A 72,089-nucleotide genomic window follows, 5' to 3' on the forward strand; every position below is an offset into this window, starting at 1 on the left:
ACGGTTTCCATTTTTTTCCCTCGTGGAATCGTAATGCTTTTTATACAAAATAACTGATACAGCAATTGGCATGATGCTAAAGCAACACTGCATTTACTCAACCCTTTTTAAATAGTTTACAAACTATTCAAAGTTAAGATTAAATGAATAGAACTTATACTTTGTTTTAAAAATGTAATTAAAATTTTAAGAATTTGCTTGTAAAATAATTATAAATTATAACAACATAAATTTCAAACACACTATAAAAAATCTTAGGGTCTTTTAATTTTAAATACTTAACACCACACAGTAGGTTGACAAAATAGAAAAAAATTTAGTATCTCTAAAGCTTATTTAACTTTAGTTTCTATTTATATTCAGAAAAATTTATTGATATCTCATTAATATTAAATTCCTTAGTTAGGCGATCAACTTCATAAGCGAGAGGTTCCGAGTTCGATTCCCACCACGTCCCTGGTAGTACCGCGCTCAACTTGTTTCTCCGCGCAGCGGCCTTGTTTGTCGAGGTTCGTGTTTCGGAGTTATAGCGTTTAGAGAGGGTTATAACCATAAGTAGTCTCCTCATCTGTAGTGACCTTCTTAGCTTTGGGGGAGTGAATTCTTCCTGATGATCCAGCAATGGTGAAACTTAAAGTAGAAGATAAAAGTTAGATAAGTGTTTTTTACTAATTTATTATTGCTCTGTTCTTTAAGAACATTGAGCACTCTATTTGTAAAATACACTAACATAATTTACATATATATATATATATATATATATATATATATATATATATATATATATATATATATATATATATATATATATATATATATATATATATATATATATATATATATATATATATAATTTGTGGCTCTCGCTAAAGTATGACTTTTTCTCTCAAAAGTATAATTATCATTGTAGCTAAAACGAAAAGCACTAAGTCCTTTTTATAAATAAAAAATATATATACACTTATATATATATTGGAGCTTAATAAAGTTTATATATTTGTGTTGGAGTTCATTATATTAAAAATTATTTATTTGTAAATTATTATTGAAGTGTTCATCTTTATTGAAGAAATTTTTGTTATATCCTCTTCATTGTAACTATTTTGTGGTGTGAAAAAGTAACAAGCTAACCGGGCACTGAATAGAAATATCTTATAATTTTAGAATACGATGGAACATCGGATGCTCAAATTGGTTACAACAAACCAAGATGGTTGCAAATATACAAAGCGTTGAGTTGAAGGTATTTTATTTTGTGCTGCTACGAAGTGCTGCCTATTCAGATTATGACAGTTTGAAAAAAAGAAGAGAAGAAGGAATGCAGAGAAAATCAAAAATGGACTCCTATGCAGCATATAAGTTGTTTAAAAGCAAAGTAGAACACTACTTGAAATTTAAAAAAATAAAAGTTGAACACTACTTGAAATTAAGAAGCTAATTTCTTTATTCCGACAGACGTCTGGAAATGCTTCGATGAACTTGTTAGCGTCCCTCAAGTTTAGCACCAGTCAAACTTTGCTTTTATATCTTTCATAACTGCCATCAGTAGAAAGCTCACCCTTCGGATTTTCGTTCATCATATTTCAATAACTATCTTTTCTTTATCTACCATCGCAATTTTCTCTCGTACTCTTGCTTAACGTTTTCTAGAACCGAATACTGAGTCACTGTATTTGTGTTGATATGGTCTTCACTCCTCCATGTCTATTTTACCTTCTACTCCGTTCCCTCAAACACTGCCGTGTTCGGACTGCAAAGTTCGGCTGGTGCTAAACTTGAGGGACGCTAACAAGTTCATCGAAGCATTTCCGAAGGATCCAGACGTCTGTCGATCCTTCGGAAATGCTTCGAACAATAGGCATCACGTTTAACAAAATTAAGTTCAATAAAAAATCTTATTCGTTTAAATTCCTATTTGTTATTTTAAGATTAAAAAACGGTGATTTTATAATATTGGATTTTTGTGATGAACTAAAATAATACTTAATTGATGCAGGGGGGGGGGGGTATTTATTTTACAATTATTTTAGTTGAGTAATGATTTTGGTAAACCTGTTATTCCATTTGGTCAGATTAAATTTATTTTGTATAGAAAATACATAATAAAATTTAAACCAAAACTGTACTGAAATTCATTTATAAAATCTTATGTCCTTCTATGTTCAATTGGTACGCTTTTTTTAATAAAAACTTTATCCATTTAAACCGTAGCTATGGTACGATTTAAATTTTATTTATATTTAGATAAATTTATGATGAATTTCAAATTTGCATTATTGGCCGAACATTTGCTAAGGTTCGGCCGAACCGAACGTTCGGCAAAACAGCCGAATTATAAGGAATGCTTAAGTCAAAAGCAGTAGCTCTTATCTTGCCGCCTCCACAGGAAAACAAGATTCAGTAAAGCACTTTTTAAATAGTTTAGAGAGGATTAAAGAAAATTCAGGAGAACATTTTTGAAAGACAATTACAGGGATGTCGTCTGAACTATAAGCCGTGGAAGAGTTATGAATTATTAGAATTGAGATACGACTTTAGCAACGGAAGCTGGATTAATTTGAAAGTCTAACAATAGTTTAACCTGTATAATAGGAATGGAAATACGGTTATAAGATTAAAGAGTCGAATTAGAAGAAAAATATGAGAGATGAAATGTTAGACCTGCCTCTGTTGATGACACTGTTGAAGATTTTAGAACCTAACAGAACCTAAAGACATTTAGAACCTAAGAGAAGTTAGGTTCTAAATGTCTTTAGAACCTAACTTCTGAGATATGATACGAGATTTAGTGAACTGATAATAACGGAGCTTAGCATCAGACAGCTTCTTTTTACATCAACTTCTTTCAATAATAAATAGGCATTTATTTTTAAGAGAGCTGTTCTTTGAAAAAATGAAAAAAATGATTGCGATTAGATTTAGCAACTGCACAAAAAGGTGAAAACCAAGGAGTAGAATAAGGTTTGACTTGGAGCCAACAAGAAGGAATAAAAATTTCATTCGTGCCTGGATCCAGAAGGTTTGGAGGTACATTTATCAGCGGAGAGAAAATTACAGCCCAAGGACCGTCGCAAGATAAAAATTGCGAAAAGTATTCTAGTCAGTTTTAGGGTAGTATTAAGTAGTTTAATGATAAGGTGGGCTCAAAGAAGATGTACGAGATTAAATATTTATAGAGACAGTTGCATGGTTGTAACCACCTAAAGTAAGGTCTGAACAAAAGGTTAATTACCTTAGTAAGAGATTGAGAAATGCAGATGTTATGGACTTTAATGCCAGTAGAGCCAGCGCTGTTAGAGCCAAGCCATTCAGTATGATGAGCATTCAGTATGATGAGCAAGTCACCAATAACAACAATATTAACTGATAGGTAAATAGAGAGGGCATGGTCAAGGATAATACCCATCAATACTAAGATCTGACTATTAGAGTCTTTTTAAATCAAAGGATAGTACCCATCAATACTAAGATCTGAAGAAGAAACAGCCAAATTTAAATTAGTTGCACAAAGAGCAAGCGAGTCTGTTGAATTTTGCAAGAGGTAAAATACAATTGACGGAAGGTTTACTTCAAAAACCACGAATGTTAGTGAAATATATATTGAAACAATAAGGTAGTGGGGATGGGTTTTTATGTTTATTATTTTGAGTTACTTTGGGAATGATTTAGGTTTAAAGAGAACTTGACTTATTCATAGCACGGTACCCCAACCAGTAAGCTATGTAGTGTCCAAAGTTATAGTATTTTAAGATTTCACTGATTTTGAAGGAAAAAAGTACCTAATATTTAAAAATCAAAGAATTGTTTTTTAAAGATATTGTTAACTTGGTGACTCTTTATAATATTGGTGCCAAATTTAATCACTTTATTCAATACTTTGCTTACTTTAGATTTCAAGAGTATGCATAATTTCAAGTTTCTTTTTTTGCAAACAAATTATTTCAGCAGATTTTGAATAAAAATTATCTTTTTTTTTTGATTATCATGCACGAAGAGATAACAAATATTATTGGATAAAAAAAAGTTTATAAAAACTGAAATACGCTTGGATTTTTGTTATTTATTCTTGAATGACCCAAGTTACTCGGTGACCGAACTTAGGCGATGTTACTGAATGCTATTTTTTTAATTTACTTTTTGGGTGTCGTTCTTAGGTATAAACGACCAACTTACGCAAAATAACAAAAAATCGTAAAATTAAAAGTAAGACATTAAATGTAGGTGCGTATGCAAAATTTTTAAACTATTCAAATATTTAATTATAATACATCATTGTAAAGAGCTTTAAATCAATATTACAATGGTGAAAATTTCATAAAAAACGAATGATTCTACTAAAAGTTAAAAATTCATTATAAGGAATGCTTAAGAAAACTGCAGCCAACTTATAAAGTTAGCGTTCGGAGTGCGGTAGTTTTATAATAGAACTTCATTGTTTAGTTTTTAGCGCATTACTTTGCCTCGGTTATATTTTTATTCAACTTATAACTGAAAAAAATTAATATTCTTTTATTAAAAAAAATATTTTTAATAACGAGTTAAAAAAATTATAAATGATAATAAGATAAATCAATTTCTTTATGATTAAAAATTTTATTCATAGATTTATTTATTTTATAAATTTCTTTTAAAGATAATACTTATATAACACTTCACATATTTTGGCTTATATATTAAAACGCGTAGTCCATTTGTTGCGTTATTATATATGCACTAAGTCGGGAAAGGATGTGATTTAAGTAATAGCAATAGTTTTGGGGAAAAAACAAGGCCTGTTTTCCTCACCGTACCATTGTTATTACTCAAGCCACATAATTTTTCGACTTGAGCCATGATAGATACTAAAAAATACAATAATAAAAATTGTTTAATTACTTTGACAAATAGCGATAACATTTCATGTTAGTTAGTATTGAAAGAGATGAAGACATCTATTTAGAAAAGGCGCATCAGAATATCTTTTGTATATCGCCTTGATTAACATCGAATAATACGCCCACCCCAATAAATAAAAGATTTATTTGTTTTAAAATATACTTCGTAATATAAAATTTAATCTAAATTAATTGTTTTCCTTATGCTTATTAATGTTTTTAACAGAATTGTGGCTATGAAAATAGCCTAGTTTTGAAGCAAATCTAGCAGTGACATAATGATCGAAAAGGTGGATCCTTCGAGAATATCTAAGAACAAAAACTTTTTTTAAATAATATATAGATCACCATATCACAACCATTATTGATAGAGAAGGCATATGTCCTAAAAAAAAAATTAATATCTCATATGTTATAAATATGTGATTACTGCATAATTTAATCTATAAGTATAAATTAACCTCTTTCCTGACTTAAAGATCCATAGAAGCAATAGTCTATTTTTCAGTTTTCATGCTCTGAGTTAAAACCTAGCAATGATAGATAAAATACATCAGATATTTAAAATAATTACTAAAAAAACACATAAAAAATTAGAGAAAAAAAAAGGTTTTTGTTTTAAGTTAAAAATAAATTAAAATAAATTAACTTTTGATGCATAACATATTATGCTATTAAAACAGAAATATTAATGGAACCAAATGAATTCTTTGATTTTTTGCCTGAAAAAGAAAAGATTTAATGTATAAAAATAATAATCAAAAAAACTGATTTCTATACTGATTGATTTAAACTACTTAACACTAACATCCAGATGTCCATGCATGTGACACCTGGATGTTAGTGTTAAGTTCTTTGTCCTTTTTACTTTGAATTTTGTCAGCCATACGCTTTATAAGTTCTGACATCATTTCTTTATGAGATTTTGCATTTGCAAATCGAGTTTTTCTGGCATTAGAAATAGCCCATAATATTTATTTGTTTTGAATATCAGTAGGCTTTTTGGAGAGTAGAGCAGTTGTTTTATTTTTACAAGCATGAAGTTTTAAAAGAAAACAAAGCGTGGCATTTGGAGCTTTTTGCTTTGCAGCACTAAACATACCCATAAGTTCTTCTGAGTCAATGTTGTGACGCCTTGCTGATTTAGTCTGGTTCATAATTTGATCATTAGAACTCATGTTGAACTGACGCTTGTACTGCCTGTCAATGACACTAACAACAGCTTTCAGATATTCAGCTGTTTTACTCATTTCATCAGTTACTAGGCAAAAGCTGATTATTGAATCAAAAAGAGGATCTTTAATAATATTTCTAAAAAAATCATTTTTTTGTTTAAATAGATTTAAAGGATCCTTGCTGATTTCAATAAGAGTGTTCTGAACATTTTTGACTATCTGAATGCCAGATATGTAGTCAAGTCCCTGACCTGGTGTGATATGAAATTTTGTCATCCAAGGACCAGTCAGTAGCTTTCCAATTAAAGCTAGGGCACATAACTCACGGAAAACTGAAACAAAAAATTTATAAACAAACCATAGTCTATAATCCCCTAACTATTGCTGCAAGTATCATGGGGTGCAATATTAAAGGCTATGGGATAAACCTTTAAAACTACTGGTTTTAAAGGTTTATCCCATAGCCTTTAATATTGCACCCCTTCCTATCAATTTAAGATCTTAATGTGTCCAAGAATAGAAACAATCATATAAAAGATTCACCTGTTTTAGATGTAAAATCTTGAAACAAATGTCAGACCTCCACATAATGCTAAGCCAGAAAACAGAAATGTCTTCAATATTTCATAGTGATGAATCAAAATACCACATGTGTGAAAAAGAATGCGTAGTCTGTTCCCTCTGTAGTGTGGTAGTAGTCCTCTGGGCAGCTAGTGTTGGTCCAAAAAGGATATAAAGTAATTATTTTAAAGAGCATAAGGAACATGTGAAATAAGAAACATTTATATGCTAATAAAACATTATTTTAGATTTATATATCTTATTTCACATAATTACATTTTATTAAAGTAAAAAAGTGGGATTAAGATTATACACATATACCTTTTACACCCTTGTAGCGAAGTTTGCTTAGCTGTAAAACAATATTTGCTGCAATGCAGTCTCTTCCAAAAAGTTTTCCTTTAGAGGTCTCTAATGCTTTGAGTGAAGACCTCTTTTTGTTGCTACTCTGTCACTCATTGTGTTCGTTATGTTTCCAATAATAGTACTTTGCACATCAGTGAATTGTAGCTGGTAGAAGTCACTATATAACTTGGAAAGATTATCAACAGATTTTGTAGTGTGATTCTGATTGTCATAAGCTGTACCTCCAGGAAGTTGATCAATAGCTACAAGCATGCATACTGATTCTGTTGTTAAGTGCACAACATTTACATGAACACCCTCCTGTGTTGCTGCATCAAAACCAAGTGTCAGATTTTTTGTTGAGAAAGCTATTTTAGCGGTCAGTAAGTCTGATATTACACCAAGCTCATGCATCATTTGTTCCACAGTTGTGCGATAAATGTGACTAAATCGATAGCCAGTGTGTTCTCCAATTTTAATGAGCAGAGTTGGAACACTATGTGTAGGAATTTGGCACACAAGCATGTCATATATAAGTGCTCTAATATCTGCTGAGTAGCATTTTTTATTTTTGTTGTTATTTGTTGCATTTGCTCCACTTTTTCCTGTAAAATCAGTATGTCATTTTGCAGTACAAGAATTTCAGAATTTTTGTCAGCAAGTTGTTGGCTTAACATAGTCTTTTGATAAGGTAAGTTGCTTTGGGTAAATTTCAACTGTTGTTTTCAAATAAAATTGTGATTTTGAAGTTTCTTTAACTGTAAATTCAAATACTTTCTTTTAATTTTTTTCGAAGATCGGTATGGCCAGGCCTTTGCCTTTTCTCTTAACTCTTTTAGATCCTCTTTATGTTTTCGTTTTTTATTTGCCAAAATAGTTAACCTCTTTTGCAAAACTTTTTTCCTAGGACTCAACTGATCAGCTCTCAACCTGGGTAGTAGTGGTTCATAAGAAGAGCTTATTAAAGTGGGACCTGATAAAGAAAGAGTTAAGTGATTACTATTTGATACAGATAAAACACTGTTGAGAAGGTAAAACAGAAGAACACAAAACAATGTTACTTGAGCTTGCGGTTGAATGCAATGGTTGTGGCATAGCAGATATTGATTTTTGGTATGCAAAGAGCTTGTTGCAGATATTAATAAATTGTTTAGAATCCCTTGAAAAATTACGTGCATAGAATTTGGATCTATTTACTAGTTGCACAATCTGACTTCTACATATTTTGAAATTAAAAAGTTTATTGACTATTTCAACAGTTGTTTTAAATGATTCATTGTTGGATATGAATATATTTAATATGTCCATTTCTACAATCAATATTTAAATGAGTTGGCATTGTAAAGTTACAAGCTAAATAATTTTTGGCTTTACCATAAAATATATGATTCTTTTTTGGTTCCATAATGCTCTAAAAAAAATCTTAATAATCATAACAATTATTTTATTGAATCAGCTTTAATCATTATTACACTTTTTTTTTTTTTGAAAAAGCTATATTACATGCAACAGAAAAAAAAACCACTTGAATCTTAAATAAAATATATATAAATAAATATATAGCATAGATTTTTTTTGTGTGTGTAAATCATGTTTAGAATACTTTAAAAAAATCACCAATATTTTTAATAAAGTTTAATTTTTCTAAAAAAAACAACTTTTTAATGAATAAAAAAGTTCAAATATACAAAATGTTCATAATCGTGATTAGTAACTGCAAAAAAAAAACAAATTGCAATAGACTTACAACACTCTACTTTTCAATACTTGTCAATATAAAATTCTAAAAAAAAGACGAGAAAATCCATCCTTGTAACACCTACTTCGAGCACGCGGTGAAAAAATGGTAACAGATTAAATCCGATTAAAATCGGTTTTAAATTTAATTTTAAAGATAAAAGCTGAGATTTTATCTTTAAAATCGGTGCGGTAAATCGCAGATACGCACGTACCTAGACATTAAAATAAATTTGCAACTTGTTGACTATTTTCTTTAACTATGGGAGCTGTTTTAGGAACTGCTTCATGTGCTGCTAGTATAGCATGCTGCTGTGGATCTGCGGCTTGCAGACTTTGTTGTTCAGCATGCCCTTCTTGCAAAAATTCAACATCGACAAGAATTGTTTATTCAATTTTTTTGTTATTTACTACTATAATTTCTTGTATTATGCTTGTGCCTAAAGTAGAAGATCAGCTTCAGAAAATCAACTGGTTATGTGGAAAGGTATATAAGATTCTCAAATTAGTGAAACTAGAGATTTAATTTTTCAAAAACGTTTTTTACACACTTTTTCAAATCTTTTTACACACTTTTTCAACAAACTAAAAATGAAACTAAATTTACATTTTAAATTACTTTTAAAAGTTTTTGTTTAGACTATACAAAAACTTTTATGCACTATACTATAGTGCATGACAAAAATTTTAATGTTTCTTTTAAAGTATTTGATATATAATTCTAAAATTATTTCAAATAAAGTTTTTTTAACTTTTAATGACAGTATATTATTTTCCAATTATTATAATAAATAATTTTCTAGTGTCCTGTTTATGAAAAACATTATAATGTTGTGTTAATGAAAAACTATGAAAAATTTATTGTGTTTTATTGCATGTGACATAACAGCAAGGGTCTTTGCTGTGATATCACACACATCACAGAAAATTTGTTTAATAAAAAATAAGTGCAAACAACATGAGTTTTGTAGGTTATTACTGAAAGCATTATGCATAAACTTTTATAGTTTATGGTGGTTAGATAAACTTTGTATATATATATATATATATATATATATATATATATATATATATATATATATATATATATATATTCATTTATACTCTTGCATAGTCGATTTTAAGTTTTTACCATAAATGTCAGTTTTAGGTTGTTTTTTTAAAGAAAATTATTTTTAAGGCTGGAAAATATAAAAAAAAAACATTTTTAAAGTTTTTTATTATTTGATAGACTGCCTGACATAACCAAACCCTCAGTCAAAATATTGAAAATGCGTTCGACAGCGGAATTAGAGCCAGAAATACACATCATAAGTTCAACTAGAAAATAAAAGTTTGGTTTTATTGGTTTTTTGGGGTTTTTTCAAAACTGACCGTTATTATGAAACAAAATTTCCAGAAAGGAAAGTTAAATTTCTAAATTTATAGTTCATTTACCCTATATGTTCTTATTTTTATTGCTAAAGTACCTTAAGTCTCTAAAATATTTTGGAGCTCCTGGACTAGTCTAGGAGAATATGTTGTTATGTTATGACTTTTAAAACTGCAAAGTGTTTTGAAATTTCCAAATTTATTAACTAGTTGACATTATTTATTTATATTTTAATCATAATACAATTTATTTTAAGAAAAAAAAAACATTTTTTAATAAGAACATATATTATGGCTCCTGGATCTGGAAGAAAGCTTGCAGATGAATGGAATGGCGTGACTAAGTTATCAAAAACTGTTTCTGAAAAAGTAATACTGCAGTGCAAGTGCAATTATTGCAATGAAATTATTAATAGCCAAAAATAGAAAGAATCAGAATTCATTTAAAAAAATGTAAAAAAAAACAAATCCATCTGCTGATGTTGCAGAACGAAATAAGAGTTTTATTTTAAATGATGGCCAAGTATCATCTCAGACATCTGTAAACTTGTTGTGTAATTTTGTTAGCCCAGTACTTCAGAATCTTTTGAAGCATCAAGCACTTCTGGTGTCTTTGGGAGTAGCTATTCTGGTTCAACATCAACCTCATATAAAAAACAAAAGTTAATAGAAAACTACATTTCAAGAACAAGCTTAGACCAGAATGACGTTTTTGACTTGCAAGTTGCCAAATTTTTTTTTGCATGCAATATTCCATTTAATGCTGTAGAAAATAGAGAATTTAAAAATTGTGTTAATTTTTTGAGACCTGGTTATGATCCTCCAAACCGCAAGAAACTTTCAGGATAGTTACTGGATAAAGTGAACGATGAGGTAGTTGTATCTATGAAAAGTGAATTTGCAAATAATAGGAGTACTATTACATTGATACAAGATGGTTGGAGCAGTGTCAGAAATGACCCCATATTTAATCTCCGCTATAGATGCAGGAAGTGAAAATGCTCAATTAGCCATTCAAGCAATAAAACACATCAAGAAGGTTTATGAGCAAGATGTAAGTATAATAATACTGTATATAGTATTTATGTACATAGTATTTACTTTAATTTAAATTAACTAAAAATATAAGAATATTTCTCTACTTCCAACAGGTATTTGCCATTTGTACAGGTAATGAAAACGTATGGATGCTCAGCTCATTACTTAAATTTAGTTGAGAAGCATGTGACACCAAATTTTCTGGCACATTTAATTGAAGTTAACAAATACTTCCGAAACCATCACCAACCACGTGTGAGTAAATATTGTTTATAGTATATTATTTTAATTTTACAGTTTAATTTTTTTGTACTTTTTTATTCAGAGAATTATGTTAATATATCAACTAATTAAACTAGTTCTTAATTTCAGGGATGGCTTTTAGATGATAGGAATGGAGTTATGCCACAACTTCCTAATGATACACGATGGAACTCTCAAGTAGACTGTTTGAAAACTTATATTAAAAATTATAACCACTACCTTGATATTTTAGAGAAGCATGAAGGTGATATTAAACATAATATTAAAAAATTATAGATAATGCTGGAATTTTCAGAGAAGCTAAAAATCTTCTAATTCAACTGGAGAAATGTGAGACAGCAAAATTGTTATTCATTAAAATATTTTAAACTATGGCTTCAATATACTGTTAAAATATTTGCAAAGATATTTAAAAAAATAAGTTATATTTATAGCTACAAAGTGACTCAACATCATTGTCAGATGCATGTAAAATTTGGTTATCTCTCCTGAAGGATGAAGACCTGAAGCCATATTATATGGAAATTAAGTTAAAATTTGATGAAGCAATGGAACCTTTTCATTTTTTGGCAAATTTGACTGATATTAAATACCAAGGTATGGCAACCAAATCTAACCCAAAAATTGAAAGAACTAACTCAAAACTACATTATTTTAACTTATATAACTTACATAAGACATTAGTTGATTCTAGACTACAGACACAATTTATGACATAATATCCATATATTTACATTTCTCATTTTTAATATATAAAGCAGGATTACAATATTCTTTAATTTTAGGAAAATCTTTAAGCATTGAACAAGAAGCTGCTGCAGAAGCTTGGCTAAGTGATAGGCACAATGAATACCCAAAAAAAACCAAATATCTTTGGGTTTTTTGGGTTTTTTTGAGTTGGGTTTTTTTGCCAACCCTGGGTAGTACCACACTTGTTTCTCCGCGGAGCGGCCTTGTTCCTCAAGGTTCTAGTTTTAACAAAATGAACAATTCTAAATAAATGAAATAAAATAAAAAAGGAATATACATCATTTTATTTAAATGCTAAACAAAATAGTTATAATAAAAATATAAGTTTTTATTTAAATTCTAAATTAGAATTTAATTTCTAATTTAAATTCTAAATAAGAAACTAATTACATTCCTAATAAAATGGTAAAATGATATATTTGTTTTTAACAAGTTTTTAAGCAAACATTGAACTTTGACATTTTGTTTTTGTCTATTTTATACTGAATTTTCCTGCGGTTGTCAATTTGTTAAGTTCTGGTTCTAAATTTTGTGCTGACCTGATGCTGACCTAAAACAGTTTTAGGTCTGCAGTTTTTTACTGAACTTATTTTTCCTAATTCCGAGGGTTGATTTAACTTGTTTTGAATGAGTAAGTTTAGATCATCTAGTTTTCAATGAGAAAGTTTAGATTCAACTTGTTTTGAATGATGAGATTGAAAACTTGATTTGAATGAGTAAGTTAAACAATTGTCACAATAAGATCAACTTATTGTAAATTTTGTTGTTAGCGAAGCACAACAAAATTTACTATATATCCTGTTGCTTGTGAATAAATTGAAATTTATTATATGAAGGTTGTTTTGCAATTTAAAACTTTAAAAAAAATCAGTACTTATCAATGATTGAGAATGTTATTTATGTATTTTACTGATTGTTGAAGTAAAGATTAAAGAAGTTATGTTGGAAGTAAAATGGTTTTATTTACCGTTGGATAAATCAAAAATGCTTCATCATCATTCAGTATTTTGAGCATGTAGTTGTATACAACAACAGTTTCATCCTGTTTTAAGAAGTCCATAAAGTGTAAAAGTTAGTGATGATAATAGTGATGATGACAATGCAATGTATATGATGAGACTAACTGTGTTTGAAGTTTAAGGAGATGTTGACTGCAATTCAGTTATTAATTATTCTTTTATTTCTAATAATGTAATAACTTTAATTTCTAATAACATTTTGTAATTTTCATACTCTTGAGCTGAAATTAATATATTGCCTAATATTTATATAAGTATATACAGAAATATATTGTTTAATGTTTAGATAAGTATATGCAAAGCAAACTGTGTTGTTGGGACATTAGGAAAAGTAAAAAACTGTTTAAAAGTAATTAAATGAAAACTTGAAAAAAAACTTTGGTTTTAGAAAAGTTGTAGTTTTTTTTCACAATTTTTCATTAAAATGGCATTTGTAATATAAGTTATAGTTAAAAATAATTAAAAAAAGAACAATGTTCAAACAAATTCAATATTTTGTGGAACTTGGAGCGAGTTCCTTTTAAATATGAAACAACAATCTGGAACAACTTTACAAAATGAATGGGCAGTAAGATAAAATATCCTTTAAAACGAAACATTCTTAACACTGAGTTTTCATAAATAAATAAATGTAAGATTTCAAAAGCTCAATATTAATAAAAATTGAAAAAATACATTATTTTTTTTTACTTTTTAATGAATCACCTTTTTGTTGTTGTTTTTTGTCACTCAAAGAAAAAAAAAATTTTTGAATAAATTTTTTAACTTTTTTATAACTTTGTTTTTTTTTTTATAACTTGTTTAAAACTAATAAAAATAATGATTTACATAACTAATAAAATCTTAATGTACAGTCGTTGCCATAAATTTAAATCCACTTGATAAAAATAACAAATAATATACTTTAAAGATAAATATTCTGGCTAAATTAATAAATTGGATTTAAGTAAGAGTTGAGAATTCCTCAATTTATATTGTATTACTTGGATTCCAATTACTCTTGATTTTGTAAAAAAAATGTGAATTTTGCTTATGTTCTATAATTATACCTTGCACAATGCAGGTTTATTTAAACAGTTAAAAAGTCTAACAAGTGATTTTTCTTGTAAAAATTTGCAGAATTTGCATCTGGAGAATGGAGTAAAGTAATCTGGTCTGATGAATTCAACTTTGAGGTAAGTAAAATTAACTATGTTCTTGAGAAATAATGAATAATTAGATGCTTAATAAAAATAAATTTATATAAGAAATAAATAAGCGCTAAAACTTTTGGATTTTTTTTACAGATTTTTGGAACTCCTGGCATAACACATGTGTAAAAGAGAGCTGGTGTAGCATTTCACCGGCTTGTCTATTTGAAATCTATTGTGTTACCATAAAACAAAAAAATAAAAAAGTCCAGTTTGTTACCGTGCCTACTATTTTATTATGTTTGTTATGTTTATTATATATTAATGTATATGTGAGAAGAAGACCTGGTAAAGCATTTTTACCAGCTTTTCTAGTGCCTACTATTTGGGGTTGTATGGCTGCAGAAGGACCAGGGAAAATATTTTTATTCAAAGAAGGCTAAAATTTAAAAAATATATTGAAGTATTAGAAACCTGTTATAACACATCTGTCAATAAAATATTTCCAAATGAAGATAAATCTTGAAAGTTATTTCAGCCATTCCTGCACATCATTTGAAGGAATGATTGGTAAAAAATAAAGCCCAAATATTAGAATGGTTGGCACAGTCACCTGACCTTAGCCCTTAGAAAATTTATGGGTAATGCTTAAAAGGAGGGTCAAGACACATTGATGCACTTCAAAAAAAAAGCATTTGTTAGAAGTTATTGCTCTTGAATGGGCAAAAATTATACAAGTAGAATGTGAAAAATTAATTGGTAATATGAAGCAAAGAATTGCAGAGGTGATAAAGGCCAAAAGAGATGCAACAAAATATTAAAATATTATTAAATTTGCAAATAAATACTTTTATTGAACTTTTATTGAAATAAAAGTATTTATTTTAAAAGTATTAATAAATTGTATATAATATATTAATAAATTCTATATAAAATAGATACTTTTATTGAAAATAAAAGTATTTATTTTAAAAGTATTTATTTTTTATAAAATTTTAATACTTTCACTCTAAAATCAACTTTAGTTGAATATTTTCAAAAAAGTAAAGTGGGTTTCAACTTATGGCCACTGCTGTATATAATATGTATATAATATGTAAATGTTGGCAAAAAACATTTATTTTTCTATAATTAATTTAACGTAATTACTGTTATAAGAAACATAAAAATTAAAATGGTCTGAAAGTTACTAAACTTTTGTTAAAAATAAAATAAACGTAATATTTAAATACAAATAAAAATTTTATTTTTTATGAAATTATTTTTTGAAAAAATATATTTGTAATTTGGTTGGTAGTGAACTAATATGTAGTAAACATATAATAGTTCACAATTTATGAATTAAAACCTTCACAATTTTTTTAGGAATATTTTAGGTCATTTTTATTGCAAACAATTTTTTTTGTTGTCCTTATGTTAAAAATGCTTTTTCCAATTTCTGTTGACAGTCAGTTCTTTGCAATACCACAACACCATAAAACAACATACATTTCTGTTGACAATCAGTTCTTAACAATATGACAACATCATACAACAATAATTTTTACTTACAATAAGACAACACCATACGACAGCAGTTCTTACTTACAATAAAATGACAGTTCTTTACAATATTGAAATGTTTACAACATTAAAACCACAATGTTCATTGATTAAAATACTCTTAAATAAAAAAGTATTTTATACATACTTACAAGCTCGCACATCAGTTCAATTTTTTTTCTAACGGAATGTTGTTTATTAAACAATCTATACTTATTATATGTAATATAAACTGAGTAAATATAATATGCTTCATTCTCTTTTAGTTTGTTGTACAGCTCTTTTAAAAAATTTAAATGCTTTTGATTGACATAACAGCAAGCTGAATTTCTTGCCAAGTTATTTTCAAAAAATTTTTTTTGATTTTATTTAGTTTTTTATATTTTAAACTTTTCAGCATAAGATGATTTTCTGCAAGTTGCGATGAAAACCTTTACCTTTTAAACAAAAGTTGTTAATTTAACATAATTAAAGGCTGTGTGTACATTTATATCAGTAATGCATTGTTATTAGTTATTTATCTTATGAATATTGATAGTGATATTATGAATATTTAAGGATATTTATACTATTGATATGATATTTATGTTGTAAATATTGATCCATACACTGTATTAAAATATTGATCTAAATATCATATTATAATCAAACTGACCAATACACTATAAAAATTATTAAAGTATTGTCTCATCCTTATTATACACATATACTAAATGGTTTTTTTAATCAACATTTTGCTTTGAACAAAATGTTCAAAAAAATGAACCAGCAAAACATTTTATTAATAAATGAGAAATGGATGACGTATTACAAGAATATGATGGGAGTTAAATTCGATACTTATGAAAAGTATATTTGCATCATCACTGCACTGATTTATGAAGCTGAACCTTTTTATTTTTCTGTTTTATGGTAACACAATAGATTTCATTATGTATATAGTGGTGCATCAACAGCTTATCTTTTGTTTGACTTTACCAAATCTTCTGGTATGTACCACCATCACCACCATAAGCATCTGATTGGGCTACGCTTAACAATAAAAAAACTTATAATAAAAATTTGTAAAAACTAATCCTAAGTTTGACAGTAATGCAATACATTGCATCATGCGTGCATTTTTTTAATTTATATTTAGCATTTTTATTTGTGAGAATTTGATATTGATAATTTTTAGGCTGCAAAAGCTGATTGTAGAGAACTTGTTGGATATATAGCAGTGTACCGTGTTTCTTTTGGTGCAGTTATGTTTTTTTTATTGCTCACTGTAATAATGTTTGGAGTGAAATCATCAAAGGATCCTCGCTCTGGTATTCAAAATGGTTTTTGGGCTATCAAATTTCTTGTTTTAATTGGAATTATTGTTGGAGCTTTTTTTATACCAAGCAAAGATGGAAAATTTATTCAAGGTAATCTTTTCCTTGACTATTTAATATCTTTTAGTATGTTTAGTATATACATTTTTAGTATGCATTTACATTGAACAACTATTTCATTGATGTTGTTTTTTGATTACTTATTTGCTATATGGACAATTTGTAATTTAAAAAAATGTAAAAAATAATTAAAATTTATAATATATATATCAGGGCTTGTGATGAAGTGAGCGCGATTGCGCTCCGCTCGTAAAACGCGCCCGTAAACGGTATTTTCAAACATTCTAGGCGCGATAAACAACGCTCGTTCAGCTTATAATGAGTGTATAAAATAACGTTCGTCCAAAAGTTCGGAATTATTTTTTTATTTTCATAAATTATTTAACAAAGATTTTTTATTAAAGATATTCTGTTATCAAACAACTGATATAAAATATAAAAAGCACAACGTCGTTCTCTTTTGCACTAACGTAATGAATGAGCAGTTTAAAGTTTGAAGTCGTTAATAGTCACTAATTTCAATAATGGAATGTGCACATGGAAACAAAATGTGAATACAAAAATGCGCAAATAAAATAAGAATAGAAAATTAGAAAACCATTATAAGAAAATTGAAACCGCAGAGTATTTTTAATCTTGTGAAAATATCAAGTAAGATTTATTTGATTTATTATTTGTAATATTCCACACATCGTTTATAATAAAAATAAATATTAATAATAGAGTAATTTTTAAAATTAGTTTTTGTTCATAGTATAGGTTTTTTATTAACTATTATTTATTTTAACTCAAATTTAAAACAATTCCGTTGTTTAGAATGTTCGCAATCAAGGACATTCGAAAAGGAAACAAAGTAATGATGTCAATATTTATTAAATGGAAAGTTATTATTCTTATTTATTATTATTTCAAATTATTCTTGTGTTATTTTTTTAAGATAAAAAACGTAATTTAAAAAAGAAATTTTAGAAAAAAATTAAATAATTAATTTGAATAAAAATATCAAGAAATATAAAAACCATTTACCGTTAATTAAGTTTACAGCGTAACATTTTAAAATACATATATCAAAACAACGAAGCAAAACTAAGTCACTAAATTATACTTCAATACTAAATCAATAAGAAGTTGTGTTTTTGTTTGATATTATTTTTTTATAATATAAATAGTTAAAAATAAAATCGCGATCTGACAATATACAAGAAGTTTGGAAGTATAAAAATCTACTTCGTTGAAGTAGTTTCATGAGTGTGATACTAATTCAAACATTTTTTGACGAAAGAATTATGTAACAAATAAAAAAAGATATAAAAAATAAATAGCTTTTTATGAGCATCGCCTTCAGCAATTTTCATAATCATGCTCGCCGACGTTTTCTTGAGCACACATAATCACGCTCAATGAAAACATATTCTAATTTTACGAGCGCAATATAACACGCTTGACGATTTTCTTCATCACAAGCCAAAGAATAAATTTAATATAAAGTTATCAGCAAAATGTTTTTAAAAAGGTAAAAAACTATGAACCTGTTATTTTTTTTTTGTTACTTTTAACTTATGATTTGACAAAAATTATTGAATTAACTAAATACTGATTATTTGTTCTTAATCAAATTTTTACTTCATGATTAACATCACAGGGATGATTGGCATGACAACAACTTTTTAAGTGTTTCTTGTTATCATTTGTGTGTTATATTTTAAAATACAACTTACTCCTAAATTTCAAGTTTGACATTTTATTTAAAAAAAGTTTTTTAACTCAATGCATACATATTTGTCTATTTAATACTTCAGAAGGCAAATATATACAGTGGGCGACAAAATTATTAGTTACACTTGCAAAAAATACCATATTAACTATTATAAGCTCTTTTACTTGTTCTTATGTTAAATTTTTGTATAAGTATTGGTGCTACTAGCTTAAATATTTTTCTTTAAAAAGTAAAACATTATTTTAAACTTATTTTAAACTATTACTATTTTTAAGCATTTATTTAAGAAATTTTATAATACAAAATGTTTTTTAGTATTTGGTTGGGCCGCCTTTTGCATCAATTACTCCTTGTATCCTTCTTGGCATACTTTAGATGCAATTCTTTACATTTACTTTTAATTTGTGATTATTATGCCAGACATTATTTAGTGTCTCTGAGATTTTTCTTGTTGTTTATAGTTTCGTACTCAGTTATCCGCTTTAAAAGTTCCCAGGCGTTCTCTATTGGGTTTAAATCAGGAGAATTACCAGGCCATGGTAGAGCAGTAACATTTTTTGACTCTAAATATCTTGTCACTGATTTAGCTTTATGGCATTGGGCAGAATCATGCATAAAGGTGCATTTAATGGATCAGGAAACCAATCTGTGACTGAGGAATTAATTAGGTAGCTGATACTTTTTTATATTTATCCTGGTTCAACTATATAAAGAAGGCCACTGTCCTTACCACAACTGATCCACACCGTCTCAGTAATAAAGTCTTGGTTATATTTTTCTTTCATTTGTCTAACAAAAGAAAACTTATCTCCTAATATTTCAAATTGAGATGGTTCAGTGATGCTGTTGCAATAAACAATTAAATAAGTATTTATTTACATTTTTTTAATCTTCAGCAGAGATATGAAGTTGTTGCTTAGCCTAAGTGGGGTATTTGAATTTTATCGCTGGCATAACTTTAGGTTTCCTCAGATCTGTAGTATTTAAACCCCAGTTCTGCTATTTGACGCCTTGTAGTTTTGTTAGAAATTTTGATACCGGTTTCTTGTATGGTTTTAGTAACTACTTATGTACTTTTTCTTCGGTTTTTAACACAAATGTAATAAATTGCCCGTTTATCTCTTGAGGTAGTGTCATCTCTCCACATTTTTCACTTCTGTCACTTTGTACAGGTATTTTTTTATCAGGTTAACCTTTGATTCTGCTTACTGTCATTACAGAAACTTTAACTAAATTTTCAATTTTTCTTTGGGAGTGGTTTCAATGTTTTAATAAATAGATGTTTTCAAAATTTTTTTGTTTAATATATCTTGAGCTTTTCCCATTTTTAGGCACCAAATCAAAATATTTTCAGTTTAAGTTACTAATTAATGTAAAAAAAATCAAAGTCACAAAAACACTAAACATTTTATTTATTACTCAAGTGTTATTGCGCAAATAACAATTTTGCAAATAATTTGCATAAGGTGTTTTGCAGATTTTTGCATATTGTATCTTATCAATGCTAAAAGTTGCCACAATTAGTTATAAATGTTGCAACTTCATAAAAAAATGTAGAAAACTTTTATTGATATTAAAATCTTAAAGAATGTAAGAGAAGAAGCAAATTTATTCATTTAAAATCCATATATAGTTGTAGTTTTTGTGAAAAACAAGCTGTAACTAATAGTTTCTATAACTATAAATGCGTTATGAGATGACCAGTGTGACACCATACTAAAATAGCGTGCTGCCAAGGACAGTACAAACATTAATTATTTTATAGCCTGCTACTACAAAGGAGTGCTGCTACATTAACTGAAAGTTCATCATTGAGAAGCAAATTTTTATTTCATTATTCTTTGTTATTTTCTTCTTTTCCTCAAAAAAGCTGTGTACTATAGAGAGTAAGCAAAAAAAGTAAAATATAAAAAAGAGTATATATATCAGAAATTGTTCTATATACTATAAAGTATATAAATCAAATTTTTTTTTTTTTTTTTTAACATCTTCGCTTCCAACAAGGCTGCAAGCAGCCACTGATTAAAGTTGGAAGTTACTGAAAGAGACAAGATGAAGATTGTAGAGCAAGATAACGATTGGCAGACGACCTAAAGGATTGCAAATTATATGAATCAGGAAAGCATGATGAAGGAAGCGAATTCCAAAGAGCTGATGTTCGAGGAAAAAATCTAGACAAATAAAGGTTTTTGGAGTTTTAAGAACAGAAAAAGTATGAGACTTAATTGAATGACGAGTAACACGAGAATGAATTTTAGTAGATGGCACAAGAGACATTAGTTCTTTAGAGTAGTGCCCATTATAGTATTTGTAGAAAAGAGAAAGAGAAGCAACATTACGACGATGTGATAATGGTTGGAGGTTGGCTGCAAGAGCAGGTCCAACTATGTTTACAATGCGTTTTTGCACCTTGTCTAAAAGAGAAAGGACATCATTAGAAGATCCGCCCCAGATATGGCAACAGTATTCCATACAAGGCCGGATTTGAGATTTATAGAGATAGAGAACAGAATCCGGAGTAAGAAAGTGACGAGCTCGATAAAGAGATGCAACCTTAGCAGATGCTAATTTTGAAATTGATTTGATCTATGGTTTCCAAGAAAGGTTGGAAGTAAGAGTTAATCCTAGAAGATGAAGCGTAGATTTTTAGAAAAATTGAGTCTTATCTGTATTGAAGTTCACCAACCACTGTGAGCCCCATGCTGTAGCAGTGAGATTCTTTTCAAGCTCAAATGCCCCCTCCAAGCAATCAGAGAGTTTTGGCTTTTTATCACAACAAGAATAAATGGTAGTATCATCAGCAAACAATGCCACCTTAGATAAGAAAATATCTGGAAGATCATTAATGTAAATTAAAAAGAGTATAGGGCCAAGGATAGAACCTAGAGGAACCCATAAAGTTACAGAATAAGAAGAGTGCTGTCCATCAAGGACAACTTTTATACTCCAATTGGAAAGGAAGGATTCAATAATCTTAAAGATGTTGCCAAATACACCATAAGAAGAAAGCTTATGGAGAAGACCAGCATGCCAACCTTCATCAAAAGCTTTTGAAATGTCAAAAGTGATGGCCTTAACCTCTCCACCTTTATCTAATGCATGATAAAATCTATCTGTTATTACTGTTAGCAAATCAGCTGTAGAACAAGAAGATCGAAATCCTTTTTGATGGTCAAAATGTTAACTATTAAATTCAAGATGAGAAATTAAGTGTTTGTTAATTAAAGATTCAAAAACCTTGCTTATGATAGGAAGAAGACTTATGGGACGGTAGTTTGACGAATCAGATCACTCTCCAGAATTTTTGAAGATAGGGATAACAGATGCCGCTTTCCAGCAGGCTGGAAAACAAGACTCTGATAAGCACTTGTTGAATAGTTTTGAGAGTATAGACGACAGCTCCGGAGAACACTTCTGCAAGACAATAACAGGTATGTTGTTTGGGCAACAAGCTGAAGATGAGTCTGGGCAGGAAATCACTTTAGATACAGAAACTGGAGTGATACGAATGTCAAGCAATCGATCAACGTTTGTTTGTTGGCAATATCAGGTAGAACGCATTTAGTGGAATCAAGAGACGATATTGATGAAAAATTCTTAGCAAACAATTCAGCTTTGTCTTTTGGTGAGGTGACAAAGTCTGAACCATACCAGAGAGGTAGAATTAAAGATTTGCCCTTATTGTTGATACTATTAAAGATTCTCCAGAAGTCGCGAGAGCCTAATTTTTGAGATGAGATACGAGATTTCATGACCTGAGAATAGCAGGCTTTGGCGTTAGACAAAACCTTTTTACAATGGTTTCAAGCAGCAATAAACAGGCGTCTGTTTTCTGGAGAATTGTTTTGCTGATAAATATGGAAGTAACGGTTTCGATTGGCAATCGCAGCAGCACAGTGTGAGGAAAACCATGGAGAAGAGTGAGGCTTGACCTGGAATTGTTGAGAGGGAACAAAAGATTCCATGCCAGCCTGAATCCACGAAGTTACATAGGATGCGCATTTGTCGACAGGAAGACAAAAGATTTCTACCCAAGAGCCATCACGAAGAAAATCACGGAAAGAATCCCAGTCAGCTTTACTGTAATTGTAAGAGGTACTATAATAGGGGGATTCAGGTGATGAAGAAGAATGAGATATTAGTTTTAGAGAAATCAAACTGTGATCAGAAGCACCTAAGGTTGAATGTGGAGAAACTGAACACTGACTAGGATCAAAAACAAGACATAAGTCAAATAGAGAAGGTAAATGATTCGGGTTGTCAAGAAAGCGAGTTGGAAAGTTGACTATTTGAGTTAGGGATTGTGAAAGGCAAAAGTTGTGATCTTTAATGCCTGCAGAGTCGCTGACACTAGAGCCAAGCCATTCAGAGTGGTGAGCATTAAAGTCAACGAAAGCAACTATATTGGCTGATGGATAAAGGGAGAGGGCTTGGTCAATATGATCAGAAATAACATCAAAAAGAGTGCAGTCTTGAGATAAAGGAGAGCGATATAGAACAAATAGATAGGCAATAGAGTGAAGTGGTGCTAAACGAAAGCACATGAAAGAATAGTCTGTGGATTCAAACCTAGTTTCATGACAAATGGGTGAATTCTTACGAATATAAATGCCCAGGCCAAGCATGTGACCATGTGAATTTCTGATCTATATACTCTATAGTAGATATAATTATATATATATATGTAAATATAAATGGTTTTTACTATATTTTTAATTGTATATTTATCTAAATACTCTTAAATATTCATTAAAAAACTTAATAAAATTTGCATTTAAGTAGTTTGTTAAATAAGGAATCCAAATATTGTACTTAGTAAAGATAAAAAATAAAAGTTAACTGTTAAAAATGTGAAAGACTAAAGGTTTTACAAACATGTTTTGTAAATAATTTACATAAAAAATTCAGTTAATTTTTCTTATAACAGGTTAAACTTTTCTTACAATTTATTAAGTATTTCTTTAGACCTGTTTCATGGTAAATGTAAAATGGGAAATTAACTCTGTGTTCCTTCAAAACCATTAAAATATCTTGCAACTTTTCTTCTTTAATGGATATCGATAAAATCTTTTACCATTTTAATAGCTCTTTTGCAACAGTCTAATGTCTTTTGACACAGACTAATCTTTTTATAAACCTTTGCATATTTTATAATAAAAATCATGAGTCCACAAATCAGGTGGACTTTCTAACCACATTGATAAGTAAGGAACTATTTTAAATATTAGCCAATAATTTTGACCCATGTAATCATTAAGTTCAGAATTTTTATTTATTTCTACAGGCTTAAACTTTTCAGGTTTAAAGATTTCAGGTAAATTTGTTTTTAACAACTGCCGAGCAACTTTTTCTTTAACTTTATTGTCAAGACTTTTATCAAATAAACAAAAGACAACTGTTTCTTCAGAAAAGTAATAACTGTGTCTAAGATAGCTTGAAATAAAAGCTCGAGGAACATCATCATTAAAATCTTTATTATCTCTTTAACTGTACACAAATCATTATGAGCAGCAGAAACAATTTGACTTGTTGAAAAAAAGTTTTTTGCATAAACTGAGCTACATATATCTCAGCCTTTGAAAATACTGTTTCTTCCTCTAGGGTTAAAAACTTTATGATTGGTTGAGCTTCATTGCCAAAATGTGTAAAGCGTCTACCATAAATCTAGCTTCATGTTCAGCAGCTGGTTTGTGTATAATAAATCCAGGAACTGCTTTCCTTCCATCCAGAAAAACAATGACATATTGACACAGATTTTTATAATCATATCTGGGGAAAGTATGAAGTTTCAAAGCTTTTTTGTAAAAAAATAATCTTTTTTAGCCATATCTTCTAATAGACTTTCACTAACTTCACACTATGGAAACTTTAATAACTGATCCATATTTTCTGAACATTTTTATAACGAATTGGCCTAGCACCTTTGAATCTTGTATAAGTAGATTTTGATGAACCTTTGCTTTCTGTTTTAGTGATTGCATTTATTGCATGTAAAATATGTCGTTCTTGAGAATGTTTTCCACAAATAAGTCTTAACAGAGGTCGTTTAAAAAGTTCTTCAAAAATACTTATACAACACTTATTGCTACCAGTGTTACATGCTGTTGTGTCAGCACAAATTCCAATTATAAAGCTTTCAATTCCAAATTTTTTTATAACATTAAAACATGCCAATGCTTGATCAAATCCTTTACCTGATTGACATTCAACTATGCCTAGCAGCTCGTCCTGTTGTTTTCTATTTGTATTTAAATCCCAGTCTGGACTTATAACAACAATAGCTAGATGTTCGTTTACTACAGAAATATAATCTTCATTTAAAACTGTAACTTTTTTTTGTATCAACGTGCAAAGTTAAATTACTAATTTAATATTTGTATTTTATTTTTTCTTTAATTATTTCTGATTTACTTACATATAAATCTTTTCTTATTTTTTCTACTTTAGTCTTTAAAAGTTTTACTTCCTTTCGATTTCCACATCTTAAAAATAATGGTAGTAATCCTGTGTGTATTCCAACAGAAATTCCAAAAGGCCCACAAAATGTTTTTTTTAATAAGATTATCAATATCCACTGTTACTGTTTAAAAATTGAAAAACAATCAACTAACATAAAGTTTCATTTTATGTTAGTTGATTGTTTTTCGATTTCATCATAGTTATTATATTGAAATTCTTCATTATCAAGATTTTCTAACAAAAATAACTCAAGATTTTCATTAATATAATTGCTATTTGATGAAAACTGTTTTAACTTTGAGTTTTTTGTGGCAGATTCCTCCTTTTGCTCAAACTCCTTTCCTTCATTACTATTTACTACTATTGCTTTCCTTTTGCGAAACTCTCTGTTGGAATAAACATTTTGATATTTTTTGTCTATTTTTTCAATTATCATTGTTCTTGCAGTTTTTTGATCTTCATAAAATAAAATATCGCATTCTTTTGCATCTTTTGATAGAATTCTTTTTCAATTATTTCATAAAGTTTTGGGTGCTCTATGTCAAACAATTCCTTTTATAATGCCAAAAAATTAATTTCATTCAGCTTTTGTGTTTCCGTTTTTTTTCAATATGATACCAGTTTCTTGTGATTAATTTGGAAACATTTTAAAATAAATTAATAAATTTTCATTTGTCATTTAATTTTAATTTTCATATCAATTTTTATAATTATGTACTAAATTATGAACGTTATTTAAATCAATAGTTACCTAATACTTCTGCAACTAATGTGTGGTATACCACCCATAAGCCACAGTTTTCTAGGAGCAGAAACAACGCATTTGGGCTGACATGTTTTATCATTACATAGCAGCTCGTGATTTACATCTAGAGGGCAGGAAATAATTTTGGTATGTTTTTTATTATTTTTTTTGAAATTTAGTGTTTTGCAGCAGTGATATAAATATTTTAAAACGTCGCTTTTTGTAGGCAAAGTTCTGCAATCAATTTTGTGGGTTTGTCCTAATGAAACTATTTCAGTATTGATACAGTTGTATTGATACTGAACAGGTACACAAGTACAGTTGATATTGCCATTTTACATTTAAAAAGTTATAAACGCAGCACAGTTTCATAAAATTTATTATTGCGCGTTGTGGTTATAACTGCGCATAGGTCCAGCGATGCAAATTTAAAAAAAATATATTTCCCTAAAAATATACTAAATATAAAATATTCAAACCCATAAAAAGGTCAGGAAATTTAAATTGTTTCAAAAAATTTTCAGACCTGCCTAATATATATATATATATATATATATATATATATATATATATATATATATATATATATATATATATATATATATATATCAGGCCTTGTTAAGAAGCGTTACGCAGCTCGCATTTTGCTTGCGAAAAGGCGATTTGCCTACGCGTTCAGCAGTTTTGTGTTACGCAAAAACTTATATCTTTTAGAATATTTTTAATTTATTTTTTGATATCGTTTATGTGACGTTTATTCTGAAGAAATAAAGTCGTAAGTAAAAGCATTTAACCGCAATTGTAAACTGTAATTGTAATTGTAAAAAAAAATTGTAGATTTGCAATTGTAAAAAAAATTTTTTAGATTTTTTGTTAAAAAAACAGTTTGTTTAATAATTTTTTTTATTGTTGATAAAGTTAAAAATAATAAAGTGTTTTAAGTTTTATCTTAAGGAATTAAATATATAAATTCCTTTTAAATGTAAAAATTATTTTTTGTCATAATAGTTTAAAAAATGCACAATTTATTTTAATGTAAAATTTTATTAATAAGATATTTTGTTTATTGTTAATTTAATAACGTAAAGTTTTAATGACGTTCGTTTAATTTATGAAAATAAATTATGATCACGAATATGTTATCGGTAACTGATAAATAACTAAAAAAAGACTCTTTATCGTTTGAAAACATTATTAAAAAGAGTTCACAAATTAAATAAGAAAAAATTTATTAACGGTTAATAAAATAACCAAAAACCAACTGTAAAATCATAAGAAAATAAACAAACATTGTTTTACGTTTTAAAATAAACAAACATTATTTTACATTTTACGTCAAAATAAAATTTAGTTCTTATTTGAAAAAAATAATAAAAATGATTTTTTAAATAAGAACTTAGATTTTATTTGTAACTTTTGTTATAGTGAGAAAAAAAAACTGTTTGTATGATTTTTAATGCGTTAATAAAAAAACTTTAATTACAATGCGGTACTTGAAAAGACGCTAGTGACACAATATAACTTCTAACGATTCAAAATATATTTGCTGAGTTGAGTTACTTAGAAATGCGTCACGCGTTTTCGCTACGCAGCGAAATCTCGTAGCAAGGCCTGATATATATATATATATATATGTATATATATATATATATATATATATATATATATATATATATATATATATATATATATATATATATATATATATATATATATATATACATATATATATATATATATATATATATATATATATATATATATATATATATATATATATATATATATATATACATATATATATATATATATATATATATATATATATATATATATATATATATATATATATATATATATATATATAAATTATGTTAGTGTATTTTACAAATAGAGTGCTCAATATTCTTAAAGAACAGAGCAATAATAAATTAGTAAAAAACACTTATCTAACTGTTATCTTCTACTTTAAGTTTCACCATTGCTGGATCATCAGGAACCTTTCCTGATGATCCAGCAAAAAAAAACTTAAAGTAGAAGATGAAACTTAAAGTAGAAGATAACAGTTAGATAAGTGTTTTTTTATTAATTATATATATATATATATATATATATATATATATATATATATATATATATATATATATATATATATATATATATATATATATAAATTTTAAAAATAACAATCATTTTATAATTTAAATTATTTAAGATATTTTTTTTTTGCAATAATTATCAAAAAAATACACTTTTTTCATTTTTAGGTTGAAAAATATCATTTTTCTGCAAAAAATTATAAAATAATATTTTTTTAATAATGTTATTATTATTTTTAAAATTTTTATATAAAATTCGCTTCCTTTGATACCAACATGACATACTTTTGAAAAATTATTTTTTTAATATAATCCAATTTTTAGGAATGTCATTCAACAATTGCACAATAACTTTGTTTTATATAATGGAAACACCTTTTAGATTTTTTTTTGGTTTAAGTTATTTTTTCTTTTAATAAATTTTTACAAGAATAAAAATTAATTAATTTCTGCAACAGTTGTACCTCAATTTGTAATACATGGTAATCAATTCTAAAATAATACAAGTATAAAAAATCAACAAATGTAAAATTGCACTTTTAAATAAATTTTTCTAACGAAATTAATTCTGACTAGCTGAAATGTCGATATTGGTTTCGGTAAAATATTTGCCGAAATGTCAGTTTCGGTTTCAGCTTTTTTTCTGTTTCGGTTGATCACTAATTCACATCCCCAAGGCCAAAGAGGGTACTATTGCTGAAGGGGCTTTTTATTGTTTTTTTATCAATGGTTTTTACAAGCCTCTTTCAACTCTTAACTCTGAAACAAGAGCCTTGACTTTTATTCATAATTTTATTATCGCATTTTTTTTTTTAAATATTTTACTACAATGTTCATAAATTGCATAACACAAATTTTCAAAAAATAAAAAATCTCCGACAAATATTATTAGCATTTTTATTTTGACTTTTTTTTAATTACATCAATAACTTGCCAAAAATTATCAGTTTATTGTAACTTATTTTATTTTAATTTTAATTACATCAATAACTTGCTAAAAATTACCAGTTTATTTTAACTTCATTTATTTTAATTTTAAATTATTAAAAACATTTCATAATAAATTTGTATTTATGAAATTTATTTGTGGAATAGAAACATATTAAACTTATTTTAAATAAAGTGAAAAATGAATCTGTTTACAGTGTTGCACTTCTTAACAAGACCTGGATTTGACATTTTTTTTTATACATTTTCACAAGTTTTTGATTGAACTCACTCCTTAAACTGTTGTTTACAAAGTCAATTTATTAATTTGATATGACAAATTTATAGATTATATTAGATTAAGTTAAGTTAAGATTAGTTAAGGCTAGGTGATAAATAGCAAATGGTCTAAAGTGAATGGCTGACAGAAGTAGACAAATTTTTGACCAAAAAAGTGGTTTTGTTTCCAGTTCTATGTTTGTTTGTTTTTGTTGTTTTTTTGAATTCTTTTCACAAGTACTCTTTCAAAAGTATTTTTAATTATATTAACAGCATTAGTAATATCAAAAGAAACAGAAAATACTATAAAAAGGAAATCAATGTTAATTTTCAAACAACAATTGAATATGTATACATAAGTAGAATAGTTACAATTATAGTAGTAGTAAATAGTAATAAGATGTAACAAATTATCATAAGATAAAATAAAACAATCTATATGGGGAGGAAGATGGGTATGATACCCCATCCCCCTTTTTTGAATTTTAAAATCATACATCTAGGCCTGTAAATCGAGCCGAATGAGCCAAGCTTGCCAGGCTTCGGCTTGGCCTGTTTACATATTAAGAGTGTTCAGGCTCAGCTCGAGCTCGTTTCGAACATGAGATTCTTTGTTCGAGCTCGGCTCGTTAAGGATTAGTATTGTTTGGGCTCAGCTCGTTTTACATGTTGCTCGAGCTCGACTGGTTTAACACTCAAAATAATTATTGTAACCTGTTAGTTTAAAGCTCGTTTAGTAAAAAAAGTTGTTCGTTAAAGGCTCGTCTGTAAATAATGCAAGTCAAAATCAACAAACAACATAAACAATCCTACAGTCTATTAAACATGCAAATAAGCAACATAATGAAATAAGATCCCACAAATCTAATAGTTCAAAATAAAAGTTAAAACTAATAGTTCAATGTTCAAACTTAATGTTCAAAGTTCAAACATAAAGTAAACTCTCACAAACATAATAATTCCTATTAAACACTGCACTCTAATAGTTCAAATTACATTTTCACAAATATAAGTCTTGCTCTCATTGCATTGGATGAATATATATATATATATATATATATATATATATATATATATATATATATATATATATATATATATATATATATTTATATATATATTCGAGCTTTAATCGAGCCTATATGAACGAGCCTATGATGTTCAAGCTCGGTACGTTTAATAAACGAGCCTAATTTTTTGTTCAAGCCTGGCTCATTAACCATTCGAGCCGAACATGAACGAGCGTCGAGGCGATCACCGAGCCATTCACAAACACGAGCCAAGATTTACAGCCCTACATACATCAGCGTATTTTGAACTATTTGTACCTTAAGCAAATTGGAACGTTTTTTCAGATTTAGTTGGCAAAATGCGACTTGGACTATTGATATCCAGTAGTAAGTTGGAGAAACAGAGGGCTTTTTTTTAATATAAGGTAAAGTATGATTATTAATACCTAATATAAGATAAAATGTGACAACCTATCGTAAGATAAAATATGACAACCTATCATAAGATAAAATGTGACAACATGTCATAAAATAAAATATGACAATCTATCATAATATAAAATATGACAACTTATCGTAAAATAACATATAACAAACTATCATAAGATTAAAACAGTACTAAATAAAATAAATAATAACAATTTGATAAACATTAAAAAATCAAATTAAAGAAAAAGTTCATACAAGTTAAATATCTTCACATACAAGAAAATAAAGGAATGATTAAATAAGATAGAAACCCAAGTTTGATTAAAAATGACATAAACAAAAACATAAAAAATAAAAATAATATTAAAAAATAAACACAAAAAGTATTTATAACAATAACAATAACAAAATAATAATTTTTTTTTTTTTTTATGTAATAAAGCATCCACCTGTTCAAGTACAATTTAATTCTAGTCAAACCTGTTATTACCAAACCTTGATACTTTGATGTTTGTTATAAATGTATAATAGATAATAAAAAATATATAATTACTGCTGATAAATATTTTTAATGATTTGTGTTTAGCATGGATGTATATTGGTTTGATTGGAGCATTCCTCTTTATATTGCTTCAACTTGTTCTTCTTGTTGACTTTGTGCATTCATGGAATGGAGCCTGGTTAAAAAAAGCCGAAGAATCAGATTCTATTTTTTGGTATTTTGCTTTTGGCAGCACAACATTTGCAATGTTTGCTGCCTCTTTAGCGGGGATCATTTGTATGTTTGTTTTCTTTACTAATTCTCCAACATCTAAATGTGGTGCTGAGAAGTTTGTTGTAAGTTTTCAGTTGGTAATGTCATGTGTGATTTCTTTTATTGCTTTGACACCTGCTGTATGAAACAGACAACCTGAATCTGGTAAGACAATCTTTATTTAATATGATAATAGTTTTTGTCACTTTTAAAAAATAAAAAAATAGAGCACTCCTAAAAGCCTTACTTGTTATGGTTTTTTTTTTTTTGTTTACAATAGTTTTAATTGTGTGTATTTTTAGTTTACGTTGTGGCTAGCGCATTGGTATTTTTTTTATCTTAAAGTCACGGTAGTAAAATTTGATTGGTTTATTTTAAGTCATGGCTGCAAATATTATTGGTTGATTTTGAAAGTTTTATTTGTACAAATTTAAAAAGAATTGCAATTCTAGGTTGTACCTATAGCATTGTGGTATCTCATTGATTCATCTGCCATGCTGATCTAGGATCGAGTCATTCACTAAGAAAAATGTTTTTAGATGTTTTTTAACTATTATTTATTGGAAGTTATTATTATTGTTTTATATTGAAAGTTACATTGATTTTTATTATTTACATACATCGACTGATATAGGGATAGGCGCAGTGAGTGTACATACATCTGATTTAGGGATAGGCAAAATGGAGCAAACATACATCGACTGATTTAGGGATAGGCGCTATGGAGCGCACATACATCAATTAAGGGTTTTGGTTTGGGCATGCATTCTTTAAATAAAAGGAAAAAAAATCAACCAATCAGAAATCATTACTATGACTTTAAGAAAAAAATAAAAGCAACAGTACCTTTGCTTAAGCAACAGCGTTTAGTTTAATATATTACTATTTATTTACATACATTAGCTATAACAGTTTAGACACAGGTGTTAAAATTATATATAGCAAAATATAAACAAAGTTTTTTAAAGTAATGGTTTAAATTCGCTACTATTTTTTATACACTGTATTGTAAGAAAATTGTAAGAAAAAAAATAGTGTTAGGTTGATTTTGATGATTTAATTTTGTTGTCTATAGCAGGTACTTTTTATCTATCGTTTTTATTTATTGTTGCTTATTAGTAATATTATTTGTCAAATTACTGAAATGTTTAAAACATGTTTTTAAAGTAATTTCCTTTACTAAGACTTATTTTAGAAAAAAATTTTAATGTGTCATTATTGCTTTTATATTACATTAATTTTGTTTGACAAAGTTTGAATAAAAATTTTTTTTTCTAATGAAAACATAAGGTTCAACGTAATTAATAATTCATATGCCCATCATGTAATTTAAAATTGACTAACACGTTTAAAAAAAATGATACATTAGCATTTTGAATTGAAAGAAAATGTAATTTTGAAATTCATTTTGAATTGAGAAAAAATGTAATTTAAAATGCGATTCAAAATGCGACTAGCATTTACATTTTTTTGATACTTTTTAAATTGCATGCATATCTAATTCAGTTTTAGTTGGCTTCTTTTTATTATGTTTAGTAAAATTATATTATGCACTGCAGTGTATTGACTTATAAATGTAGTGTATAGTTTACATACGTTTTAAAACGTAGTTTACTTTAAATAATTTTTTAAAGGTTTCTTTTAAATAATTACAAGAATAAAAGTCTTCATAATTCAAAACAGGGCTCAATTTAGTTTTTTATGCCCTGGACAAAATGTCTAATCAAAACTTGTTTGGGTTGGACAGTGTCTGATCAAATTTTTTTAAACATAATTTTTACAAGTTGTATGGAACCAAGTTATGCAATCAAAATCTGTGTTATGTTATTCATTTTATTTAACATTAGTCTAGAGAAGTTTCTTCCTTATTTTTTAGAATATTTCATCTCCAATTTTTTTGTTTTTTTGTTTAAATAAAATAGTTTTAATTCAATATTGTATATTTTAGTAATGCTTTTTTTTTTAACAATTTGATGACGGCTGTTTTGATGTTTTAACAATTTAAATGCAATTTAAAAAATCCTGACGTAACGTACAACTTGTAATTGCCGTTCTTTTTTAAAGTTTTTTATTTATGCGAAGGCTTTAAATAAAATCAAAAATTAATTATAATGATCTTTAATTATAATTATTTTTTAGTAGGTATGTATTTTTATGATAATTTTAAACGTTTAAAACTATTATTCCGTATCTTTCTAAAAATCTTTTAAAATTTTATTTTATGAAGTTACTTTAAATTATTAATCAGTTAAATTAAATCTTCCCATGATTTAATAGCTTTATTATTATTTTTTTTCTTTCTATTTTTACAAAGAATTGTTTAAAAGTTTTCTTTTTAAAAACTTGACTTACTAATCATAAAAATTACTAAAGCATGAAATGATTAAAAATTACTATTTTAACAAGACTACATTTTTTTTTTTAAACAATTTTTTTTTTTGCAACTTTTTGTAAAAAATGCTTTTACAAAAAAAATTTGTTATAAATTTTTAAGTTTTCATATGTATAATTAAATTTTTTTTATTATTTTGAAAAATGAACTTAAAAGTTTCAGAAGTTAAACCTGATATCATTGAACTAAAAAAGTTTCTGATATTACTTTTTAAGCTGATCAAGAATCTTTTTTTAAATTAAATTTGCTATTTAGGAAAAATGCTATGAGTAAAAAACAGAAAAGGAAAATTGTGGAGTTGAATGAAATACACTAATAATAAGTGAAGCAATCGCTCACTTCTTAAATACGGCTTTTTTAAATTAAATCTCAAGTGACCAATAAATCTCAGAGTATAACTTTTTTGTATTGATAAAATTTTTTAAATGAGATTTTTCTGAATTTAAATGAATGACATTTACTGACTGCTTTTATTAAAGGGATCCCCAAGTGCCGAGACCAGTTGTGTTCATATTAAAGAAAATGTTTAAAAAAATTGTTTTGGCTAAATTTTTTGATTAAAACTAAATAGTAAATGCACACCATTAATTTTAAAATTCATATTTTAGTCAAAGCTTGCTGTCAACACTTTTTTTGTTCTTGGAGTCTGTATAATATTAGCCGCAATCTGCAAACTTGATAATTTATTTCATGCGTGCTTAATTCATAACAGTTTCGATATATGACATCATTGCAATATCTTTTTAAGATAGCGTTTTTTTGTTATTTGTTTAAAGATATAAGTATTTTTTCTACTACAATCAGAAAATCAAATATTTGTATAAATTTTTACTAAATCACAAAAAAGTTTTCAAATGCAATTAAAAAGTAATTTTCCCTTAAGTTTTTCAAGTTTTATTTTAAAGCTTATTTATTTTCTTTTTTTAAGTTTTGTTTATTCTTTAGTTATTTTAATAATTAAGTATTTGTTTTTAAGAAGTTAATTCTTGTTGGTCAAAATGTCCGATTACTTTTCACATTGATTGGACAATCTGATATTTTAGCCAGACAATGTCTGATGTCCGACCGTTAAATTGAGCCCTGCAAAGCATGGTTTTATTAATATTTCAAAATTTAAGTAGTTGTTTAAAGAAATGAGTTGTCCTGTGGTTGCGTCATGTCGTGTTCCGCCTGACAAACATGAAGTTTTAGAAGAAATTGTATTTGTTGTATAAATTCTGAAAATATTGTTTTAGAGAACTATCCATAAATAAACTAATAATAACCTAACAAAAACTTTGCAAAAAGAAATATCATGCTGGTACACTGCTAAATTAAGCACCTGTAGACCTTGGAGGGTTTGAAACTCAACAAGTTATATGCAAATTTTGCAGCGTATAAAAATGTCACTTGAATGGCTAAGCACATTACTAACTACATGAAATATAGTGAACAAATAAAATACAAATATTTAAATAAAATTCCTTTAAAACAGAAGACTGGTTTAGTGATAAAGAAATTCTGAAAATTTACTTACTCAATTCACTCAATCTAAAAATTTACTCACTCAAAAAATGCTTGCCATCAGCTATACTGCAAACTCCATTTGAATCATTCTTTTGTACTTCCAACTCTAGTGGCAGCCATTAAAGGCTTACAACCTCAAGATGGAAACAGTAAACAGAATAAGAATGATTTTTTATTTTTTTAATCTAATTCACTTACAGCAAAGCTGCAAGCAACCACTAATTATTTGGGAAAATTTTAAAAATTACTTGAAAACAAAGAATGTAGTTAAAGAGTCTTGACAGAAGACCTGAAAAGACGATGGTATGACCTGAAACAAAGAATGTAGTTAGAGAGCAAGGAAATGGTTGACAGAAGACCTGAAAAGTTAAAAGTTGTATGAGTTAGGAGAACATTAAGGTGTGAGAGAGTTTAAAAGGATTGCAGGTAAAAAATTAGGTGAATAAAAGTTTAAAAGCATACAGCGACAGATACAGTAAAGAAATGCAACTTTGATGAATGACGAGTCAACTGAGAATTTTTGTTGATAAAACTAGAGATGATTGTTTTTCATACAGCTTTAAAAAGGAATAGAATTGTACATATAGAGAATAGAATTGTACATGTAGAGAATAGAATTGTAAACGTAGAGAATAGAATTGTTCATGTAGAGAATAGAATTGTGCATGTAGAGAATAGAATTGTACATGTAGAGAATAGAATTGTACACGAAGATAATAGAATTGTTCATGTAGAGAATAGAATTGTACATGTAGAGAATAGAGTTGTTCATGTAGAGAATAGAATTAGGAGTAAGATAATGGCAAGCACAATAAAGAGAAGCAACCTTAGCTGATGCTAACTTAACAATCGATTGTAAATATGATTTTCATGAGAGATCTGTAGTGAATGATAATCTGAAAAGTAGAGTAGTATGCCATTCATTAATATAGGAATGTTTACAATATGTTGTTTGCAGTAAATAGTTAATTGTGGTTGAAATAAAATTTCACAAGTTACTGCAAGCCCCAAGCTGTTACAGACAGGAGATCAGATTTAAGGTCATTTGCTTGTTTTAAGCAATCAAAAGGAAAAGACTTTATTTCAAGACAGTAGTATAAATTTGAGTGGTCAGCAAATAGAGTTACTTTAGATGTAAGATTGTCAGAAAGATCATTAATGTATATAAGAAAAAATAAAGACCTACGAGGTTTCCCAGAAGTTACTAGAAAAGATGAAGAATGTTAGCCTTCAAGGATGCCTTTAATATTGCAGTTGGAGATTATATAATAATCTCAAAATTTTTATCGCTGTATGAAGCAAGCTTATGGAAAATACCAGCATCCCAAACTTTATTTAAAGCTACAGAAATGTCAAGACCAATAGCCCTTGCCTCACTGCCCTCATCTAATACACAATAGAATCTTTTAGTTAGAGCAGTTAGCAAGTCAGCGGAAGTATTAAAAGATACATTGATACATTAAAAACTACATTGGTTCTCAAAGAGAATTATTAGACTCAAAAAAGGATTTTAAGGACTTAATTTGATGATTAAAGATTCAAAGACCTTGCTAAAACAAGAGAGAAAACTGTTTGTATGATAGTTAGAATTTTTAGAAACTGGAACCACAAATGTTATTTTCCATCAGGCAGAAAAACAAGATTTAGTCAATCACTTATTAAGTTAGTAAACTGTGAATAATAGAGCTTAGCATCAGACAGCACCTTTTTACATTGATTTCTTTCAATAATAAAAAGGCATTTATTCTCAAGAGAGTTGTTCTTTTGTAAAATATAAAAAAATGATTACAATTTGATATGGTACCTGCACAAGAAAGTAAAAACCATGAAGTTGAATGAGACATGGAGTTGAATGAGATTTGAAACTGACAAAAAGAAATAAAAGCTTCAATTCCTGCCTGGATCCAGAATGTTGCATAGGAGGCATGTTTGTTGGTGGAGAGACCAAAAACATAATCTCATGGACAATCATGAAGAAAATTATGAAAAGATTCCTAGTCAGCTTTAGGGTAGTAGTAAGTAGTGAGACAAATTAGAATGGACTTCCTCAAAACAACTACATTCAAGAATCATCTGTTCCCAGTTATACCTAAAGATGTTTAATTAATTTTTATTTTTTTCAGATTTTCAAAAAATTTTCTGTAAATACAAACTTAAATACATATTTTTGCAATATATTTGTTTTTTTTTAGCTTTTTCATACATTACACAAACAAAAATATGAAAAGTTTCAAAAAAAATTAATCAAACCATTATCTTGAAACTGAATTAAGACAAATATAAGAGAAATAAGTTATGGATTTTTTCTTTGCAAAATGTTTTTAGAATTTTAAAAGTATGACCTGGATGATTATTGTACATTTTTGAAAAATTCACAACTCAGAAAAATAAACTTGCCACGCATGTTTTTTCAGTCAAAATGACTAATGAACAAATTGTAGGTATTTTTTTTTAGTTATTATAAATATTGAATGCGTTGAATGGTCTTGTAAAATTAAAAATTATTTCAAATTAAAATTAGGATGTTAAACTTTACAGGATGAATCACAAATGGATTTAGTATGTGCTGTTTATGGTACTGAATGCTTATTAAGAGTTTTTGAAAATAAGTTCTGGATCAAATGCCTTGCAAAATTTAAACCTGCATTTAAATTCCTTTACCCTGATATGTTGTCTAATTCCTCACTTGAAAGAGATTATTTTAAAACCTTAATTGCTATTAATGAACTTGTCATAATTGCTTCCAGTGTAACAATATTGTGTAATTAGTGGAGAACATGCAAGAAAAATGTAGTTTTAAATTATATGATAGTTTTATATAAGTTCTGATTTATGCCCAGGTATTCTTAAACCTCAAGATAATTTTAAATGTTATATAACAATAAAGATTTATTGCAAAAATACGTATTTAAATTTTTATTTACAAAATCTATTGTTACTGTGTTTTTGCTGTCTTGTGAAATTTTAGAGTTTTATAGCATGAACTGTTATGTAAAAATGTTTACATACATGTTTTAAAAAGTCGTTTTTCTTGTTAGCAAAATTGTGATAATAATTGTTATTTGTTTAGGTTTACTTCAAGCTGCTGCCATTTCACTTTATACAACATATCTTGCATGGAGTGCTTTCTCTTATTCAAGTCAGTAATTTGTTTAGTTTTTTTATTATATTTTATTTGTTATAAGTTCATTAATATGAAGATTCTGGTTATAGTTTTCATCATGTGTTTTATATGATGGAGTATACTTAAGTGTTTAAGATGATTGAGTATGCTTTAGTACGATTGAGTATATTTATTTTAAATAGCTACTTGCAACAAGCTTATTGCTGTCTCAAAAACTGATTTTGAACCAGATGTTGATGCACAGTCAGTGATTGGTGTTGTTATTACCTTTTTTCTTGTTATTTTTAATTGTGTTCGGACTTCTTCATCATCACAAATTGGTAAATATTTATTAAAGTAATAATTTTAAATTTTGATTTAGTTATTATTATTTTATAATAATAAAATTTATTTAAATATGACCATTACAAACTGGTACAAGTAAGTTGAAATTTTTTTTATTCCTAATATTGTGTTTTAAGTAATTAAAGCAATAGAAAAATTTTTGAAATTCTTTTTTATTTTACAAAATGTCTTTTAAAAGGTTAAGTTTAAAAATCTTTCAACATTCAAATATTCAACATTAAATTCAACCCATTCAAGTGTAAATTTTACAAATTTGTATCTAGGGCCTAAGACAATAATTTATGAGTTCTATTTTTCGATCACAATTCATTTTATGTGTGATGGGCGATTTTAAATTAAGTGTCCTCAAAAACTGCTCAATCAATTGTAATGATTTTTTTTATAATGATACTTACATAGTTAGTTTTTTAGTGAGTGGGTGTAGCGTGAGTGGGGGTAGGGTGAGTGGGGGTAGGGTGAGTGGGGGTAGTTTTGTTTATTTCTTGTTAGTTTTTGTTGAGTAAAGAGTCTGAAAAACAAAAAAAATTATTTGAAATTTTACATCAATTTACAAATCCATTGTTCTCATATTTCCTTATTTCAAATGTAAAGTTCCAAAATCAGTTGTTTGAATTGTTATAAAATGTTATATGGAAAAGAAAACTATAATAGAAAACCAAGAAGTGGTGGAAAATCAAGATCTATTTCCAAAACGAAGTCAAAATAGTCAACTCAATTCATCGAAATCTGACTCAGTCACAAGGTTTAGCTATGAAGTTTAAATGCAGTAGATCTTTTGTTTAAAGAATATTCAAAAAAAGGAAATCTAAAAGTATATTACAAGAAAAAAATAAATTTATGCATTTTAGAGGATGATTCAGGGTGAAGATTTTAGAGGATGATAACTGTAAAAAGATCACTTGATGCTTCTAGGTTTATTTCAAATTGATGCTTCTAGGTTTATTTCCAAAAAGAAGACAAAATAGGTAATCAATACCATTATCATAGGTAATCAATACCATTATCATAGGTAATCAATACCATTATCAGTCTAAACATTTTAAAGCTTAATTTAAGACTTAATTTATTTTCGATGAAATAAAAACTTTTTTTTTAAATTCTGTTTCATTCCCAACAAGCAACAACTATTAAGTTGGGAGTTTCAACAACAACAAAAAAATGTTTATAAACCCAAAGAATCTTTTTGAATTATAATTTACAATAAAAATGGATAAAACCAATAAATCAAATCATTATAGAGTTGTAGAGCAAGGAAACGGTTGACAGAAGTCTTGAAAAGTTGTAGGTTGTATGAGTCAAAAGTATGAAGATGGGATAGAGTTCCGAAGGGTTAAAGCGCGGAGAGAAAAACTAGACAACGAAAAGTTTTTAGAGCATGCAGTCACAGATACAGTAAATGAATGAGACTCTGCTGAATGGCGAGTCAAGCAATAATAAGCTTTAGGAATGGAATCAGATGAAGTAATGGAGTAAGATGAGAGGGTTGTCATCCATTAATATAGGAATCATGACAGTATTGCCATAGTTGTGTGCTGTAAATAACTGAGTTTTGTTGGAGTTAAAATTTATCCACTGCATGTTCCAATCTGTTATAGAACTGAGATCAGATTCAAGATTGGCTGTCTGTTTTAAGAATTATGTAAACATCGTCATAAAAAAAAAACATTACAATTGGTTAAATAATTTTTGAGAAAACTCAGTTTAAATTCGTCCAAATTTCAACCAATCATGGTGATAGTCCATTAAAACGAATTATTATAGGGCTTTGTGATATATATTTTATTTTAACAAAAATAAAGAGTTCTAAAGTAAATGAGTATTTTATGCTGTGGATATTTAGTCCATCATCTGATTTATTGATTTTATTCATTTTTATTGTAAATAATATTTCAAAAAGATTCTTTGGGTTTATAAATTTGTAATGTTTTTAAGCCAAAAATTATAATTATTAAAGCAAGGTATTGAATTAAGTTTTGTTGTGTAAAAATATTGATCTAATTGATATATTAATATACTTCGTATGATATAATCATATACTTTATTGATTTAAACAGTAAAAAAATATTTTACAAATTTAAGATATATATATATATATATATATATATATATATATATATATATATATATATATATATATATATATATATATATATATATATATATATATACATGCAGAGAGAGAGAGAGAGAAAATATTATCTAACGCTGAATCTTTTCTTATAAATTGTTGTTTTGTTAAAAGAGAATTTTCGTAAATTATCATGGCCATGATAAAGTTCGCGCTGGCCATGTTTTTGTATCCCTGGCAATATATGGGTTCTTTCCACTTCATATAGTATTTTTGCTTAAGTTTCTGAATAAAAAGCTGGTCATTAATTGTATCTTAAAGTATTTTTTAAGAGTTTAGAAATTAGACTAAACCTAAATTCTAATCACTTAGGTTTTTCATGAACTTAAGTTATTTGAGATAATATGCGTCGTATATTACCGCTAATTACATAGGTTTATGAATAAAGGTTTTTCCTGAACCTAAGCCATCTGCAATCAACGATGCAGTTTAAATTACCAGGAACTGCTGGTACCCTAAAAAAGATTTTAAATATTTTTTATTTTTTTTTTTTTTTTTTTTTTTTTTTTTTTTTTGTAATATTATTTTTATTGTTACAAAAAAGACAACATTTTTATGACTAATTACTGAAAAACTACACTTTTATTTAGATTTTAAGATTGTATTTTATTTTAGGCCTAGCGTTTCAAACTTGAACAAGTTGAGCAGCTCAGATGCAGCTTTTTGGGTGAAGATCTCGTCTAGTTGGGTTTGCTTTGGAATATATTTATGGACACTATGTGCTCCTGTTATATTCCCGAACCGTTATTTTAGTTGAAAAGTTTGAAACGCTCATTTTTTATTTGCGTAAGGTTGACAATCACTTTTTAAAAGTTTCGTTATCAAAACTTAAAAAAAAAATTTTATTTTTTGTATTTTTATACAAAGCAATTGTAAGTTTTTAAATATTTTCTGAAATCGGTTTTTTTATAGTTCTTTTTTTTTAAATTGTATTATAATAAATTGTAACAATGTTACAATTATATTGTAACTATATTAAGTTTTATATGTTTTAATTTTGTAGTTTTATACATATGGTAAATAAATATCAAAGTTTGTAATTAAATATATACTTGTATTATACGCATTAAAGAAAAGATATTAAGCGAAAAAAGTTTCTTATAGAACTTTTATTTTAGTTTTATAGTACAAAAGCTAACTTTGAGCTTCATATTTTGTTAAGAATAAAATTTCTATCGTTGATTGTGCACACAGTGGGACAGAGTGAATACACAGTGGAACAGAGTGCACCAAGTATCACAATTATTGTCAACGTTACGTGTTTTTCATAATGATGAACGAATGTTCATAAGCAGAAATTTAAGAACGACTTTCTGTAAAAATCAGGCAAGACTTAAAAAAAAACCTCTTCAAATATACTGATTTTTCAATATGTTGTTACTAATTATACTAGAAGCTCAATTTTTTCAAAAAATATTTATTGGTTCTCGTGATAATAGATGTCATAGTTAGACTAAATTTTTAGAAATATTGATCAAATGAGGCCGAATGCATTTTTAAACTTGAAAATAGAACAAATTATATACTTTCCAATGTTTTGCTTGATTAATGTTTAGTTTTTGGCTTTGGATTGGATTAATGTTTAGTTAACTACTAAAATTTAAAAAATTAAGAGTTTCTTTTTTTAAATATCATGTTTCCAACTACATTCAATTAATTTTTATCCCATAAATTTTTTTAATTTTCTTTCAAATCTTCGTCTGGTTAAGTACCAAAGAATATAAAAAACCTATGGGTTACACAAGGCTTAGTCGCAAATACCAAATAAAAAATGAATTTCTTATCTTTTGGCACATTGTTTGTTACATGGTAATGGCTAAAACTCAGGTTTACAAGAATTAGTATAACATATGATATAAAACGAACATTCTTTTAATAATAAAATAGAAAAAAAATAGTTGTAGAGTATAGATATATTTGATAGTTACTTGAAAAAAACATGATTCATTCTATACACTAGATAATGTCGATCTGAAAAGTGAAACCGCTTTTGCCCTAATTAGAAATGACTTTCACAACATAAACTATATACTCGGTGTAGTTAAAGCGATTTACAAATTATTCGAACTCCTTTATTTGAAATTATCATGGTTTTATCAGCATATGCTGATAAAACCATCAAATATGCGCATATTATGTCCAAACAAGAGCTTTAGATGCTATAATTTTTTTTGATTCAGGTTTTTTTTTTATTTAAAGAAACTTTTCTTTTTTTATATATAGTTTTTCAAAACCTTTTTATTACCCCTAATATTGAATCTAAAAAACACCATTTTGGAGCCTTTAGATCTTTTGAAAAAGTGTCTTAACTCTCTGAAGATACTATTTCTAATCGTTTCTAACGTATATTAACTATATATAGTTGTATACAATATTTCTATTAATTTGCACAAAAAATACCATAATTCCGACCAATAAAGAGCTTATAATTAAGAAAAATTGCCAATAAACGAGCAGAACAGATCATATTATTAAACTATGATGTTCATTTCACCTAAAAAAACGTATTTATTTAAAATTTAGACAAGCGATTGTGATTTTAAGAAGATTTTTTTTTGAAAAAAAAAAAGAATCTTTTGTTTGGGTTTTTTCGCTACAAACATTTATATTTTATGATTTATCATTTTAATTTTTTCGTCTTTTCATAATGCACATACTTGATCATATAACGGAAATACGTCATAGTCAACATAGTATCATACTGATGCTATAATATTTTAAAATTGCCTTAACTACATCGTAAGGGTCTGCGTCTCGAAACTTTTCCTATTACGATACGATACGATAAGATATCGGAAAGTGCGTATCGTAAGTTTTTTTATACTACGATAATATCGTAACCAAAAAGTTTGCACGATAAAGTTTCGATATATATCGATTCATTACGATGTTTATCGTTCAGTTACCATACATATCGTAACTCAAACGATAACGATACTTAGAAGTCCTAACGGTCTTGTCACAGAGCACCGCGGAAGTGCATTTAACCGGGAAGTTCACTGGAAGTTTTTGAATTATTTCCCATTCAGCGACAATGTCCGACTTTGCAGGTGGAGCCGGACCAGAATAGGAAGTCATAAGTGCAGGAGCTTCTTTCATTCCAACATTATAGAAAGGATCATGTTCTGAAACATGACCTTGGATTTCAGCATGTAACCGTTCATTAAATAATCTTGTTCCAGCAATCCATTCCTAATAAGCATTAGATTGAGTAATCAGTGCTTCGTAGGCTTCATCAAATCCACCCAGTTTTTTCAGAGCTCTTCCCTTGTACAAGGGGTTAAGCAAGTTGGCAACAGAGTAAAAAAGGTTTTGACAACCAGTGACCGGAAAACGAACATCCAAGTTTTCCACCAATTTTTGGTGAAACATTTGTGCTGTTGGTGATGCCTCACCAGCCTTAATGAAATTTAGGCATTTGTGCCTCAATGTGTAAATGTTTGAGATAACGAGGTGAATGCTTACTTCTTTGTCAGCAGAAAAAGATTCTGAAATCTCAGCAACTCTCCTCAGAATAGGAAAAATTTCATCATAAAGATTGAACTCATCTTCTGAAGGAATGACTGGAGCTAGTTTTGGTGTCATCTTTTCTAGGAATGTCTCTAATGGAGCTGAGGATACGACGCATTTTTACAATGCTTTCCAATATCATAAAAATTGAATTCTAGAGTGTTTTCACGGGAGTAATGATTTTTAAAAATTTCAACTTATCCTTGCCAACAACATCACTGTCATCAAGCAACAGCTTTAGCTAAAAATTAAAATAGAATTATAAGAAATATAACATAAAAGGTGATTAGTACTATTTACTATTATTAAAAACTGATATTAACTATGTTATATGTTTTTACTTTTTAAGTGTTAACATTTTATCAGTTATTGATGATAGCTATCATTAGAAAAATTTTGTCACACAAAGTGTACTTGAAGTTTAAATTGCGCTTGTATTGTATTAAACTACAAACTAAATTGCTATAAAAGTTAAAAAGGATGTTAAACTAAAAACTAGTTACCTCTTTTTTAATTCTTTGCTCATACAAAGATGACTTGTGGCATCTTGAACTTAGTTGAACTCAGTTGCTCTTTGGATTGCTTCGTGAAGATCCAAACTGTCAAAACCTTTGTTTCTTTGACAGTTGCTTCAACTGACAAATTCAAAAGATAATCAGCACACAAAAGAGATGTATCTACAAAATTGCACTTGTTAATTGCCGCCTTTATATTAGCGGCTGAATCATGAACACACACAACGGACGAAACTCCATTATTTCTGGCCAACTCTGAGACATTCCTGAAAAGCAAAGTAAAATTAGTTGTTTGCTTTTTGATATTTTAAAATACAAACTAATACTTTTGTTATTATTTTAGATATAAATAAAAGTATTAATTTGTGCCATTAATTTAAACTAAATGGCGGGTTTTGCTTTTTTGTAACAAAAAGTTATCTAAATAATTCAAACAGTTAACTTAATTTACAGAAATTTTAACCTTATAAAAATAAAATACGAAAACATACTTATCCAGACGAAGTGCAATGGCTATAGCTGTATGTTGTCCGGAAAACGGAAAAACTCCAATCACAAATATCTTTAACCGGAAGTGTTCACTCACATAGTGCAATGTACTGGCTTGATATGCATAATTGTTTCCACATTATTTCTTAATATATTTCGTCCATACATCAAGTGAAAAGGAGTAAGCGCTTTTTCATTTTCATCTTCACTCATGTAGACAAGTGGTCTACTATTAATTACAGAACCGATATCGTATAAAACTGTTTGCAGTTCTTCATAAGTAACGAGGGATTTTCCCAGAACCTTTAACAGTGGTATCTTAACTGATTGTACCAATCTTTCATAAAATCCTCGCTACCAAGGGGAAGCAGGTAGGATGAATTTTGAATAATCTTATTATTTAAACAAAACTTCTTTACTTCAATCGATTTAAATGTTTTAAAATTTTCACTAGTAATTCTATCAGGTGTGCCCCTGCGTGCAATAAAGCGTTTGAGTGCTCGGAAAGCAGGGATCTTTATGTCAGGAGTTAATTCCAGATGAGCAGCACAACTAGACGCACAGGTCAAAATCAAAACGTAAACTTTAGATACAGAATCAGTTTTTAAGTAATTTTTTACATATAAAAGTCCAGCAAAATCTACACCAACAGCTTGAAAAGAAAACATAGAAACATTTACACGGCAATGAGGTAAATCAGGAGTCGGTAAAGTTAGCATTGTTGCTCCACTAATCTTCTTGCAAATAACACACTTACGCAGAACATTCTTGACAGTTTTTCTACCTTTAATAATCCAAAACCTTGCCCTAACTTGACTTAATGTCATTTCAATGCCATGATGAATGACACATTTATGGGTGTCACGAATAATTAACACTGTAAAATAGCTATGTTGACCATCACGTAAAATAATCGGATATTTTTTAAATTATAACTCAGTATTAAATTTCCAAATCGTCCTTCTAATCGCAATACGTTTTGTTCGTTAGCGAACAACTTCAGGGATGAACTTAGCTTCTCGTTTTGATTTCGTAAATAAAACTGTTCTATTAATAACCATAAATTAAATGCCTTATCATATTCATCAAGTGTTAACATGTTTTCTTTAATTAATCCGTTGTTCTTCTTAATTGTTTTTATTAAATTACTTGCAAATCTATTCACATACCCAGTTACCATTGTAAGTCTGTTCAATGTACTATACTTTTTAATGTCTATCAAAACACCAATATTACCACTACTTGCACCTTCAACCATATTTAAACAACTCTCATTTATCCTATCTACATCTTTCTACACCAACCTCCTCCTTACATAAAAATTAAGATCCAGATAACCAACCGTCGTTCAATTGCTTAAAACAAAACATACGAGTTGGAAAATCTACTGGATTCTCCTATCCTGCTACATGCCTCCATTTCTTTCTCTCAACCGCTTTCCTAATCATGACTACACAATTTTTCACCCAAGGTTTCCAAGTTTTCTCCTTTTCTTTAATCCAATGTAAAGCCACTTCAGAATTTGTCTAACAACTAACATTACTAATAATTACTCGATTTTCTATTACTCGTTTCACTTCTCCAACTAATTTGCTCAACAGCAAACAACACAATAGTTCTAACCTAGGAACAGACAACTTTTTCAATGGCGCTACCTTTGTTTGGCTGCCAAAAAAGTACTCTCACAGCAACACTCGTCTTAACTCTAAGATAAACAACTGTTTATCTCTCTTATATCTCTCTTATATCTCTCTTGAGCTATCACAAAATCTATGTAATTCTGTTAAAATTATTCTCTCCTCTACTCTAACAAACGCAAATCTCTTTTCTCCTAAAACACTCAGCTACTCAACATTTCTCAATAGTTCTCTCCACTTTAACTCAATCTTTCTACTCACACTCGCATCCAACTCCATTTTATCTCTACACAAAATTTGAAAAATTGTTTTTAGTCTGGCTGTTATAGGCGAAACAATGCCTAATGGATCGTAAATTGATGTCGAAATTTTTAAGATATTTTTTTTGTTGTTTTAAGTTCACGCGACATTTTTATAAACTCATTAAATCGGAAAATAAATTCATCATTTCTTGTATCCCATTCGATTCTTAAAACTCTTTCATACTTATGCTCACTTTTACCCAATTCTGTTTCTATGTAAGTACTGTCATCAAGATTGCTTATTGAATTTTTTATTTCCTTATTTCTTATTATTTTCTCATTAAAATCAAAATAGTTTTGTAACTCTTGACTGTTTGTTTTCCATTTCCTTAAATTGAAACCACCTTCAGACATAATTATTTTTGACTTTTTATAAAACTCTTTACCCTTAGTTACACTTTCAGTTCCAGATTTGATATCATCAACATATAAATCTCCAACGAATCTTTTTACCAACTTACAATTACATTTTTTATATTTATTGAGATGATGTCTTATTGTTCAACTTAATAAAAAGGGGCTACTAGTCAGACCAAATACTACTCTCAAAAACCTATAAAGAATCAATTCTGAGTTCTGCTTCAACATTTTTATACCAGAGAAATCTTAAATAATTTTTATGCCTAATAGAAATTTCTACATTTAAGAAAACTTGTTTAATATCTGCTAATATGGCAATATAATTTAATCGGAATCGCAGTTGCACATCAAATATTTTGGATAATAGATTTGGCCCTGAATAAAGACAATCATTCAAGGACAATCCATTGTTAGAACAGGAAGCATCAAATACTGCTTTTATCTTAGTGGTTTCCTTATCATTTCTTACAACTGGTCTGTGTACTAGGTAGTGTGTTTTTCCTGATTCCTTAGCAATTTCATTGTCAGGAACTCTTTCAATAATTTTATTTATTTTGTATTCTTTAAAAATGGAGTCATAATCACTTAGCAAATTCTTATCATCCAGTTGCCTCTTTAACCTATTCAGTCTAATCTCACAAATTTTATAGTTATCTGGTAAACAATCACGATCTTGCTTAAAAGGAAGTTTAGTTACATATCTCTCACCGTTGAGCATAATATCATTTTCGAATGTATGTATCACACTCATCAGTAGATTCTATTTTCTCCGCACTCCAAAATTTTTGTAAATCACTTCTTAGTTCATCTATCTCACTGCGCACATCCTCCACACTCCCTATTAAATTAGTATCAACGCGTAAATTTAGGATTATTTTCTCATTATCATTTATTACAGAAGGCATTGGGCTCCTTAATACCCATCCTAGAACAGAGGAAGAAGCTACAGGACAGCCTTTCATCCCTCTAATAACTTTACCTGTCATAAATTTATGATACAAATCACACCCTACCAATAAGTCAATAGGAAAATCTTTAGAACCATAATCATAATCAGCAAGAATTAATTTTGAAATATGTTGGTAATTTTTACACGCTCGGGATATCTTTTGCCTCTACAAGGGGCTTCATAGAACTGGCACAAACAGCACCTCGAAATACACATACAAATTAGCATTTCTATGTTTTACCTTAAGTTGAACAACATCGAGCTTTTTAACGCTGGAATTGTTGTATTGACCAAATGTTTTTATTATTATAGCTTCTTGCCTTATTGTCTTTAACTTCAATCTTTCACATACATCCTTAGTAACATAAGACCTCTGACTACCGCTTTCAAATAATATTCTGAATACTCCACACTCACTCTCTGAAAAACCTTTTCTGTTCTTTAGTAAAATGCTATCAGAGACAACTACAAGAGTTGCACTAGTTTGGATTTGCTTCTTATTGCAAATAGAAATGTGGTGTTTCCCATTGTATTGAAAACATGAGTAGTCGGAATAACAAAATTTAGAGATATGACCTAATTTTAAACAGATGAAACATCTCTTTGGCTGTTTTAAAATTTCAATTCTTGAATCTAAATTCGTTACCTTTAAACAGTGGCTTATGGTTTTCTAATCAATATACACATTACAAAATTTTTTGTTCTGAAGCTCTTTTATTTTGTGTATGAAAACCTGATGTTGTAAAGTTATTTTTTTTTCTATAATTATGAGAATAATTTTGCTATGCATATTTGTTTAAAGAATCATATTTCAAATTTTTATGTTCATTTTTTTCATAATTTGATTTTGAAAAATATTCGGCACAACACTCCTTAGCTTGTAATTCTTCATTGTAATATTTTAAAAGTCTATCTGAAGTCCATAACTCTCGGGCAAATTTTCTAGAAATTAAAATTAAAAGTTCATCTGGCAATTTCTCCTTAAGGATAGGAATTAACAAACAGCCGTGAGTTGTTGTTTCTATTTTTAGGGATCTAAGATTATATACACAGCTCTCTATAACATTATAAAGTTTTCTTAGTTCTTCCAGATCATTAAAATCTTTAGTTTTGTTTATTTTTAACAAAGAATCTATATGTGCTGAAACTAAAACGTGTGTATTCCGGTATCTGTTTATCAAAATTTTAATCGCCTCTTTATAATTTTCTGAACTAAGTGAAAGTCCTGAGATAGTTGCCAATGCTTGGCCAAACAAATATTTTTTTAGATGGTTAAATTTCAATTTTAATCTGTTACCTATAGGAAACAAAAAAAAAATGTTGACAGTTACTATTATACAGTTGGCCAACTATACTAGAAACTACCAACTATAAAATAGAAACTACCAACTACTTTACTAAACATATTGCAAAATAAACACGTGTCGCAAAAAAACAAATTAATTTCTAGGGCACCACCATCAATTAGTAATAAACCTAACCATAAATTTATTATGTTATACACGAAAAAAAAATCGTGTAAAAATTCGCGTAAAAAATATTTAGAAAAACCGATTGGTATATAAAAAATACTTTTTGTTTATGGGTTAAGTTGTTATAAAGAAAAAGCCATTGTCCGCCATTCTCTCCTACTTCTGTAAATAAGCTATAAATACCATGCTCGAATGAATGACGATAATTCAATTGCAAAGAGTTGCAACTACGCACGAAAACCCAGTTATAACAAACCCCCGGTGAAATAGAAATAATACAAACGAGCTACCACTTATTTTAAAATAAAACCTCTATTTTGTAAGAACAAGTCTTTTGATAAGAAATGTAGCTAAAAATATTTACAACTACATTTCCAATATCGCCGACGAATTACCACATGAAGATAAAAAGATAAACCATACAAACTTTTTCTTTTACAGATTTTCAAATTTTTGGAAATAAAAACGGTCATCGTTTTTCAAAACTTAGGTTTTGGATATATTTACATTAAAATTTATTGAATAAAAAACTCAAAAATAAAAATTTAATCGATACATGTACAGTATTAATAGAATACGTGCGATAGAACATCGCACGTATTAGAATTACATGCAATGTATGCAAAAGAACATCGCATTTATTAGAATTACATATAATAAATGTACAGTGTTGGAGAACTACATACTGAATGTAACATGCTAAAACTACACATAAAAAGGAATTATGTAGCTAAGTTATAGAACATTACGCATTGTAAAATGCATACGTTTGTTACAAAAAGCAAAACTAAAAAAGACCATTTTTAAAGAAAACGTCTGGTAACTTATATCTTAATGAGTATTTCTCATAAATCTATCTTGTTAGTATTTTTTATCAGTCACAACTTTTTGACACAGTCACTTCATTAGAGAAACGCCATATCAAGTACCACTGCAACAAAAAATAACACTGATCAGGAGTGTCACTTAAGAAAACTGCAATAGCAATAACTCAAACCGTTAATTATAGCGAAAATAAACAACTTTTGATTTAGTTTATCTTAAACGAGATGGCTATGCTAAAGATACTAAGCTGTCAAAATTATTTTAACATTAAGTATTCGTATCGTTTATTTGGTCAACTATTGTCTTCAAATATATATCGACATTGTCAGAGACGTCGTTTGCATCCAACTTTTCATCCTAAATTCAATAAACCAAAATTAGAAAATTAACAAATATAAATGAAATTAATATTACCTCGATATATATATCACTATATAAATCAAATATACCTCGATATTTATATCGCTATATAAATTAATACCTAGTTATTATTAATGAAACAATACCTCGTTATTACTTATAGAATAAAACCAAGTTAATATTTATGAAATAAAACCTAGCTATTATTTATGAAATAATACCTCGTTTAATATACTTCTTAACATGATGTTGACGCCTTGTCTCAGCTCTTTCAAGGTTTTTGTAATTTTTGTAACTTGCTGTTTGCATTCTTTAAGTTCTTTTTCCATGTGTGATTTTTCTATATAAACTTCTTTCAATTTTTTATCAGCCTCGTCGACTTTGGAATTGAGATTCTCACGTGTCGCCTGTAGTTGCTAAAGTAAATACAGACACAATTAAAATATTTATTGATATAATTAAGAAAAAAAATTTCATTATTTCTTTCTTAATTATATCAATGATTAAGCCTAGGAAAAACCCTATTATTCATGTACTGGTGGTGTCATTTTTTGAATTAGATATGTTCCATTATTCATGTACCGGTTAGGTCAGTTTTTAATTTAGCAGCGTCCTTTAATTTATGTACTGTTGGGGCCAGTTTTTAGTTTAGAGTTTTATTTAAATAGCGCGTCTTATTAAAACAGTGCCGCGAGTTGAATTTAAGTTGCAAGGTTGTTTTAATGTTTTAAATCAAGTCGCAAGGTTGTTTTAATAATGTAATAATTCAAGTCGCAAGGTTGTTTTATTAAGACACAATTGAGACTTTTAAGACTTTTATTTAAGCGCAGATCATAATGAAATATTAGTGAAGTCAGTAACATATATTTAAAAATGTTTTGTAAATAATCTTTTTAAAATCATTAAGTACCTTTTTAATGTTTCGTTCATAATCATCAAAAAACGTGCTCTGCAAAACAAGTATTTAACGAGAGTTTAAAATAGAACACAAAAATTTTTTAAAATAAAATTTCTTATTACTTACTAATGGAAAATCTCGAAGCTACTGTGGTGTAAGAGGAAGAATGTCTTTTTAAGGTATTTTAAAATCCGGAGCACGAAAATATCCGAGACAACGACTAATAATATAAACCGTTCATAAAATGATTGAGTATTTTTTATCAAGTTCATAAAACTACTAAAAAGTAGAAACTTAATATACCTTAACAGATAAGTGACTTTTTCAAGCAGTTCGCCCTTTACTGATTCAGAGCAGTCCAGAGAACTGACTCCAACTGCCGAAGAAGTTACATCACCAACATTTGTTGCAGGAGAAGTAACTTCGTCAACATTTTTAGAAGTCTTAGAATTCAACGTTTGTTCGGAATTTATACTTGGTTAAAAATCGAAACTTTTACACAAACTTTTAGCAAAACATATAAAATGTTAAAAAACTTTACAAATACATACAGTAGTTTCAACCACATAAAGCAACAAACTAAATGCTGTATTGTTATAGTGGTATATAGTGTGGTAGTGTTAGACCCCTAGCATTATAAGCAAAAAGTTTGATTCCCACCATGTTAGTACAGCGCTCAACTTGCTTTTTCACAAAATAGCGTTAAAGAGTTGAGAAAAATTTAAAAAAAAAATTAGTAGCCTAATTTGGTGAATACAGTAAAAAATGTGATAGAACTGAAACAAAAAATTTCTGGCTCTATAACAGGTATATTGACAGTGAATAACCCAGAGTTTATTTGGGGATACCGCTTTTTTTCGGCAACATGAGGTACAGGAGGGGGTTATGCTTATGAATACCCCCCTTTTAGTATTCGGTGACGCGACAATGATTTATAGTCATCATTTTTTCAATCAATCATTTTAATCATTTGTGTTTATCTTGTTTAGTTTTATCCTAAGATAAGGAGTTGATTTAAAGACATTTTTTGAATATATGAATTTATATATATATATATATATATATATATATATATATATATATATATATATATATATATATATATATATATATATATATATATATATATATATATATATATATATATATATATATATATAAAGATATTTAAAAAAGAGATAATTACAGTAAACATAATTTTAAAAGCGTTACTTTTTTTATATTAAAAACATATTATATATTAAAAAACATATTTTTAAAATTGCACACACACACACACACAAGGTCAGCCATTTTTGGCCAACCTTAAACACTTTTAGGTTGGCAGTTTGGTTGGCATTGCTGATTATTTTTTAATGATAATAACAATAAAACTGTTATATATATATATATATATATATATTTATAGTAGTAATAAATTTATTAAAATACTAAAAAAAATCTTGAAATATTTAAATCTAACCATTTATCAAATTTGTCTTGAGGATTTTTTTCAAACTTAACTCAAACATAAAGTGGAGTGTTTTCTCCAGACTTTTTATATGCCACAACTGAACCAACATAACAAGAAAAAATAAATTAGCTTACATTTACTATAAAATTTCCAAATAGATTTTGGGTTTTTTAATGATGGAGTTAATTTTATTGATAAAAAGGAATTTTATCTAAAAACTTTTTTTTACCAATAACTATAGCCAAGAAATTAACAACTTGTTGTATTTATTTATATATAAATATTTTTTGCATTTACTTTATATATTAAATAGAACATTTCATATAGGCTGATATAAGCCTTGATGCGTATTTATTGTTAGAAATTCTTGTGAGGCTTCATCTAACTGAAGTTGCTGATATGCCTGTGACAAGTCGAGCTTGGTGTATTTCTGTCCTCCTGCAAAAGTGGCTAACTGATCAGTAGTGTTTGGTGTTGGATAGGTATCCAGAGGGGCAGCTTGGTATAGGTATCCAGATAGGTATCCTCTCTGGATAGGTATCCAGAGGGGCAATTATTATAAATACGTTAAAGAAGAAAACTACTGCTTTAGGAAAAAAACTCAATTAAATTAACTACGGATACAAGAACTATAATCAGCTGTAACAACCATAAAATATATGTCCATCCAAATCATAACAAGTCCACGTTTTTTGCTGTTATCACTCCCGGACCGTATTGGAAAATAGCTGACACATTGCACATCCATATTTTGCCGGAAACCGGCTTGCACAGTTACAACAAAAACATAACCAATTTATGTAAAATCTACAATTCAACTATCTCAGCTGCAGACCTAAAAATTGGATATAGTTTTTTAAGTAGAATTTTCAGCAAGTTCAATCCTTGCCACACGTGACGTGTCAGGAAGTATTTTATTCTCGACAGTTGTCATTATACAACTTTGGGTTACATGATTAGGTATCTCTTAAGAATTATTCATATACGTGGATGGAAAATGAAGCATCTCGTGGTTCAAACAAAATTTCTAGCACTTTTTTCCATTATTTGAAAAGCATTGTTCATGAAAATGAATCATTTAAAAGTACGATTAAGACTGTTCACTTAGTGAGTGATGGTTGTGGAGGGCAGAACAAAATAACATTGTGGTTGGTATGGCTGTATCATGGCTTGCAGAAGCACCAACAAACATTGGCTCCATTGAACTTCTCTTTCCAGTACGCGGGCACTCATTCCTTCCTTGTGATCGCTTATTTGGAAGAATCGAGGAGTTGAAAACCTACAACACAATATTGAAACCTAAAGATTTTCATGAAATATTTAGCCATTATTGTGACAAGGTTTTTCATATTGGAACCAACTGGTTTTGTAATGACTGGAAGGCAACAACAAATGCTATCTACAAACCGGTGAAAAACATTCAAGAAAGAAAAATAATTATTGCAACAAGAACATACAGTGGAAACAAAGTGCCTGTGATTAATGTTTGATATGAATCCAGCTACAAATGTGACGTGGACACTCTATTCAATCTTTTAAAGAAAGGGAAAAAGCATTCAAACATCGTGGTTAACCGTTTGCCATCATCCGGGCAATCAACCTTAAGAAGTTGAAGGATATTCATAAACTTCTTCATGTAGCTTACTGTGCAAAATGGAAAAATCTTCTCGGTGTCGAAGTATATCTAAATTTAGAAACATCTGCTAATGCATGATACAAGGCCAGGAAAAGAGTGCGACTGTGTGGGTTATGGCATTGCATTTCGGATATAAACAGTTATAGGTTATGTTAAATGGGCAGTTTGGTGAGGGATCTGTGTTAATAATAATGAACATTTTCAACTTTGGTTTTTCATAGTTACATTATTTTTTAAAATTATAAAACAAATTGTTTTATTATCACAAATTTCTGATGTTATTGATGGACAATATTCCAGACATGGAAATTTAAAAAAATTATTTTTTGGAAAAAGTTACTATAAAGTTACTATTTTTATCATAATTTTCCTTTTTGGAAATGAAAAAAATGATACAATATGAAAAATTACTTTAAGTGTTGTTTTGGCTTTCATTCTGATCGAAAGATAAAAATAAATGTTAATTTTGGACAAGAGTAACTTTATGAAAAAACTGATAAGCATGAAAAAGCAGATAAGTCCCAAAATATAAAGTCTGTGGACAGGGAACAAGTGCACCAGTATGTGTAAACTTTCTACTGTGTAGTGTGGTCTAATAATACATAAGAAAAATGCAATCAATCATCATTCAGATCTTCTTTGAAATCATGTTTTTTATTTTTCTTATTTTCCCATAATTTTTTCAGAGTGGATTTGTCTGGTTTTGCAGGTTCACTCCTCAAATATAATAAAATAATCACTTAACATTAATTTATTCAAATCTATAATTATGTTCAAACACTAATAATATATTAATATGATAATTATGTTTAAACACTATATTTATCAGATGAGTTTGTTTTTAAGAATTATATAGACAACATAAATATCTGCACTTATAATATAAGTAAACAAAGGTTGCAGCCAGCCTCTAACCATTATCACATTGTTGTAATGTTGCTTCTCTTTCTCTTTTCTAAATATACTATAATAAGCGCTGATCTAAAAAGCTAGTGTCTCTTCTGCAATCTACTTAAATTCATTCTTTTGTTACTCATCATTTAATTAAGTCTCATCCTTTAACTGTTATTTATGTTCTTTAAGATTTTTGCTATTGTTGTTAAATCAAGCACTATGAGTATGAGCAGACAGTTAGTCATGGTAAACTTATGCTTACCACGGCTTCCAGTCCTGTTGATATTTTGCTGCAGTTCAAGTGCCAACAATTTGTTTAAGACCTGAGAAACATAGACATAGATGTCCCTCCTCCAAGCTTCATTTATAAATATTTTATCTCATTCATATTGTAATCTTTTGCTAAAAGGTGTTCCTCTTGGCAATCAAACACATCATGGCTATACTCACATAATCAGAGTTTACACATCATCATAATTGCAGTAAAGAGGTAAAAAAAAATTACCTCTTTGCTGCAATTATGATAATGTTAATACATTCCAATCAACAGGATCACAATCTTTAATTGCCATTATTCAAGATTAATCAAATTATAATGGATTGAAGTCAATTCACACAGAATTTATTCATGAGATGAATAAAAACTGTCCTGTCATGATAATTACAGTAAAAGTCACCAAAACAAAAAAATCATAAATTATGATACATCATTGAACAACATCAGATAAAATAAAAACATTCTTTGCAATCAGACAAGAAAAAAGGACAAATATTAAAATAAAAAAGAAATAAAAATATTAAAATAAGAAACTTAATAGTTAAAGTGTTAACTAAGTTAAGATTTATTTCATAAATTGAATTTATCAAAGTGAAACACAAAAACAATGAATATATAATGAAATAATTAAAAACTTGAAAGTACATAAAGCTGTATTAAAAATTATTTTTTTAAATTATAGCAGAACTATGAGTTAATCAAAGTACATTACATACATTTAATAATGTTTGAACACTTTTTTCACTTGGACTCTAAAAGTGTAGAAACTTTTTGCATTTGTTCAGAAATAACACATGTAATTGGGAAAATTAAAAATTACCTTAAGTGCAATAGGAAATTTTGGAGTTTTAAGCTTCCTTGAAAGTTTATTGTTTTTTTAACAATAAGCTTTGAATTTTTGTTTTTTGTAAACATACTATAGATGGATGGTATATTCCTGATAACCCAACTTTAACAATTTTTGTTGCATAAACATTTTTTCTCTTTTTTAAGGTGTTGAGTTTTATTTTTAAAAGGAAAGGAGAAAGGGTGATCCTAGGTTTGTGACAAATAATTTGTACACATTGCGAATGTATTACATAAAACCTCTTTAGTTGTGACTTGGATTGACCAATACATTTCATTGAAATACAATGCTTTGATTGAAATAATTTTATTGAAGATCTTCACATCAGTTGCAACGATATTGAACAGAAAAACGCTACCTTTACTGAATAAACTTGAAGGAAAAGGTCCTCATTGCTTCTGGATTTCTATTATTATTTAAATCCAGAAGCAACATGGGTGCCACTAATAAAATTGGAGCTATACAATACTTAAATATATTAATATAAAAACTATTAAACTATAGTCTATATTATATACTATATAATATTTTTTATAATTTTTGTAATTTTTATAATCACAATAATTTTTATAGTAATATAGTATATTACTATAAAAATTATTGTGGGATTTATTAGAGAAAACCATTTTTTTTGGTAGATATCTACAAACAAAAAAAAATGAAAAATCTAGATTGAGTATATTATATTTCAATCTAGATTTTTCAATTGTTTGAGTAGATATTTACCAAAAAAAAATGTTTTTTTCCAATAAATACCCCAATAATTTTGTACATTATATAATAAATTTATTTAATATAAATTTCTAATAGTCAAATAGAGTTAATGAACTGACTATGAGTCAGTTTAAATATAGTTAAAAATATTAAATTCAGTATACAGTAAAAATGGAAAAAGTGATGGTACTCGCTTTATTTAAAAAATGTTATTAGTACTTGTAACTTAAATTAAATAAATAAAAAATCTTACATCTCTAAGACAATATTGTCGCAAAACTTGCGACAATATTGGAATTTTACGTAGGGGAGAAGTACTCCCGACTTAAACATTAGCCCGTAAATTGACCTGCATAAAGTTTGTCGCATGTTGTAGTCGTGAAAATTTGTCGTGAATAGTAAAGTTTTTGAATTCCTGGTGTTGTTAAAGTAAATAAACTTATTGTGAAATTAAACAAAGAAATTTTTAACAAGTAATTATCATTTGTTAATGCTGCAGAAATAAATCCTTATGAAGGTAGGGTTTTTAGTTTTTTGAGTTGTTATGTAATATCGATAGTGGGAGTAAGCCCCATAAAAAAGTAAATCTCCTCTTATAAGCTTTAAAACTCATATAAAAAAATCCTTAAATTAAGGATTTTTTTATATGAAAGTAATTATCCCCTTTTCAAAACTAAATTATTAAAAAGAACCATTTTAATGATAAAATGTACTTTTTTGGTGGTGTTTTGTGGAAGAGTAATTCTCCCCTTTTTAAAGTTTTTGTTATAAGAGTAAGTTTTACTTTTGTCAAGTTTTTTTTAAACAATAAATCTCCTCTTTCAAGGATTTTTTTCATGTGAGAGTAAATCGCCCCTTTTCAAAATTAAATAGTTAAAAGAACCATTTTGTTGGTAATATGAAACTTTTTAGTGGTTTTCTGTGGTGAATTAAAAACAAAAATGACATTTTTTATTAAACTAAATTATTAAAAAGAACCATTTTAATGATAAAATGTACTTTTTTGGTGGTGTTTTGTGGAAGAGTAATTCTCCCCTTTTTAAAGTTTTTGTTATAAGAGTAAGTTTTACTTTTGTCAAGTTTTTTTTAAACAATAAATCTCCTCTTTCAAGGATTTTTTTCATGTGAGAGTAAATCGCCCCTTTTCAAAATTAAATAGTTAAAAGAACCATTTTGTTGGTAATATGAAACTTTTTAGTGGTTTTCTGTGGTGAATTAAAAACAAAAATGACATTTTTTATTAAACTAAATTATTAAAAAGAACCATTTTAATGATAAAATGAACTTTTTTGGCGGTGTTTTGTGGAAGAGTAATTCTCCCCTTTTTAAAGTTTTTGTTATAAGAGTAAGTTTTACTTTTGTCAAGTTTTTTTTAAACAATAAATCTCCTCTTTCAAGGATTTTTTTCATATGAGAGTAAATCCCTTTTCAAAATTAAATAGTTAAAAGAACCATTTTGTTGATAATATGAAACTTTTTAGTGGTTTTCTGTGGTGAATTAAAAACAAAAATGACATTATTTTTTTTCAGCATTGTCATCAATCGATCCATTGAATAGTTTAACAGAAATTCAATTAAAAAAACCTGGGTAAAATACTTAATTGATGTCAATAAGTAACTAAAGTATAGAAAGACTTAATTAAAAATTGTTGTTTTTAGTTTTATGTGTTCTGCTTGTATGATGTCATTTACAAGAAAAGATAATATGAAAAGACATACTTTACAGGTACATAAAACCATTTTTAGAGATTATCAATCCAAAGGTAAAAGAACTCCATGTCACTATCAAGACTGCGGCCAAGTATTTTTTCAAAAAGTCAAACTTATTAAACACATAGAGGAATGTCATGAAGGTATATTTTCCAAAGAATCCTACAATTTTTTATCAGAATCTGAATTCTTAGCATGAAAAGAAAAGGAGGAACTTAATAGTTATGTTTTTTTCAGTAAACAAACTGGTAGTTTTTTTACTGGAAAAAATATAAAAAAAGATGTAAAAACAAGTTATTTTATTTGTCAAATGATGGTCATTATTAACCGCATCGCTCTGTTAGTGAAACAGCAAAAAAAACTAATAAAAGGTACTACAGAAGGAGTGTTGGTGAATCAGGTGCCTTCTGCCCTGCCAGAATGATTGTCACAGTAAACAAAAATGGTGTCACAAATGTGTAGTATATTAAAACTCATAACCACAGTGTTCGTATTACAAATACCATGTACCAACCTATCCCAGGTAATATTTAAAAAATATTTCTGCTAACTTATCATTAGGTGTACCTGTAAATATGGTTTATCGTGATCTTAGGGAAAGTTTTGGAGACAGACAAAATGGAAATGATGAAGATGCTGTTTTAACTAAATCACATCTTCTTACAAAAAAGAATATTTCTGATATCAATAGAGCAGTAAAATAGGGATGTCGGCTTCACCCTGATGATAGCATTTCAACTTTTTTACTTGTTCAAAAGTTGAAGTCTGAAGATTTTATTAGCATTCTAGTTTATAAGCCACAAGGACAGCAAACTGTTATCGGCCCAAAAGTGTATGACGACATTGAACTTAATAAGGATTCCTTTGTGGTTGGTATACAAACAAAGCATCAACTATCAATGTTTAAAAAGCATTCATCACAAATTGTTTGTATTGATGCTACACACTGCACCAATCAGTATGCATTTCCTCTTGTAACTTTACTAGTTCGAGATGATTTTAAAAGGGGTTATCCAGTAGCTTTTCTTATTTCTAACCATGCAGATGAACAAACCATAACACCATTCTTAGAGGAAATAAAAAGGAAATGCAATCATTCTGTAAAAGTTAATGCTGTTATGACAGATGATGATTTGTCAGGCTGTAATTCTTTTAATAATGTTTTTAGAGATGTGCACCATTTGCTATGCAAATGGCATGTAAAACGTGCATGGCGCAATAAACTTCCTTTAGTCGGTCCATCTAATTTACAAGAAGAAGTTTATAGGATCTTAGAGACAATCATTGACGGAAAAAACCCTGATGTTTTTTTATCAACTATGAATGATTTTGTAAAGGCATATGAACATAAACGTCCTAACTTCATTAGTTACTTTGTTACATACTATGCTCCTCGACATATAAAATGGGCTTCTTGTTATCGCAACTTTCAACATGCTGACACTGATGCTAATATGTTATGTGAGTCATTTCATAACAAATTGAAAACAGTTTATATGGAAAGACGACCTAATAAAAGGTTAGACGATTTAATCAATTTACTTTTAACAATCGAGGAAGATAGTTATTGGCGCCACAAAAGAGACACCATTTATCTTGGAACAATATCTCTCCCAAAAAAGTACAAAAAAAGACATGAAAATCACAAAACATTTATTAATTAGACTGAAAGGTTTCAAAAAAATATTGATGAAATATCTACATTAATTTCTCATCCCATGATAATAAATTTGCAACTTCCTTCAATGAACAGACAACTGGACAGACATGATCAGTCAAGCTGAAGCCATCAAAAGTATGAATTCAATTGAGATACCTGTAAGACCACACAATAACCTTTTAAATTTTGAACCAAATAAGAAGTTGGATAATTAATGGCTGCCTAATATATTTAAGAGAACAAGAAAAGAAAATAGAAAAAAGGAAACAAAACCATATCAATATCCTGCACAAAACCAAAAAGAAGAGATAGTTCTGAAATTGTCTCAGCAACATGTTGATCTAATTCATGATAAACAAAGTACATTAATATGCGATAAGATTGAAACTTGTGACTTCACCAACACTCTCATTACATAAGCTATTTAAATACATTTTCAAATACTTGCTACTATTTAATTGTTCTACGAATATCTTTTAGCTTTTAAATAAATTTGCTTATTCAAGTTAATTTGATGTAATGGATAATATATTAGACAGTAAATAAAACAATTAACTATATTTTCTTCAGTATATTATTTATATTTGTGTGTAAAATATAAATTATTCGTATATATGTGTGTTTGTTTATATATATAAATATATATATATATATTTATTTATTTATTTAATTTATTGATATATTTAGACATGGCTCTCACCAAATATCTTTTATTTTCCTTTTGACATTAGAAAACAATATACCATGTGACATTTCCTTTAATTTAAAAAAAAGCACTCCAGGTTTTCAAAAAGGCTGGCTAAAAGATGAAGTCATAGGAAATTTTCTACATTGCTTAGAAAAAAGATACCCTTCAATGAAATACTTGGGTCCAACTGAAGCATTAGCTTTAAGCTGTTCAAAAAGTTTACGGCTTTTATGGAGAGATGTTGATACTAAAGTTATAGAACAAGTTCTTATTCCTTTTAACCCAACAAATTCTCATTGGATTTTAGTACATCTAAAAGTTATAACAAAAGAAGTAACTGTACTTGATCCACTCCATTGCAATATTATGCCAAATAATTTATCACACACTAAATCCATTGCTGTTGCTAAAGACCTTTTTCGACTAAAATTTAACATTTTAAACCCAACCGTCATTTCAGCCCCAAGTCATTGTTTACAGAAGGATAGAGACAACTGCGGTTTTTACATATGCTGTTATGCATTACAACTTTGTGAGGGTATCATTATTTTTACACAATATGCATTCTGCATACAGAGTGCATCTTGTGTAATATTTATATATTAGTATTTTTTTAGTTGTCGATTTTATAACTAATTTTTTATTATGTTGTATATATATTTAATTAATTGCATATATAAATTCATTTATGCATTATTAACTATAAATTTAATTCTGTAATTGTTCAATAAATTATAATTGTTAATTATAGTTTGCATAACTTATAATTTGTCTGCGACTATTTAAAAATGCATCATTACACAACTTTTTTATTTTCTATTATATTTAACTTTCTTTAAAATTGTGTTTTCAGAAAAAAATATCAACGATCCATTTAATGAAGTACAATTTCGTAAATATATATACGATACTTTATGCAGTAGGTGTTTAAAGAACCTTGAAAGTGGTTGTGAATGTTTGTACGATATTTGCAGGGCAAGTGTTTATTTTATTTTAACATAATAATAAGCTGAAATTTTTATTCCAATATTGTATTAGGGAATAACCTGTTGCTTTACTATTTTGTTCGTCCACTTTGAATTAAATGCGATTTGGTTGGCGAAAAATAAATATATGTTACATTTTAGGTCTTATCCTTTGTTCCGTTCCGTTATCCGTTGTATCCGTTGTATTCCGTTCCGTTATCCGTTGTATCCGTTGTTACATTTTAGGTCCTATCTTTATAAACACATGTTTCCTTGTTTCTTTGAGTTGTTTACAGTTATATCTAAATTATAGCTGTCTATGAAATTTGAGAAATTGATGGAGTAATAGATATTGTAGTAGTGATTACAAGGATGACCTTTAATATTTTATTATTACAGATTTGCAAGAACACATCCTTTAAAAAGAACGATTGGGTGCAATGCACAAAATGTCCACAATGGTATCATTGCGAGTGTACCCACATTTCAATCAAAGATGCGGATGTCAGTGATACTTACCAATGTCAATGATACAACCCTATCAAGTTTAAAAAACGGCTATTTTTATAGCCACAAATCGTTTTAAAAACATTAAATGACATGAAAAATCTGGTTCCATTCTATTCTAATTACAGGGCCGTACTGAGGGCGAGGCCAACTGCGGCCGGGGGCGCATAAATTTGGTCTCTTAGATTAGATGTTGATACGAAAAATAGTTAAAATTGCGCCTCCTTACATAAACTCTAATTAATAAAAGCTCATTTAGTGAACAAAAGAGCGCTCTTTTGTTCTGTAAGTGAGATAAATTGCGCCCCCTTCTCTTTAAATAAAAATTATGTCAGAGTTAAAGACACTAACATTTAATTTTTTTAAGAGAAAGGGAGCACAATTTCTCTTGTTTTCCCGAAGCGCTAAATTGGCTCGGTACGGAACTGTCTAATTCTAGTTGTTTTTTAAGTTTTAAATCAGGCATTAACTTAACAAATTTAATAAAGTATCATATCATTTTTAAATAGCCTGTTTAATAGGCCTAATTTGTTTCAGTTTTTAAACAACGTGATTTGTTAAATATTTGGGGAGAGTGGTCTAAAATATCCCCCTTTTCAAAAAATGATATAATCAACTAGCCTCGCACAAACAAACCTAAAAACAATTTTTTTAAGGATATTCAATTTATGCTCTACAATTTGTTAAATAAAAAAAATTTGTTAAATTGTTGCTCCAAAAACGCTTATTCGTCTAGTTTTTTTCCTCGAACATCAGCTCTTTGGAATTCGCTTCCTTCATCTTGCTTTCCTGATTCATATAATTTGCAATCTCTTAAGTCGTCGGTCAATCGTTATCTTGCTCTACAATCTTCATCTTTTCTCTTTCAGTAACTTCCAACTTTAATTAGTGGCTGCTTGCAGCCTTGTTGGAAGCGAAGATGTTTAAAAAAAAAAAAAAAAAAATGAAAATGAAAGGTGCATATATGCCTTACGTTAAGAAGCAACCGATAAAAAGAGAGATGCCAGGGGCCCATTTCACCCTAGTGTTAGCCTAAAATAGGTTTCTTATTTAATTCCTGTATAAAACCCAAGTTTTAATCAAGAACTGACAGTTACTTATATTTTAGTAGTAAATAATCATCTGTTCCTTAACCATATTAGAAATTTGACACTTGAAGTAAACTCAATTGAGACAGAGCGTGCTCAAATCTCTTCTGTAACTGAGTGATAGAAACTACTACAGTATGACAATATGTGTACAGGTGGGATGAGAGATTATCTAAGGTATATGATATATCCGATATATGATATACAATTATTAGGCATTTTGACCGGATTATCCGGTCGAATATCATATCCGGTACTCCTCTAGTTGTTACCTTTATATAATATCTGATCAACATTTTGTTAAAAACAATATTTTCAATATTGCTTATAAAAGAATAGACTAAAAAAATTTTAACAGTGAGGGTGAAACAGGGCTTTTTTCTTTCCGGGAATAGTTTTCTTATGGTTAGCTGAACAACATGCTAATGTTAAATTTTAATAATATTTAGCTAAGCATAAGATTAGATGAGATGGGGGTCTGTCTCAACCGAGAAGTCCGTTTTAGAACACTCTCTTCTATAGATTTACAAAAAGTAGAGTATCCACAGTATAACATTCGCCCCTATCTTCCCCCTATCCGCCCCTTCTAACAAACAAATAAACAAAACTTTTGCCTAAAGAAAAAATAATCTCTTAAAAAATGATTCTACAAAAAAATAGAGAAAAAAAGTTTTTTTGCATTTTTTATTTTTTAATTCTAAAAAATCTCCTCAATAAAATATCCAATATAAAATGTGGATATTTTTTATAATTAAAAAACTATTATGGTTAAGGCTATATTTTGAAAAATATTTTAAATAAATGATATAATAAGAATAAGAATATTCTTAATATATCATTGAATAAATTACGCATGTTGTTTACAAAAAATAACTTATGTAAAATTATCACAGATTTATGAGCAATGCGGGACGCGGATACGGGTTTTTTATAATTCAATAGAAGTATTTCTCCCCTACACTCGATTCCAATATTGTCGCAACGTCGACAATATTGGAATCGAGTGAAATACGTAGATACGTCCGTAACGTATCTACGTATTTTCTTTTAAAAAATTATGAAAAGTTTAGTTTTTATAATACAGTTAGACTATTTCAATATTATAATAAAGTTTTTATTTTATTTTAAAAATCTAAATACTGCAACTTTTGTTTTCTCGATTAAAAACGCATTAATAACGTGTGTCATGGAACTGCTCCGTAACCTATCTACGTATTTTTATATATTTATATTAAAAATAAAAAATAATACGGTAACCGAAAAATACGGCCTAATTCTGAGGAATGTTAACGTCTGCTAACCTATTTATTTACTTTTTAGGTCTCGTTTTTTAATTACGTAAACGACCGACTAACACAAAAATAACAAAAAATCGTAAAATTAAAAGTAAGACATTAAAATAAATTTGCAACTTATTTGCTGTTTTCTTTAACTATGGGAGCTGTTTTAGGAACTGCTTCATGTGCTGCTAGTATAGCATGCTGTTGTGGATCTGCGGCTTGCAGCCTTTGTTGTTCAGCATGCCCTTCTTGCAAAAATTCAACATCGACAAGAATTGTTTATTCAATTTTTTTGTTATTTACTACTATAATTTCTTGTATTATGCTTGTGCCTAAAGTAGAAGATCAGCTTCAGAAAATCAACTGGTTATGTGAAAAGGTATATAAGTTTCTCAAATTAGTGAAACTAGATATTTAATTATTCAAAAACGTTTTTTTTTTAAATCTTTTTACACACTTTTTCAACAAACTAAAAATGAAACTAAATTTACATTTTAAATTACTTAAATTTTAAATTACACTATACTATAGTGCATGACAAAAATTTTAATATTTCTTTTGATACATAGTTCTAAAATTATTTCAATTAAAGTTTTTTTAACTTTTAATGACAGTATATTATTTTCCAATTATTATAATAAATAATTTTCTAGTGTCCTGTTTATGAAAAACATTATAATGTTGTGTTAATGAAAAACTATGAAAAATTTATTGTGTTTTATTGCATGTGACATCACAGCAAGGGTATTTGCTGTGATATCACACATATCACAGAAAATATGTTTAATAAAAAATAAGTGCAAACAACATGAGTTTTTTAGGTTATTACTGAAAGCATTATGCATCAACTTTTATAGTTTATGGTGGTTAGATAACCTTTGTAGATCACAGTCAGTAGGATTTTTCAATTTTCAAAACTAGTTACTTAACATCATTTTATTTTTATACCACAATATCTGAATAAATTTTTAAAAGAAAATTATTTTAAAAAGCACAAAAAATATAAAAAATTTTTTAAAAAAGTTTTTTTATTATTTGATAGACTGCCTGACCTAATCAAACCCTCAGTCAATGTAGTAGCACTTCGTTGCAAGTCAGGCTATAAGATAGTCGATGTAGCAGCACTTCCTTGTAGCAGCAGGCTATAAGATAGTCAATGTAGCAAGACTCTGCGTATGTTTTACACTAAAAAAATAAAAATAAAAGTATTTAGAATGTTTTTATTTTTGTTATTGTTATTTTATAGTTGTTTCACCATCATGGCTCATGAGCCTACTGATGACTGATGAGCCTACTGATGGCAAAACAACTTGTTGAAAAAAATTAGATAATTCTTTTTACTTATTTATTATTGTTCTGTTCTTTAAAAACATTGAGCACTCTATTCGTAGAATACACTAACATTATATATATATATATATATATATATATATATATATATATATATATATATATATATATATATATATATATATATATATATATATATATATATATATATGTATATATGTATATATGTGTATATATATATATATATATATATATATATATATATATATATATATATATATATATATATATATATATATATATATATATATATATATATATATATATATATATATATATATATATATATATATATATATATATAGGCCTTGTTTTAAATAAATATTTTATTTTTTTAAAGATATTAACTATTTTAAACTACTGCAATAATATTAATTACCGCAAAATGAGTTCAATGTTATTTAACTTCTTTTTAATTATTACTATAGAGAAAAGTTTGTTTTCTTTTCTTTTTTTTAATATTAAATAATTAAATTTAACATTATATTTTTAAAAATGTTTGATATTAATAAATTTCTTTCTTTTCTTGAGATTGAATAAATGAATTAAAATATATTATACTTTTAAATTTTTAAATGATTATTTCTTAAATTTCTGATTGCAGCTTTGCAACTACAAATGATTTTTTATTTAAAAAAAAATTAGCTAGTAACAAATAAAATTTGTAAAAATAAAATAATATTTATTAAAAGTATATTTTTTTACTAATAATTTAGTTGTGAAAGCAAAGAATATTTTTCTAAATATCATTTATTTAAATTATATCGCTGTATATATTGTTTATTAAAAAATATTTCCTGCAATTTAACTTGCGTTATAAAAAAAAAGTTTAACTTATGTTTTGTGCAAATTTTTGATGCTGTTGTTTATTTAAAATTTAATTTTGAGTTAAAAAAGAGATGTTTAAAAAGAGGATATATATATGTTGTCAATGCAGTAGTTGTGTAGAGGCAGAGTGCTCACTTCATTAGCAAGAAGTTTAGAGTGTGCAGTAATACTAGAGACCACAACATCTCTAAGTGTACTGCCCTAAACTTGTTTCTCCGCGCAGCAGGCTTGTTATGTATTAGCAATTCTTTTGCATGTTTTACCTATGTCGATGTATGTACTGAAGCACCCAGCAGCTCCCTATTTCAGTAATATACCAGTGTTCTAACCTAAGTACGCTGTTAGATTTTTGTGTGAGAGTTAGGGTGTTCTAAAAAACAACATTTTTGAAAATATTCTGCTCCCACACCCTAAATGTATTCTATCTAATACAAAAACACTAGGTTTAAAATTTTTTATTAAAATATAAACTCCTTTGTAGCAAGAATTAATTATCACTTTTTTATTATTAATCTACAATGTAAAACATAACATGTTGAATCTGTATATTCTTGTAATAATATGTTATTAGCCTTATTTCAGGTTTGATGGTGGTAAATTTATGATATGTTTGGGTTACTATGAGTTGAGTTAGATTAGATATTATTAATTTATGGCTACTTAGACTTATCTTATACCATTTCATGTACATCTAGACGCAATATAAAATAAACTTAATGAACACTTAAAAGAATATGCCTTTATAAATTTGTTTTCACATCATTTCATTATTTTTAACTAAAAAATCTGTGTGTGTGTGTTTATATATATATATATATATATATATATATATATATATATATATATATATATATATATATACACACATACATATATAATCATATAATTATATATATATATATATATATATATATATATATATATATATATATATATATATATATATATATAAAAATATAGATAAATATATATATATATAGGCCTTGTTTTACAACGTTATGTGTAAAGCTAATTACATACGCTTTAAGCGATTTTATGTAAGCAGTAAGCAACTTTTTATCATTTTTTAACTTTAAAATTATTCTATAAGCGGTAAGATAAAAGAAGTAATTAATTTTTAAAAAAACAACATTAACTTTTGAATGACAATTATGTAAAAATGTTTGTTACAAAAGTTTGAATTACAATTATAATAGATATAAGCACTATTTACTAATGAAAAAAAACTCAAATATGATTAAAAATGAATTTTTATTTTGTTTTTATTTTATTGTAATGATTGATTTTTTTGCTTGAAAAACGCTAATATAAAAAACTCTAATTTAAGCTTGAAGCAAAAATCATAATAATATAATATAATTCTGATAAAAGTTATATCATTTAACTTAAAACAAGTTTCACAAAAATATATAATTTTATTCTGATAAAAAAATATATTATTTAATTTTGATTTTTAAAATATATTTAAGTTTATTAAATTTAAAGTTAATGCTTGGGTTTAACTGTCAAATTTATTTAAAAATATTGCTAAATTTTGTTTAATATTTAAATTTTATTTGTTCTTAAAAAAATTAGTTCATTTTTATTGCAATTGTTTTTTCGGTTTTCCTTCATAAGCATTTTTTTTTTACTAAAAATTAAATTTTAAATTAATGGCTGCATCAAAAATTTGCACAAAACGTAAGTTAAGCTTTTTTTTTATAATGCAAGTTAAATCGCAGTGTTTATTTTTTTAAAAAATGATGTATGCCGCAATATAGTTTAAAAAAATGTTTTGAAAAATAATCTTTGCTTTCACAACAAAATTGTTAATAATAAGATAATAAAGTTTTAGTAAATAAAGTAAATAAATTAATGTAGTATTTTTATTTGTTACTCGCTAATTTTTTTAAATAAAAAATCATTTGTAGTTGCAAAGCCGTAATTAGAAATTTAAGAAATAATCATTAAAAAAATTAAAAATTTAACATATTTTAATTCATTTATGCAAACGTTGAGAAAAGAAAGAAATTGTTATTATCTAACATTTTTTTAAATGTAATTCTAAATTTAATTTTTTAATATTAAAAAAAAAATAAAATAAAATAAACATTCCCTTATAGTAATAAAAAAGAAGTTAAATGATATTTAACTCGTTTTGCGGTAATTAATATTATTGCAGTAATTTAAAAAAGTCAATGTTTTAAAAAATAAAAAATTAAAAGAATTTTACAACGTTGAATTCACATTAAGCAATTGTGTTAGGCATTTTTTATTTAAAAAAAGGCCTCTATATATATATATATATATATATATATATATATATATATATATATATATATATATATATATGTATATATATATATATGTATATATATATATATATGTATATATATATATATATATATATATATATATATATATATATATATATATATATATATATATATATATATATATAAATTGTTTTTAATATTTGTCAAAATATAACTAATAAATATATTTTACTAATCTTAGTTTGAATAGTTTTTCTTTTGTTACCTTTTACTCATATTTGTTAAAAAATTTTTGACTAAACATTTATATATATATATATATATATATATATATATATATATATATATATATATATATATATATATATATATATATATATATATATTGCTATGAGCATATATTCAGCAAGAGTGCTTGATGAATGATATCAGAGCGATATATTTGATTTTTTGACTAGATTAAATAAAAATAACTACATGGTTTTTAATACTAAAAGTTTCATGCGTTTAGCAATCATCAGGTAAAAAATACATTATTTTTGTTGTTGTTTTTTTTGTTAAAAAATATACTCTTAATAAACATCAACGTGATTTGGTTTTTTAATCTTAAGGCTTGTGGTTGTTAAGCAAGAACTTGCTTTCATGACAGCACTTAGATATTATTTCTGTTTTTTTATTTAATAATTCTTGCATACCTTTGTATGATATTATGCAAAGTTTTTCATGAAGGCAAAGCAAGCATTTTTTTGATACATTGCTGAAGGCAGGGGACTTGTTTAATTACTGACCAGGTTAATTTGGGTGTTATTTTCAAGTTTTCTTTTATCTGCCATATATACTTTGAAAGGGTGGTTGAATTTTTCATCTTTTTGTTTGTGAATGAGTGTTTGTGGTTAGCCCATCTTTTCTTCCATTCACCTTCTGCTAGGCCAATATATACTTTTTTTGAAGTGTTAGGGGAGATACTATACATTTATAAATAACATTAGAGTCTTTACATTTTCCTATTTTATGGCAGTTTTCTTTATTTATGCAATTGCAGGGTGGGTATACCAGAAAAACAACATTGCGTTTTTATTCAACTTGACATTCGATTTTTACTCCACTATTACATCAAAAATACTAAGTAATCCAATACTGTTTGCAAAAAAACACACAAGTATTTTTTACCTGATGATTGCTAAACTCATGAAACTTTTAGTAGTAAAAACTATGTAGTTATTTTTATTCAATCTTGTCAAAAAATCAATTATAAAAATATATATGTATGTATATTTATATTGCCAAATAGTAATAAACAAATTTACTATTGGGCTACATCATTACTCAATTTGAACCTCTAAGGTACCACAAAAAAAGTATTTTTAGAAAGTACTACATTCGTTTTTATAAATAGTCTAAGTACCAATTATTAAAAAAAATTTTAAAGTATATAACAATGTTGTTTCAAATATTTAGGCATGTAATGAAGCTACATATGATTTGTGTAGAAATCAAATTTTTTTACTACTTTTTCTTATGTAA

The 72,089-nt window shown here is 27.5% G+C and overlaps 2 protein-coding genes and 1 long non-coding RNA gene across 3 annotated transcripts in view; 2 read left to right on the top strand and 1 right to left on the bottom strand.

Annotated features, from left to right (window-relative positions):
- Positions 1-8,879: 8,879 nt before the first annotated feature.
- LOC100201288 (probable serine incorporator) lies at positions 8,880-41,904 on the top strand. Its single transcript, XM_065808403.1, has 8 exons — positions 8,880-9,179; positions 16,984-17,215; positions 31,434-31,741; positions 38,038-38,260; positions 38,570-38,638; positions 38,806-38,943; positions 39,013-39,043; positions 41,712-41,904. The coding sequence occupies exons 1-8, from the start codon at positions 8,955-8,957 to the stop codon at positions 41,851-41,853; spliced, it is 1,368 nt and encodes a 455-aa protein (XP_065664475.1). The 5' UTR covers positions 8,880-8,954; the 3' UTR covers positions 41,854-41,904.
- A 9,250-nt stretch (positions 41,905-51,154) lies between these two features.
- On the bottom strand, positions 51,155-53,451 carry LOC136085782 (uncharacterized). Its single transcript, XR_010641170.1, has 5 exons — positions 52,717-53,451; positions 52,540-52,633; positions 52,426-52,464; positions 51,737-51,931; positions 51,155-51,512 (listed from the first exon to the last, which is right to left on the bottom strand). It is a non-coding gene; the product is annotated as an uncharacterized LOC136085782 (long non-coding RNA).
- Positions 53,452-66,106: 12,655 nt separating this feature from the next.
- The window catches only part of LOC136085783 (probable serine incorporator), a 43,439-nt gene continuing 37,456 nt past the window's right edge, over positions 66,107-72,089 (top strand). The window contains exon 1 of the mRNA XM_065807233.1: positions 66,107-66,511. Within this exon, the coding sequence (XP_065663305.1) occupies positions 66,287-66,511 (225 nt within the window). The 5' untranslated portion in view covers positions 66,107-66,286. The remainder of the gene's footprint in view (positions 66,512-72,089) is intronic.

Source organism: Hydra vulgaris, chromosome 10 (assembly GCF_038396675.1).
Source record: "Hydra vulgaris chromosome 10, alternate assembly HydraT2T_AEP".
NCBI classification, from domain to species: domain Eukaryota; kingdom Metazoa; phylum Cnidaria; class Hydrozoa; order Anthoathecata; family Hydridae; genus Hydra; species Hydra vulgaris.

Bases quoted from the DNA above. Each gene is read 5' to 3' on its own strand.
- LOC100201288 (XM_065808403.1), top strand. From the start codon at position 8,955: ATGGGAGCTGTTTTAGGAACTGCTTCATGTGCTGCTAGTATAGCATGC. The intron at 38,639-38,805 runs GTCAGTAATTTG...TATTTTAAATAG, and splicing joins GAGTGCTTTCTCTTATTCAA to CTACTTGCAACAAGCTTATT. The intron at 39,044-41,711 runs GTAAGTTGAAAT...ATTTTATTTTAG, and splicing joins ACCATTACAAACTGGTACAA to GCCTAGCGTTTCAAACTTGA.